Source organism: Sarcophilus harrisii, chromosome X (genome assembly GCF_902635505.1).
Source record: "Sarcophilus harrisii chromosome X, mSarHar1.11, whole genome shotgun sequence".
Taxonomy (NCBI): Eukaryota; Metazoa; Chordata; class Mammalia; order Dasyuromorphia; family Dasyuridae; genus Sarcophilus; species Sarcophilus harrisii.
In genome coordinates, this window is record NC_045432.1 from 25,951,171 (window position 1) to 26,005,370 (window position 54,200).

Here is a 54,200-nt window from a genome sequence, read left to right on the forward strand (position 1 = left end):
GGCCTGTTGGAAGCTACAGAGGAAATGACAAGGATGCTTTTAGAATGGAAAATGATGTCATTCCCTGGCCCCCTTCCTTTAGAGGGGGCACCCAAAAGACTGTTTGGATGGGCACAGAGATGTCAAGGTGGGATGGGGGTGGTAAGGGCTTCGAAGCCAACAGAGCTATAGTTAGGCTGTACCAGCCTGGTGATTGTCTGCCTGAGAGAGTTCTGCCCTGGGCCCATTCACTATGGCAACCTTGCTTCTGGGGAGGAGCGTGGGGGCTCAGTCTTCCTGAGGCACAGTCCCTTTCTGAAATCCAGCTCTGCTGGCCACACACAGGGAGGCCACACACAGAGGCTCTGGGAACAACTTTAGCCGATGTCTTTGAGATTTGAGGGTTTTTTGTTTTCGGGGGGTGGGGTTGGTCAGGTAGTCCAAGAGAGAAAGGAAAAATGCCGCTTGAAAGACAGGCAAGCTTGTCAATCAATCTATCGATCAATCAGCATTTATTACTATGTTAGGTGCTTGAAATACAAATAAAGTGAAATATCAGAAACAAAACATGCAGACCATTCTGCTCTATCTCATAATCATTTGGGGCTAAGACTAGGCTTATTAATCAGGCTCTAGGTCTCTGTCTTTTTTTGCCACTCCTCCCCCAGTCAATCCTCAAAAACCAATTTTTAAAAATTATTATTATTATTATTTGCTGAGGCAATTGGAGTTAAGTGACTTGCCCGGGGCCATACAGCTGGAAGTGTTAAGTGTCTGAGGTCAGATTTGAACTCAGGTCTTCCTGACTTCAGGGCTGGTGCTTTATCCACTGCACAACCTAGCTGCCCACCAATGATCTCTTAATTGCCAACTCGGATGGTCTTTTCTCAGTCTTTATGCCCACTCTCTTCTCCTATATACTCATTCCTCTCTCAGGGTTCTTTGGTGCTCTATCTACTGCGCCATCTAGCTGCCCCCCAAAATCTATTTTTGTCATGACACTCACCCTTGTCCAGGGACCTGTAATGGCTCCCTACCAAATAAAAAATTCTCAGCCTAGCATTCTAAGACCTATTATCAAGTACCCCCCTCCCCCAATCCCCTTCTCTCCCCACCTCCACCATCCCCCACCCCCACCCCGGGGAGCTTTTTCAAGTCCAGCTCTCATTTCTCTGCAGGAAAGTTCTGCTGCTCCAGTCAGACTAATCTGCCTTCCCATTCCCTACATATGGTTCAGCTCCATCCCCCTGTATGAGCTGTGTTCCTTAGTACATAGTAAATGCTTGTTATTTATTTAATTAGGGCAATGAGGTATAGTGGGGGAAAGGTAGGATTTGGAGTCCAAAAGTTTCCATTGGAATTGTGGTTCTGCCACTTAACTGACTTCCCCTCCCTGGGTCTCAGTTTCTTCCTCTGCAAAATGAGGGGATTGGACAACATCAGGGCTTCTTCAACTTTTTCTACTCACAATCCCTTTTTGTCCAAGAATTTTTTTTTCCCAACCTCCTGAAATCTGGCTTCTATCTGGCCCTATCCAAACCCTCTCTACTGAAAGTACTCTTTCTTTCAAATGTGAGAAGACTTGTACGAATGAATACAAATGAAAAGAAGGGACACTGATAGAATATAAGTAGAGAGAAAATAGTTAAAATTAGAAATAATTAAAATGAAAAAACAACACTGAAGACTTTGTGACTGAGATGACTAGTCTTGGCCCTGGAAATGTGGTGAAGAGACACCTTTCTCCACTGACTAGAGGGGGAGGCTGGGCAGTGGGGACCATTTTGTGGGATGTTGTTCTATGCTGTCAAACACAGCCCCCACGTTAGTTGGTTTTCCTTAAGCGTTTTAATATTTTTCTTAGCTATAATCACTAATTCGATGCTGGACTGAATGGGTATATGCCGAAATATCTATAATTTAAAAAGAAAAAAGCGTGAATAAAATGAATTTTTAAAAATCAAAGTAATTGAGTTTCCAAGTTCACTGACGTGTTGCCAAAACCAATAGTTTTTACTCAGTTTTCGTTGTCTTAATCCTTCTGCAGCATTCGATACCATTCACCACCTCTCTTTTCACCATAGGCCCTAGATCTAGAACCGGAAAGGTGTTCAAAGATCATCTAGTCATCAGCTTTTTAAACTCTGGGTTGAGTCTGGTAACTGACTGTGGGGGTCTCAAAATTACGATTTATTACCAGTAAATATTTGATTTGTATACCTATTTTATATATCTGTATACCCAGGATCACGTAAAAATTTCTTGGACAAAAAGGGATTGTAAGTAGAAAAAGTATAAGTAGCCCTGATGTTGTCCAATCCCCTCATTTTGCAGAGGAAGAAAGTGAGAATCAGGGAGGGGAAGTCAGTTAAGTGGCAGAACCACAATTCCAATGGAAACTTTTGGACTCCGAATCCTACCTTTCTCCCACTATACCTCACTGCCCTAATTACCTAAGGCTGAAGAAATAATGAGTGAAGAGGACTTTTTCTTTTTAGTATTTGCTGATGGCTTTTGTTCTTATATCACCTTCATTTTCAAATATACCCATTTCCCCTCCCAGCCCCAAGAGCTGGCCATCCTTAGTTACAAAGAATACAAAAAGAAAAAAAAAAGTGCCTTGTCAGAACTGAGGCTAATAGTATATGAAATGCCCCACATCTACAACAAAGGGAGGCAAGTACCTTTTATCCTTACCTCCGTCAAATAGTCATCTCTTAGTCAGTGTAAGTTAGTTTTGCTGAAGTGTTTTTCTTAACCTTCTTTCTTTAAGTTCTTTGTAAGAAGAAATGACTCTCTGGGGAGCTGTGTGAGCCTGAATAAATCATTTAAAGCCCTTTCTTAGTCCTCCAAATTTTTTTCCATTTGTAAAATGGCCATAATAATAGTACTAACTTCATCAAGTCTTTGAGGATGATTAGAAAGTAAGCCCCTTGAGGGCAGAGATGGCTTCTTTTTTTTTTTTTTTTTTTTGTCCTTGAATCACCTAAGCCTAATTAGCATCTAATAAATGTTTATGGATTGCTTGAAGCTTGATCAAAAGGATTATGTGTGTAAAACCCTTTGCAAACCAGAAAGTTTCTTAGAAATGTTAATTACTCGGTGTAATTGACAGTTACTACTCTGCTTTTTCTTTCTTTCTTTTTTTAAAGGACAACTCATCTCTAATTTTACTTTCACTTAAAATCTCCCTTGGGTTGTTGATTCAAATTTCTAAGATAAAGAGCCATTCTTCAATAGATAAAAATGGTCAAAGTATTTGAAGTGACAATTTTCAGAGGAAGAAATCTAAAGCTATCAAAAGCCACATGAAAAAATGCTCCAAATCAGTAATAATTAGAGATATACCAATTAGGGTAACTTTGAGGCTGCAAGGTGCAAAGATGACCAAAGAGGAAAATGACAAATGCTAGAGGCCAGAGGAAAAACCAGGTTACACTAATAGACAGTTGGTCAAACTGTAAATCGGTATAGCCATTCTGGAAAACAGTTTGGAAGGATGCCCAGAGAATTACCAAATTGTGCACGCCCTTTGACCCATAGATGCTGCTATTAGGCCTAGATCCCCAAGAAATTCAAGAATGCAAGATGTTTATATGTACAAAAGTATTTTTAGTAGCTCTTCAAGCGGTAGCCCCAAAGTGGAAACTTGCAGAATGTCTAAACAAATCGTGTCGTATGTATGTAATGGAATATTATTGTGTCAGGAGAAATTAAGAAATGGTCGGTTTGAGAAAAGACCTAGAACAGTTTCATTTATACGAGAACAGCATTAAAGACAGAAACAACTTTGAAAGACATTAGAACTCTGATCAATGTCATGATAAATCATGACTCCAAAAATAGAAAGCTGAAATGAGGCACTCGTTTCCTAAGAGGTGCTGAACTTGAAATGCAGAGATTTTTTTTTTGGGGGGGGGAGGGGAAACACACATGGCCGATGTAGGAATTTGGTTTTGCTAGATTATGTAGATATCTATGGAGAAATTTGGTTTTCGAGCTTTTTATGTCCTGATGGGGTAAAAAAAAACCCAAAAAAACAAACTTGTTATTTGAAAATTATTTTGATCATTTAATGTTTAATAATAATTTTGAAAGGGGAGGGGGTGGAAGAAGCTCCTTTGGGATGTTTTGTAAACAATTTTCCCCCAGAACTGCTATTCTCTCTCCCCGCCTGCTGCTCTCCAGGCACCCCTCTGGTTCCTAGACAAGACAGTGTCTCCTCGCGGCCCCAGGATGGTTCTCCTGGTTACCGGTGTTTGTAAACGTGGCTGCAGGGTCCCAGGGCTGGGACAGAGTGGACGCCGGCTCCGTTTCCGTCCCCTCTCCCGCTCCATCTCAGGGGGTCGCCCACCTAGACTCCCGCTACTTAGGGCTGCAGGGTATATTTCACTCCCCCGGGGCTCCCCCACGAGGTCAGTAGACTGACAACTCTCTCGCAGAGTTCGCTCCTTTTCCTCGGTCCCCTTTGATGTCAATGGTACAACCCTCCTCCAGGATATCTCTGCCTGGTCTCGTGGGTGTAAGTAGAGTTGGAGCTCGGCTCTTCCCTAGCCCCGCTCCAGGCTCGGCTGGCCGGGTGGCTTGTTCCCCCCGAGAACACTTTCCCTGAATGGTACAGCCCCAGTGTTTCTGTGGGAGCGCCCTAGAGCAGGAGGTTGGCGGCAGCGGGGAGGGGGGGAAGAGATGGTGGGTGGGTGGGTGGAAATGGTATAGGACTAAAAACATCCTCCCATAAAAGCAACTCAGTATTGCCCCTCCTTCCCTTTCTCTAGAGTTACACGGTTAATTATTGCTTTTGTGAGCTTGCTCATCCCCCCCCCCTTCTGGTGACTTCGCGCAGCTCTTGTCACCGCCTTCCACCCGTCCTCCCCCGCGCCCCAGCAGTGGTGCAGCCTCTTCCTCCTCTGTCTCCCCTCTGGGGCCACTCAAGTTGGTAGCGGCCCTCTCTTCTCCGGGCAAGGGGTTCCAGCATTCTAGTCGGAGTCCGACTCTGCGCCGGCTGCGTCTTTAGTTGATCCTCCCTCTCTTCCTCCTCCACCACTACCACCTCCACCTATTCCTCCTCCTCCTCCTCCTCTTCTTCTGCCTCCTCCCCCTCGTCCTTCTGCTTCTCTTTTTTCCTCCTGCTCTTTCTCCCCCTGCCCCTCCTCCTCTACAGCCGCCGCCTCAACCTCCTCCTCCCGGGCCGCTGGTCTATGCCCCACCCCTGATCCCGCAGTACTCGGCGACATGTCCACTCCGGCTCGGCGGCGCCTCATGCGGGACTTCAAGAGGTAAGATAGGGCAGCTGGGGCTGGCCGGGGGACGAGGGACTCGGGGCGGGGTCCCAGTGGGGGGGGGGGGCGGTATGAGCCAGGCTGGGCCGGGGTGGACCAGCAGGACTGGGCAGGGCTGAGCTCTCCTTGGGTCGCCTCCGCAGGCTGCAAGAGGACCCCCCTGCCGGGGTCAGCGGAGCCCCGTCGGAGAACAACATTATGGTGTGGAACGCGGTCATTTTCGGGTGAGTCCGCCGGGGGAGCCGTGGGGCAGGAGGGCGGGCGCGCGCGCACAGGCGAGCGGGAGGCGGGGGAGGAGGAGGGGGCCCGGGAAATTGACTGGAGCGGGACGGGACGGGATGGGACGGAACGGGACTACCTGCCTGCTCCGGGTGCCCGGGACCGGCCTGAGGGCCGTCCCGATCCGGGGCCTGGAGTAGCTGCCACCTGGAGTGCCGCTGCCTGTGGGGCTGGGAAGCAGGCGGGACGGCTCGCTTGGGGCGGAGGGCCCTCGCCCAGCGATGCCCACGGGGGCCTTCCCGACCAAGGGGCAGGCGGGCGGGGGCCCAAGGTGAGGGCAGCCAAGCTCCCTCCCGGGAGGCAGCCGGCACTGACTTTGCTTCGCTCTCTCCTCTTTTACAGGCCCGAGGGGACCCCGTTTGAAGATGGTAAGAAGCGCTATCCTTCCTCCCTTTCAGAGCCGGCTGTTGAGCTGGGGAAGGAGTGGGTCCCCATTCAGCCAGCCCCGTCCCCCTCTTTCTTCTCTACCTCCTGCAGGCGAGAGTAAGCTGCCCTTGTATGGCAGGTTGTTCAGGCTGCTGACCACCTGACTCAGTTTGGTACCTTTTCTCGGGGCTTGTGAAGGGGGCACTAGAGCACTGATCACAACTGTTTATTTTTGTAGTTTGGGTGTCGCATGGCTGGCTCTGAGGAAACCGGCCCCTGTCCTTGGCTTTCAAATTCATTTCCACACCCGACCTGTTGTTAATGAAGTCATAGAATCTTAAAAGATATTGGGGATCAAAAGGTTATCGACCTCTCAACCAATGGGGAAAAAAAAAACAAAAACAAAACTTCTTAACCTCTCTTTAACCCTTTACTTGAATAACTAACATTTCTCATACGTTGCAATTCTGGGGGATGATACCTTTTCTCAAGTATTTGAAGAATTGTCCAGAACAAACAGGACTAGACTAGTTCAGTTTGAACTCAGAAGACAAGAGCTGGGATCGGTGGGAAAGGTTGCAAGGTGGGAAAGGTTGCAATGTGGAAAAGGTTGCAAACTTCTTAACAATTACAGGGTCATGGGTTGGCTCAGGAGTTAGTGCTAGCAGGCTTCCTCCCTGGCAGGGGATTCTTGTTAGGGTATAGGTTGGATTAGATAAGTCTGAAGAGCCTTCCAACTCTGAAATTCTGGGAGTTTTTTTTGTTTTTTTTTTTTTCATTTTTTGCCAGACTAAACTAAACATAGTTTAACTGGCCAATTAAGGTAAAATACAAGGTGACCCTAAAAGTCTTAGGGCAGTTTTAAACCATTAAAGATTTAATCATGAAAACTTTTGTTTCTTAAACCTTAAAATATTTTCCAATTGGTGGAATCCACCATCTTGGGGCTTCTTCAGATCTTAAATAAGTTTTCATTCATCCCTGCATTTTGGTGATGAAGGTGTCTAGAGCCAATATCAATGGCTGCCTGAATATCTTGAGATTCTCCTTTCTTTCCCCCTTACCTCTTCAGGTGCTGGTTGTTAAATGAAATAAAAATACTAAAATAAAAATAACTGATAGAACATAAGGAGGCAGTTTGCAGAGGCAAGGATAAGTGAATAGAGAGATGGCTTCAGAGGCAGGATGACCTGGGTACAACTCTGGCCTCTGACTGGCCAGGCTGTGTGAGCCTGGGCAAGTCATTTAACCCCAGGCTATTGCAAATCAGTATTGGTAGTAGTAGTTTCTTCATCTAAAGTCCCTTATATCCATAAAGTTACAGGTCTGAAAAAGCAGTTGAATGATTTCTTGTATAATAACAACAGTTGTTACCCATACCTAGATTTAATTTTTCACCAATAGATCTGTATCTAGTTTTTAAACTTAAGCTCTATGTGCACATGAACAGTGTGTATTTGTTTTAGTAGCTGAGCTCTCACAGCATTTGTTTTGGTTGGCTTCCCATCTCATTTTCCTCAGAAAGCTTTCTGCTGGGCACAGCTTTATTGTACAGCAGGCACCAGGGTGGTTGTTGGCGATTTAGCTATTTCACAACCAAGTCTGATTTTGGGGGGGGGAGCATAAAGGGGGGAAAGAATTTCTGAGTTACCTGGACCTTCCCTTAATAATGGCAGTGTTTGTGATTAGGTGATAGATGCATACTGACCTCATTATTAAGTCTGAAGGGCACTGCTCATGTTGAATCCATCTCTAATTTCTTTCTACTTAGCAATCAGTATCCTTATGCAGATATCTTAGTCCTCAGGTATTTAGGATACTAACCACCTGTGGCTATCTATCTCGCCTGTGTAACCCTTTTTTTTTTAAAACCAGTCTATGAATAGTCATTTATCCAACAAAAGACTTAAGTAGAAAAGACTGATCTGCCTACTGCATTATTGCCTTTGGCCATTTCAAATGTGTTATGGAAAGAAGAAGCAGTAGAAAAGCTCGGGAACAGTTCTTAATGGACAAACCCTGACAAATCTTAAAGCTTATGGGTCTTACTGATCAGTCTTTGGAAGTTCTGGGGTGACCAGTTCCGAACGGAGAAATGCATTTTGAGCAAAAGAGAGAGGTTGTTGAAGTTATTTTAATGTGGGAATTGTGGGGAAGATGATGTCTCATTGAAATGAATACAGAGTTTAGACAGTACCTTAGCTCTCACGCACAACACACACACACACACACACACACACACACACACACACACAAATTGGTTTATACAAGAGGCTTCTGAGGTCTCTCCAATCTCACTTGCATCAATTCATTAACCTGCTGAAAACTGGTACATTCAAAAGCAAACAGTGTTAAGAGCTGGAGTCTCTTGCATTTCTAAATTATTGTATAGGAGTATCATCTAAAGAAACTCTCAATAAGCACAGTTCACATTTGTATAGTGCATTAAGGTTACAGAGTGCTTTCCTCGCAATAATCCTGTGAGAAGAGATAGTACAAGTGATAATATCTCCATTTTACATATGGGGCAACAGAGGCTCTGCTGAAAGGTAAAGTTACTTGCCCAGGGTCACACAGCTAAGCATCTTAAAGCATAATTCAAACCCAGGGCTCCTGGCTCTAAGTTCCTCAGGATTCTAATAGACCATTCTACCTCTTAACCCATTAGCTCTTCCATTACACTTTTAAGGGATTAGCTTTAGTACACCAAGGACCTCTTATTATACCATGTCTTTGAGCTCCCTCCACTTGTGCAGATTATAACTGAGCCCTGATTTAGGAGATTGGCTGAGAGTTGTAGTGTTTTAAGAAATCATTTTTCCATCAAAACTGGTGGTGAGCCTCTCAGAATCTGAGCTGCATTTCAGCATGCAGACCGGCTGCCATCCTGTATTCATTCTATCTTTCCAGCTCGGGGAGGACCTTGGCAGAGCTCACAGCCATGATGGACACTGCAGAAAAACTTTCCTAGGGAAGGGAAAATAACTTCTTATTTTAGAGATGTGTTCCTAAGAAGCTATGTAGAAACCTTTTTTCCTCCCAAACTTAACCATTTTGTACTGAGGGAGTTCTTAAGTTAATAGAACTTTCAGTCTTTCTCTATGAAGTGAATTCCTCTTAGTATTGATCTTTTTCTAAGTGAATTTTTAGTCACCAGGTTTCTCTACAACAAGTTGCAGAGCCTTTCTGCTAATGGCTCATTTGGGACTTTTCTAACATTTTGGCCTTCTTGGAAAGTGTAATTCAGATTAGATAAAACTAACACTTCATTCTTAAAGAGTTACTTGACGTTTAAAAAACTCAATTTTTGAGGTATTAGAAAAAGAGTTAACAAATACTTTCCACTTGCAAAGTGCTTTCCATATATTACTTGAATTGGGTGTTGCAATAATTCTGGCTGTTAGGTACTAAAGATGTTCTGGTTTTACAGGAAACTGAGCCTCAGAGAGGTTACAATGACCGCCCAAGGTTCCACAGCTAGCAAGTATTAAGAGATGAGAGTTGAACCCAGGTCTCTCCTGACTCCTAAGTTGAGTGTGCTTTCCGCCACACGCCCTTGCCCCATGTCTTTGAAGACGTTATGAAATCTCTTGGCTTCAGTGACAAGATGTTTGTCACACTGGTGTTCATTGCTCAGCTGGCTGAATTAGTGGTACTGAGTTTGGGGAAGGAAGCTCAGTTCAAGATGATTTTGTGAGTACCTAGTCATCACCTTGCAAAGAAGTTTGTATTTTTAGTGTCACCAGAGAAGGAGCCTCTTAAATGAGAACATTACAGAAGTTGGTGTTAAGAGCCTTTTCTAATCAGTAGATCTGGAAAAGACAAAATTTAATCCATAAAGTCCTTTGGAATTGTGACTCATGTGTAGTTTAATACATATGTGAGATAGATTCCGGCTTTAGGATCTTAGAAAATTGAAATCTAATTAGATTCTGAAATTGGAACTCTGAACTTTCTGAAGCTCCAAGCACTCATGCTGTTCTATGTACTTAAGACACCCCTGCTACTAAAGAATTTAGCTTAAACTTTTTTTCTACATCCTTTAGATGTAGAAAGATCTAAAAGATGATTTGTGAACAGGTGGTAATGAAGAGTGTATTAGTTTATTCCATGACATGTGATTTCTTTTTTCTCAAAAAATACTTCAAATATCTGTAATTAGTTGGAGTATTCCACTTCTTTCTTGCACTTGACAGTTTATAACTCTTCTGTAATTGAAATGGCTATCAAGAGATTGCAGCAGAAAAATTCATCTATTCCTGGCTATCATATAATCCTCAAAGCTCATCCACTTTGGTGCAGGGCTTGAACTTACGCTCCATTGCCTAAGATCATGTTGAGGATCTGGATGAATATTATTAAAATAGTAATGAAGGAATAATATAAAATGAGTCTGGAAGGTAGATTAGAGCCAGGCTATAAAGCTTTAAATGCCAGCACAATTTTTATTTTATTCAAGGCATGTGGGAGCCACTGAAAGAGCCAAGGATTGGTTTTGGTTGGTGGCAGAGATACTTAAAAATCTCTAACTTTGGAAAAAGGAGGCATTTCAGTCCAGGATAAGCTTCATGAATTTATTTTTTTTGATGGTTATTAGAACTACTTTTAGAAATCCCAAACTTTTTGAGTGAGATCTGGTTTATCCTTGCCTGATAAATAGATCCCAGTCATGCTATTACTGATGCCCAATTTTTTCAAAGGCAGGTAAACTTCTCTCGATTTAAGACTTGCCTCCCCTACCGTGGTGCATAGATGGCCACCAAATGCCAGTTCGTATAAACAAAATGTAATTAGGAAGACCTATCTGTCTGAGTAGTCCCAGACATTCCAAAACCAGCTAGGAATGTTTTCTGGATGACCTCTGTCACTTAGCCCTTTACTGGTGTGAAAATGAAGATAATTGTTGAGTAGTGATTTGAATGCTGAGGATTTTATATCCCAAAGTACTACGTGACACAAACTTTCAGGGAACTTACAAGGACTAGGTAGTTTTCAGATCTGTTCAATTAAGATCTTCTATTAATGGTATTTATAATGGTTTTATTTACAGAAATGATTAGTGTGTGAGACTACCACTTAAATCATTGATGTTGACTGCTTGGGTAGTCAACCCAATTTTTTCTCTAAAATTTTAGGACATAATGCTGACATTCCCTTTTACATGTTTTGAACAGAGAATTGCAAAAAGTACTTGTGTTGTAATTAGTGCTATGTTAAAATTCTCTGATTAGTTGGGATTTTTTAAAATGTAATTTAGAACATAACTACTAGGAGTAGTCTGTGTCTTTTGTTAGTTCTTTGTTCCAGCCTGACTGTTAATTTTTGTGTGTGTGATTTAGACCTCCTGTGTTTATGCATGGACATGTACCATCCCCCAGACTGGAAATGGGATGTTGTTTTCTGGAATCTTAAGTGTTTCAGGAATTGTACTTCGAGTAGTCACTATTTAACTAATGTTCCATATTGGAGAACTAAAATTTGAAACTAAGAGCCTTCTTATTATTTGAAATGAATCTTAAGTCTGGCTGTGTCTCCTTTAAAGCAAAGGGATCAAAGCATGTTGACCATGACACTCCCAAGTGTAACTTGCACCAGATCATAATGTAATTGGGAAATTTTTTTAACACAGTAAAACCCTAGATAACATCAATATGGGATTTTCTAAATCAGCCTGCAGGGATTCTTAAGTAGTTTAGTCCCCTGCTCTCCCCCCCCCCATTTTCTATTTGATTTTGACACACTGCTTTAAAGGACTTCACAACTGTTTTTGTTCCCTATTTTTGGTTTAAAAAAGAGAAACAGTACTTAATGAGCCCAGTATGCTATTCTAGGGATTGGAGAGAGAAGCAAATATAAATACCATCCTGGCCCTGAAGATGATAATATTGAAGATATGTATGTGCATTATTAGTGTATTATAGTTTAGGTACATGTACACACACAATATCCGTGAGAATTATAAAATGCTATAGAATCAGATTGCTTCGATTCTTCGATTCAAAGGACATTTGAGCTCCGCCTAGGAGGGCGGCTGGATCAGCAAATTGAGACGGGAGGGGAGGCATGACAGGAATAGGGAATAAGAACTGGGGAACTAAAGTATGGGCAATGTGAGGGAGAAGGAACAGGAATGGAAAACCTGGTATGGCTGGAGCCTGGTACTCCTCTGGGTTGAAGGAGGAGGAAGTAGGAAGGGTAGAGTCATTTTGTGGTGGGCCTTGAATGCCAGCCTGAAATGAAAATGGTCTTTATATAGTAAATAGTCTTTCAGAGAATTGTTTTGTCTTATTTTAGGTTAGCTCTTATTAGTTATATCAAAGTTAACAATTCTGTGCCCAGGATAAACCCTTCTTAAGTTTGCATAAACCAGTTTAAGCATTTAGAGGAGTAGAACAAAAACTGGCTTGAGGGGACTGTCACACAAAGTAGCAAAATTAGACATTTGGGAATGACTAAATGGGTGGTTTCTTGAGGTCTCATCTTGCCTGGTCTTTTCCTTCTCCACGTGGGTATATACATACACAGCCACACAAATATACAATCGACATTTATGTATCTGTTTTGTTTAATACAAATTGTGTTAGCTGTGATCACGGGCAAATCTCTTCACCTCTCTGACTCTGATTTTCTCATCTGTAAAATGGGAATGGCTTTTTTTACTCCCTACCTGCACTCGGCTGTGAGAAAAGAGCTTTGCAACCCCTAAAGCCGAATATAAATGTAAGTTATTATTAAGCGAATCAATATTAAGTTGAAATGCTTGTAAATATGGTGGTTTAAACTTTTCTATCTACAGGCACTTTTAAACTTACAATAGAATTCACAGAAGAATATCCAAACAAACCACCAACAGTAAGATTTGTCTCTAAAATGTTTCACCCAAATGGTAAGTATGCTGATTGTTTTTTACCTGTCTGTCTTGTGGGAGGGCACTTATCCGTACAACACATCCCAGTTTGATTTGCTTCCATCTCGGTAAAAGCTGAATATCTTGTGGATGGGGGGGAGAATGAAATCACTTCCTGAACCAGCAGTCTCAGACCCTAAGTTCTCTCTTAAAGGCCTTGAGGTTTGCAAGCCAAAAAATCTTTAAGGGCATATTTGAGTCACCTCTTGGTGTGGCCCACAAAGAGCAGTTAAATGGCTCTTGGATGAGGCTTTCCTAGTAGTTGGGCACGCTCCCTCTGAGGCACAGTGGGATCGATATTTATTTTCCATAAGCTGAGTCACGTTCCCTGCAGTTAGACCGTAGCTATGGCAACAGCAGAGGGATTATGTTATGGGGAGGGGGGAGTTAAACTGGGGAGAGGCCTGAAATGGCTTAAGAGCAGCCTTTCTTTTTCAGAGCACCTCTGAAGCCCATAGCCAGCTTGACCCGTAGCCATTTCTTTTTGGTTTTAAGAGATGGTTTTTATATTTTGGTCATCTTTTAAGGACATCTTGAAAGATCTTAGTTCTGACCATTTTAAAAAAAAAAATCATAATTATGGGTTGGCAGATTTTAGCACCATTTGTCCTTCTGGCCTTTTCCTTTTTTGAATAAGGTAGATAGTAAGTGTCTGCTTTTCAGCTAGAGAAAAGTGAAATGTTTTATCTGACCAGTGTCACACAACTTAGTCCAATAGCCCGCATGAAGGAGGCCGCCTAGAATCATAGCATAGCTGAGCTCTGATAAAATATTGCACTTGTTGACCACAGTCACACCATCATTATCTGTTAACATGGTCTACCCCCCCCCAAAAAAAAAAAACCTACCCTCCACTTTGTATACACTATCAGTCATAATAGCAGCAGGTACAGTATGTATAATACAGTTATGCTTTTAGTCTATGCAGATGGTAGTATATGCCTGGATATACTTCAGAATCGTTGGAGCCCAACCTATGATGTTTCCTCCATTTTGACATCCATACAGGTGAAGTTTCCTAGTTTCACTAAAGTCTATTTGTAGAAATCATGTAATGTTAGAAGGGAAATTATATTTGAGTTTTCCTTGCTAAATTGTTGATGTTTGTAAATTATATTAAAAGAGCAGGCTACTAGAATTGTTAAAAGAGACTAGACACATTTCCTGTCTAGTTACTAAAGAAATTGTTCCGGTTCATAATTAGCTTTATTTTGAAAAAAATTTTTAATGTTGGCAAGTTGACCCTTTATTTTTTATTTATTATTTTTTTTTTAGTCTTTATTGGATGAGCCTAATCCCAACAGTCCAGCAAACAGCCAGGCTGCTCAGCTATATCAGGAGAACAAGCGAGAATATGAAAAACGAGTTTCTGCAATAGTAGAACAGAGCTGGCGTGATTGTTGACCCAGGACGATACAAACGAACAGTCTGGTCACATGGAAAAAAAAATTCTGTCTGTCCCCTGCTTTCTTTTCCCATTAGCATCTTTACATATATTTTGTTGAAAACAAAACAGCTATTGCGCTGTTGCCACCTTTCCTTGCTGAAGCTTTCTTTCCTCCCTCCCCTTCTGACATTTGAGAACACCTACTACAAAGTCAAATGTATTGTACTCCGGTTACTTGTAAAAGAATTACTAATACCGAATTCTTTTTCTGTGGTACTTCATCTCCAATTTTAGGATGCTATCGTACATTAAATGTACTTTCCACTAAGCTTTTAAAATGATGATGTTTATTATACACAAGGGTACATACTTGTATAGCTTGATGACATATTTCTATGCACACATGCACATTTAAAACAAAACTAAACCGATTAAACTGATTGAAAATGAGTCCAGGTTTTAGAAGCTTATGAATTTGGAGCACTTACTTTACCTACATAATTTTCCCACTTTAGAATGGAAAAAACTTGATTCCATGTGAAATAATCCATTTATAAAGTTAGTCTGGGCTATTCCTGGGAAGTGGTAGGCTAATGATAGGAAGTAAAATGTTATTAAGTAGGAACACTGCTTAAAAAAAGAAAAACACAAACTACACCCACTCACACTTGGAGGGGTATTAAGGAGAGCTATCACTGGTCTAGTAACTAAGTATGATTCTGAAGGGAAAATCCACCAGTTTTAAGGTAGGAAGGTCAAGAACTTGCGCACTAGTTTTTATTTACGTTGGTGGAAACGAGAGACCCATTGGTGATTTTTGAGGAATGAATTTGTCCCTAGTTTTCTTTCTTCTGAGTTTAAATTTCCCAGAGAAGGAAGTGCCTCGACCAAAAGCATCTTGCTTCTTCACACTTTGCCAACCCAGAGCTACATAGCAAGCAGTCTATGTGCTTTAGTCCCTTCAGATTCATGAGAACCTCCCTCTTTTTGGTCCAAAGTCCAGATACTCTCCAGGTTAAGGCTCTATGGACTTTTTGATAAATGATAATCTTTTTTATGACAGTATGGGACATGGCTTATAAATGTTCTGTTTATGTCCTTTGTTATCTTATGTCATGCAGCTCAGTCTGTTCAAGTAATGTTGCATAGGTAGCCCATATAAAAAGTGTCCATTTTTCCAGAAATTGTAAATATAAAGGAACCTTAAATTTACAGGCAAGCTCTCCCACTATTTTAGCTTCATATGATTTAGCAGTGGACTCTTGGTCAGAAAGTTAGCAAAATCTTGGTACTTCCCAAGAGCCAGGTTACTGCTTAAAATCAATACCAACATCAATCTGTGACAAATTTCTTTTAGAAAAGAGAAATAACATCAGCGTAAGTTAATAGCAATTAAAAAAAAACCTGTCAGCATGAAAATATATTGGGTGAGGAGAGGGTGCATAAAATTCATCTACTTGGCTAAAAATATGGGCAAACTAATTCTTACATAAAACTAAGATAATAGGAATGCTATTGCAGGAAAGGAAGACCTTTTTCTCCATGTTTCTGTGGCTGCTGCCACTAAAGAATATTTGGAGCGTCTCAAAAGGTTTTAAGCCTTAATAGATTTTATTTTCACAATCAGAGGTGTAAATGCCATCACTTCAATGAAATTGAAGGCCTGGAGAGTTCTCTGGAAACCATGAAATAAGGCAGCAGCACCTCCAAGTGGGTAGTGGCCAGAGCACCAGTCTTGGAAGATTTATCTTCCTAAATTCAAATTCAGCTTCAGAGGGCTTATTTGTATGAGCCCGGGCAAGAGGATTTGGATGGCAAACCACTCTAGTTATCTTTCTTTGCCAAGAAAACCCTAAATGGGGTCACAGTGAGACAACTGAAAAGGAGCTGAATAAGGGTTATCGAGGGCCTCAGTTATATACCCTTCAATAGCATGTCAGCTGGTGGATTTCTACACGACAGGACTTACTTTTCACTTTTAAGTTTTCGTTCATAATGAAGTTAAGAATTAATAAAAAAAATTAAATGAAAAAAGATTGTTAGGAAGATTGAGATATCTATATATGGCAGGAAGCAGTTTATGTTTTGCTGCCTTTTTTTTTTAATACACCAAAAAGCCAGGATCAGTAGGTCACCAGCTTCAGGGCCATTAACTATTACAAATATTCTCTTCATTTTTCTCCATATGAAAACTTGGGGATGGGAAAGAACATCAGTAATAAACCTGGTGACAAGCATGGACAAAAATGACTGAGGGACTGAGCTCTGAAATGGCAAAGTTAGTAGCAATACTTTTGAAATGTGAACACTTCAGGATTTTGGTAGCTGATGATACTAGGCTTTGGTGCAAAATTAGGACCTTTCTCTCATTGCAAACTATTTCCACTATTATACTATTAAAAATAATTTCTCATTTAGATAGTGCTTTCCTCACAATCCCTCTGAGTGATGTAGGGAAAGTGTAATCTGATTTTCATCTCCATTTTGAAAGGAGGCAAACAAGTTCAGAAATCAAGAGGCTTTTCCATCATCACCAGCAGTACCTCCTAATTCCTTACACTCTGAGCTCCTCCAGGGCAGAAACTGCCTTTAGCTTTTTTTGTAGTCCCATCGATTTAGCACAGTGCCTGATACATAGGGGCTTAATATTTATCGACTGGTTCCTATTATACCGGAGAAGAGGGAAAAGAGATAACTAACTAAAATTTTCATTTAGCTTAAAAGTAGAATGGGAATAACTGCTGGTGCTTTTCCCATTCCTAACACCTTAAAACTCAAAAAACAACAAATCAGGACCACATTTCTATCCTAGAACACTGAGGAGGCAAGAAAAAATTCAAAAGCTGTTTCTTCTAAATTCCCATTTTGATTCAGAAACCCAACATTTCAGCAAAAAAGTAAAAACAGAAGCTTGTTCTACTTACCGAACATAAGATACCTTTAAGATTCTTAACCATGGCATTAAAGACTAATGTTCACTAACTTTACACCAAAAACATGGAAGCCAAACCTGCTCTTAGTGACTAGTGAAACTCACTTTGGGAAGAGGCCAGATCTTCCCAAGGAGTTAGTAGGAGACAAGAACCACACAGGACATGATAGGTAGGAAGGGCAATTGAATAGATTCCTCCGCAAAAAAAAAAAAAAAAAGTAAAAAATACAACAAGCCTACTAGCAACTTCTGATTTAGCATGAAAAGTTAGATGGGTACCCCAAAATCTTACACCAAAGACCACTGGTGCTATTTCAGATTGACACGTCATTGTCCTTAAATGATTTTACCTTTTGAATGATTCCAAAAGAAAAAAAAAGCAAGTTTCAACCACAGCCCGGATACACCGCCTCTATCCAAAGAAAGTTCTGTGATGGGATACTTCCATCAGTGGCCATTCTAGTCCCAACTTGATCAAGCATTAAAATACCTTAATGCTTCAAAAACAAACCGTCTGCCATTTGCCAGGTGAGCTCCTGCTGTTTTTTTTAAAAAATAGTTTTTACCATTCAGAAAACATTCAGGAGTATGTGCAAATAAAGGCTGGAGATATGATACAAATTGATCTTTTTAAGGAAGGAGTGTCCATCTGCTTCATGGCTATTGTGGATCTGTAATAAGTACAGATAATCTAATTTATTTTCTTGAACTTTAATTTTTAGGAAATTTAAACAAATCTTTTCTGTGGTTCTCTTAAGTGCTGTTTTCCCCTAAAATGTCAATTCTCAAAAGACTCACTTATTTGTACACTTAAGAGGATCCAGCAACTGTTTGGTTTTAGATGACATAGTGGCTAGGGTCAAATTATATGGATTATTATAGGCTGACGCTTTTTAAATACAAATGTATTTTAAAAATTCCTTAAAAAGAAATTAAAAAAAATTTAAAGTACCTTAGCACAAAGTATAGGCTAAAATGCAAAATGTTGACAGTTGTAGTTTTATTATAGTCTGATATGAACACATTTACTCCAAATCACTTTGCTCTTCAAACAAATTAAAAATTCTTTAAAGGGGAAAATACAAGTTTTTAATTTTAAAGGGAAAAGGTACATTTGGATGTATTTTTGTTATCATATGATCACATCACAATATAAAATAACTAGTAACATCAATGACATCAAGGACAATTTTGTCTTCTGGACTACATACTAGTACAACTTGAATAAGAGTCTTCCTACAAAAGCATAAGTAAAAAAGAGCAAAGTTAACACCACTTTAGAATGAATATCTTCTACAACCAGAAAATGCAACATTTCTAATTCGTGTCACAAAATGTTAGGAAGCGTTTACATGATAATTTTGGTCTCAATTTGCTTGAGGCATAACCAGTTCGTAATGTCCAACATGGCCTTCCTGTTTGAGCTGATCTAGTAAATCTTCCTTACGCCTTTTTCTACCTACCACCAAATATCTTTCCCGGCCTATTCCGTGAGATTTACTCCTAAGACCATACTTCTGGGCAATCTGATGTATCTGTTTCCGTTCATCATTGGTAAGCTCTGTAGAAAAAGTTAAATCGGTGTGGCTCTCTGACCGTGCATAATTTCGGATGATCTGTTCGATATCTTTCTTGGCAATTTTATTTCCCCTCTCTACATCAAGCCCAAGCCCTTCCCGTTTATGCTGCTCTTTAACCGAGATGGGTTCCCGGATACCTTCCCCACACTTCCCTAAACCACCCCCCGTCCAACCCATTTTTCTTAAGAGCCGATTCCCAATGTTATCCTCTTTGATTTCTTGTTTATAAGCTTCTTCTGCTGAGCGACCTCTAATCTCATTTCTTGATATTACATCCTCAATGGTACCTTTCTTGAGGTTGTTAATGACGGTCGGCTGTGTCTTTTTGAGGATTTTCACAGCTTCTTCTGCAGCCGCATGCTTGACAAACTTTTTCACCCCAACTGCTTCGGTAATGAATTCGTCCTCCAGAATCACCTTGCATTTCCACCTTGAGTCTGTCAGCCTTTCGAAAACATATTTGACAGTCATTTTGTTGAACTGAGCTGTGTCATTTAGTGTGCATACAGGGTTTGAAGAGTTCTCATAAATTACAAGATCCTTTAAATCTTTGTTTCCAGATCCCTTAGGTGAATAGCCTACTGTTTGAACCTGTGTAGCTTGGACAACTGGGGTATCAGATTGTGTTTTTTGAAGAATTTTCAATGCTTTAGAAGCAGCTGCATGTTTACTTACTTTTTTGCTTCCAAAACCTTCAGCTAAGCAGTGCCCTTGCAAAAACACCTGACAGCGCCATGTGCGATTTGGCATGATCTCATGCTTGTATTCAATTGTCATTTTGTTGAACGAGGCAGAATTGTTTAGGATTCCGATAGCATCATTTGCATTTTCTATAAGAACAAAATTGGTCCAGTGTTTGGAACCGGAAGCAGAGTCGGACTGTTCGGCCCCGTTCTTGACAGAGAGATCTTCTGGGGCTTTTAGGGCTGGAGGAAAATCGTACGAGGACACACCAATCTGACACACCACAAGGTCATCTTGATAAATGTGTTTAAACTTCCTTTTAATTACTCTAACCTCAACGGATTTTTGCAAGAGCTTTATGGCCTGCTCAGTAGCTCGATCCCTAGAACCATTTTTGCTGCCAGCATAACCTGTAGTCAGATAGATGCTCTGGCATCTAACTTCACAAGCAAAGCCATCGATTAAAAGTTTTTTATTTCTGGGGATGTCAACAGGGGGGATTTCTTTTAAAGAAGCATATATATATTCAGGATTCGTCTTACATGCCTGAATGCAACGAGTTAGCATATACGTGTAGTTAATTTTGTCAGCTCCGAGAGATATCCCTGAAAAGCTCTTGCAAATAACTGCAGAAAGTCTTTCAATAAACTGTTGCTTCCCAGCTACCTCTGATTCTGAAAATTTGACTGATGGGGAAGGCGCAGCAGCTGTTTGAGAGGATGGAGGAAGATGGGATGTCCCACTCTGGGTAGGGTTTGCGCTATCTGATAACATGCTAGTTGTTGCAGTCTGGTTATTAGTGAGAGCACAACTTGTTTCGGAATACTGAGACTTTTGATCTTGGGAACTGTTGTTATCATCTTGGTAGGTGGCTAACGGCGTGACGGTAGAGTTTGCTTGCTGTGTTTGAGTGTCTGAAGGATCTTCCATTCTTTCATCTTTATTACTACTAGCTACAAAGTGTACAGGTTCAAAACGAGGTTTCACCTGGAGTCTGGAAGCAGCTTGCTTTTTGGGAGGGATTTGACCTACAGAGTGATTGAGATTTACAGTTAAAGAAAAGCATTTCAAATTATCATTCCCCAAACCATACTAGTTAGATGGCTGCTTCATTGATAGACTATTCAAAAAAGGTCTTCAGTTTCACAACTGACAATACTTGGCTTACCTTCAGGGAAATGGTAATATAGTGCTACACGGGTCAATTTATTTTTCCTGTGAAGGGGGAATGCAACAAGATAGAAAAGGGGAAAAAAACCACTGATCTAAAAAGGCATTTATCAGTATTAAAATAGAATAAAAATGTCTACCCAAGTTAAAGAAAACCTCACTATACCAGTGGCTAAATAAATCACTCTCATCATCTCAGCCCAGGCAGAAGCTTAGCTAGGAACCCTGTACCTGTTGAGCATCCCCAACTATAGGGCATCTAGTTTCTACTTTGCATTTTATGACAGCAGTGGCAAAATACAAAAGATCCAGTTTCCAAACCCTGCTTGAACTTTAAAAAAATCACTATGGCCTATCTTCCAATCCAGAATCTAGATCACCAAACATGACAGTTCATAGTGCCAATCAAGAATCCTGTGTGTGGAAGGTAATGAAAATAATACCAGATTGGATGTTAAGAGACCTGGATTCTGGTTGAGGGCTCTGTCATTAGCTTAACTTTATAATCCTAATTGGGCAAACGAGAGAACTGGTTGAGGTCATTTCTAAGAGCCCTTCCAGTTTATGACATTCTATGACTACTATAATTTAGATATAAGTAGAATTTAGGGGTGAGGCTTGGAGGGGGTAAACATAATATAGCTGAGATAACAAACGGTCGGGGCAGCTAGATGGTACAGTGCATAGAGCGCCGGTCCTGGAATCAGGAGAACCCGATTTCAAATCTGGCCTCGGACCCTTAACACTTTCTAGCTGTGTGATCCTGGGCAGGTCACTTAACCCTGATTGCCTCACGAAAGGAAAAAAAAAAGATAACAGATAGTTGTGAAATGGTAATAAAAGATGCACTATTAATAACGGACTAAAAAATATATCACAGGTCATAATTTATCATGGGACCATCAGAAGCTATTGAAATAATAAATGTACCATGTATCCAATCACAACTTGACACAAAAGGAATGAAAGCATAAAGGAGACACCTAGTGGTTATCCACATGTAAAAAGAATTATAATTTAAATATCTGAGTGCTGTATCTCTGGACTTTGAAGGTAATGGCACAGAGGGAAACATTATTTGGATTATAAAAAGGAAGCACCTGTGAGACTCTTTCCTCTGCCTGGGCTGAGGTGAATGAGGTAACCCCTCCCCGCAAGAACTAGCCTTCTTTAAATCCAAGTGGGAGTACACAGTTAAGATCTGTGATATTGACTAAGGAAGGACTAATAACGATATAAAATCAAAATACAATAAGTGATCTATGTGCCTCCAAATTAATTAAATCCATTTCATTTATTTGGCGGGGGGGGGGGGAAGATTTTGAAGGCTTTGATCCAAGTCCTTCTACCACCAATTTAGATCATAACCCCTTTTTGCCTTGTCACTGTCGTTTTCTCCCAAATCCTTCCAGAGAACATTTAAGATTTAGAACTCCCCCACTTAATGCTTTACTTTAATCACTCTCATGAATTTCTATTACCAAATTTTACCTGGATATTCTGTACTCATTTGGAACTTGTATTGACTAACTTTTCCAAAGATCTTATTTTGAACAACTTAACTGTCCCAAGATTGAATCAGATTAGTGAACCATCGAAGAGGTCCAAAAAGGAATACTTATCTCTGTGTGTATCTTACGTCTGACTAACCCTTGGGCAAAAATGTGGCTCCAGTATCTTTCCTCATCCCAACCCTTCGCAGCAGCTTTGCCCTCTTTTTCTTTCCCAACACATCCCCTAAAATCACTCCAACAGATCAGCCCCAATTAAGTAGCACTTAATTCTTTCAGGGTGCATACACTGTCACCCCATGGCAGGGGCAGGGGAGAAGACTGGAACGCTAGTTACTGGAAGCCTATTCCGTGGAGCTGTTGGAAGCAAAATAGCATATGTTCCATCACGTTCAGCTTCTTCCAGCCTATGGCTCGCCCAACCTGAGCACAATTCCACCAGGCTGGCCCCCTCGTCTCCCCAACTTGAACCAATCCCCCCTTTGCCTCTGATGAAGACTCCAAGATGCTGGTAATTCACAGAGTCCAGTAGAGAGGCAGCTTGGTGGAGTGGAAAGAACGTTATTAGCCTTAGGAGTCAGAAGAGAACTGGGTTTGAATCCTGCCTCTGACATTTACTAGCTGTGTGACCTTGGGAAAGTCACTTAACCTCTCTAGGCCTCAGTTTCCTCACCTGTAAAATGGGAACAGGCTCACCCAAATGTCGAAGTCAATATTAAAAAGCAAAACAAAACCACCATTTCATCCAAGTTACAGGCGATAACTATCCTTCCTATCAACAGCTACAAAAGTGCCGAAATAATATGGATATACTTCGTAGGGGAATTTGGGTACTGATGGTATATTAAAATGTGTGAAAAATATCTGCTGTACCTACCTCACAAGATGGTTATATTGCTCAAAGCAGTAATGTATGGGAAGGGCTTTACACATCTTAGAGTAATCTAGGAATGTCGGCTCTTAGAATAGCCATCTTTTTGAACATCCTCTTTCACCATCCTTGGTCTGGGCTTCATTCATAACATTCACCCATCTTGGTAGTTGTGCCTTGGCATCCCCCCGCCCCCCACCCTCCCCACCCCACCCCCAATCTTATGGTCTATGTTCTCCAGGCCCACAAATCTTTCAGCAACTAGAAAATCAAGAATACGGAAGGCCTTGAGCTGGCACAGCAGGACTGCCAGTAGTCTCACTGTTTGATGGCAGTTTAACTTTACAAAGGTACTGTGAACACAGTACTGTGCCAGGTGCTAATGGAGACACAAGAAATCAAACATAGTCACTTGGCTGTGACAGAAATACAAATATTATATATACCCTATGCAGGTCACTGCAAAATTCTCCCTATTCTTCATTCTTGCTGGGTGCTCGATGGCAGTGAGATCCTCAGTTCTTTGTCCTTCTTGCTAGTAGCACGTCCTGGAGAAGTGCTGGGGCAAGCTGATTGGGGGGGGGAGGGGAGGGAAGGAGGGAAGGAGCAAGGTGGGGAGGGAAGGAGGGAAAGGGAATCTTCAACTCTTGAGTTGTCATTCCCCTTCTCACTTCATTAGCACACACCCAACTTCCCCTGAATTAGATTGCCTTCCACTTCTATCTGCTTATTTGGCCACCACCCTAGTTCAGGCCCCAGTATTCCCTCTGCATGCATTACTGTAATCACCTCTAGTCTTTCCCCATTCCAATCAGTTCTCCATATAGCTGCCCAACTGATATTCCTAAGTCACAGTTCTGACTGTGGGAATTTCTCAGGGGCTTAAATGGCTCCTTCTTCCTCAAATCAGTATTCCAAGCCCCTCACAATCTGGCTCCAACCTATCTTTCTAGAAAGATTCCAGATTCCTCCCCACCCAACATTCTGGCCATCCCGGCCTACTTACTGTTTCATTCATGTACATGACACTCTGTTGCATGCCCCTACACCTGGAATGCTCTCCTCCTTCCTCATCTCCATCTTTGGGCAACTTCAAGGCTCACCTCCAAGAGGACTTATTTTTGATTCCCTTCATTGTTCTCGTCTCGTTCCCCCAATTATTTTGTTATTTAATCTGTATATTTTACACATTCACTTATCTGTGTCTGTAGAATGGTAATTATTGAGGGCAAGGACGATTTCATTTCTGTATTCCTAGTGACTCATAAAGAGCTTAATAAATACCTGTTGAATCCTGCCCTCAAGGAGCTTGCCAGAGGAGAGATGATATACATAAATACCTACAGTGTGAACTAAAATTATACCATCAGAGCCACACAAATAAAATGTCATGGCCCTTAAGGTGACAGAGACTGTTTCTGGCTGGAGACATCTCTAATAGGCAACCAGAAATTTGGATATAGCCACATGCATTGCACACACACAAACCAAGGGGCCATTGTCCTTAACCCTAAAATACCTTAAAAGGGACAGGTTTGCCCACTGATATCCAAACAGTTTTTTCATTTAGGTACAGACAACCATTTGAGTAGAATCCAGGAATTCGTCATCTGACAGAATGGGATTAAATGGTTATTAAGGTGATCGATCGTAGTACAGTAAATTTATTAGGCTTGGGCAAAGAGATCCAGATCTCCATTCAAAATTTCATTTGCATTTTTCCAAAGCAGAGCCATTTTAATATTTGAGACCTCATGACACTATTCTCTCCTTTAACACTTGCTATATTATTAAACCCAAGGGTCTGGGTAGGATGGTGGTAATAATAGGATGGTAGGCAAACCCTACATTTTACAATTTTTTAAAGAAAAAACAAGTAGTCTTAAGTCAAATATGAATGGGAAAAATTTGACTGATTTTTTTCCAGTTATTAACAAACCGACCTTCATAGATAACTTTTGTCAACTTCCTATAGTGTCTAGTGGGTCCAATATCCACATTCAAAGCCTTCTAGCTCTGTTCTTTCTGACCATGAATAATTCATCAACACGTGAAAGGTAAAGAATCAATTTGTGGTATAGTTTAAAGAGCTGGAAAAGAGATCCCTTCATTTTGGCAGATGAAGAAATTTTTGGCCTAGAAAGGTTGCAGAGCTTCCCCAAGGCCACACAGCTAGTCTCGGCTCTGGTTCTTTCCATTCAAGCATCTGTTAAAACTCCTACTGCAGGCAAGACACCGGAAGAGGTCAAAGTCCCAGTTCTCAAGGAGCCCAGAATCTACCGGGATGATAAAATTGATCTGTACAACATAAAGCAGGGAGCCAAGAAGATCAAAATGTTCTTTTCTTCAAATTATTCAAGAACTAGAATTTTCAGTTAATACATTTACCCCAATTCTTCTATTCCAGGGCTATATAGGTAATAAGGGTTTGTAAGTTAGGGTCAAATCTTCCATCCAGAGTAGGATCCTACCCCCTGTGTAGGATCTGTATTTTCATAGCAACCTGCAAGCTAAAGAAGTAGGTTCATTTTTAGGAGCTTTAGGTTGTTCTCTTTTAAAAACCAGCAGGATCAGTTATTGGGAGATGCTAAATTTGTCCAAAAATGACTTTTTAGAAATGAGGATGAAAACTTTCCATCTCTTGGTTTGGCCAGTCTTACTGTCTAAGTAGGACTTCATACTAGATCCGCACACTCAAAAGTGCTTTTTTCTAGGAAAGAAAGCTACAAAACTAAAAATTTTAAGTATTTTAATAGTACAGATTGTAATTTCACTGAACTGCTGATTTTTAAATAAGATAGGTTGAAAACAAGCTGCACCAATGATTTATATAAGTGGTATAAAAACAGCATCTAGGGTGTGTGTGTGCATGTGTGTGTGTGTGCGTGTGCGTGTGTGTGTGTGTGTGTAAGATGGGCCAGTCTAAGGAAAAGGAGACACAATAAATGGAGAGAATCCCATTCTGGTTTAAAAGAACCACAAGATGGCTTCCAGTGAGTGCATCAGATAAAATAAATCCTCCAGGGAGAACTAATAGGAGGACACAGACAAGAATTGCACAGAAGAGGCTACAATCTGTTTACTGTTTGTTAAGGGCAGCACCAAATCAATGAGATCAAAGATCCACCCAAAAGGAAAAAGTGAGGAATATCAGACTTCTTAATCACTTACTTTTAATCATAATGAAGAAAAATGTTTTCCGGATAGACTTCTCAAGAGAAAATTGCCAGTTTCTAATCCCTGCCTCAAAGTCTGTTTTCAGGAATGACCCTGGCCCTGACCCATCATACAGAAACAGAATCCATTTTATTTTTAAGTGAAAAAAAGATTAATATAGCTGGATTAGGAAAATGAGGGTACCAAAATTAAAACTACAGAAGAAGTTGCTGCCAAGATCTATATCGAGAGATAGAGGTATCAAGGATATTACACTTTACGTTTGTGCAAGACACTGTGCTGGGTCAGGGGCCGAGTGGTATAAAGATACAAAAATGCCAAGTCAGACCTACCTTCAAGGAAATGAACACTGAGTAAGGGAGACAGCTCACATAGAGAGAGATCATTTTAAGAAATTAAGTGCACGAAGGAGGTAGAAAGCAAATGTTCTTCAAGTCCAGAAGCAGGAGCTGTGACATATCATAGGAGAGCAAGCAGCAAGTGGGCACCCGAGAGGGTCAGAGGTGGGCCTGCCTGGAAGAAGGAGCAGCATAGGACATGCCTGTTTGAGGAACGGGCAGTAGTAGTTCAGCTTGAATAGAACCAAAGATGTAAAAAGCAATCTGAGCAAAAGTGGAGTAGAAAAAGATAAGGCTAGAAAACGAGCCTGAGGTCAGATCCGGCCAGAGGATCATGAATGCCAGGCTAAAAAGTTTGGATTCAATTGGAAAGGTAGAAGGTCTTTAAGCAGTTAAGTGATTACAGCGATCCATTAGGAAGATGAATCTGGCAGTGACGGACAGGCTGAACTGGAGGGAGTCAGACACACAAAGAAATTAGGGAAAAGCTCCTGCAATTATCTAGGCATTATCTAAGGGTCTTGACTTAAGGTGGCAGCAGTGGGGAAGCCCCCTGAAGCCAGAAATCCTGTCATACCTCAATTTGGTATTCCCCAGCCCTGCCCAGCACAGTGCTCTGCCCATACTAGGGCCCGAATGAAGGGCCGCAGTCACACGCTACAATGCAAGAGCATCAACAGTGTGTGTGTGTGTGTGTGTGTGTGTGTGTGTGTGTGTGTGCGCCATCATGAGCAAACTCCATCTTGGGAAATCTGGTTAAGTATGGCATTATTATTTTTATTTTAAAAAGTGGGATCCCATTCCATGGGTCTCGATGATATTTAAGATACTTATTTTAGTGTTCTAGTAAGTGCCTGTTCTCCATAAAACTTCATTTCTGTTTAACAGAAAGTATAACAGAATAGAACTCTCAGATCCTAAGTTTGAAAGTAACCATTTTTAACACTTACAAGAATTAAGTATCACCCTCATTTTACCAAATGAAGTAGAGACCTCAGGTTTCTTCAGTTCACACATCGAGGAAAAGGAAAAATACTCACCAGCACAAGGCGAGGGGGGACGCTTTTGAGCTTTGGGAGCATTAGGCAATACCAGTTCATGTGAAGGCATCTCCCCAATATCAATACCTTCAGCCATCTTGAAAATTTTTTCCATCAATTGTGGGCTATACCTATGTTTGAAGTAATAAAAAATGATGTTAAAACATATAAGAATTAAACTAGTTCCAAAACTTCTAAATGGGCTATTCCTGTTATAAACTATTGTACCCCATGTGTGGAAAACTGAAAAGGGTCTCAGAAATGACCAAGCCTACACTGGCTTCCAAGGACAAGTGATACAAGTTTTTGTTTTAACTCGTAACTACTTTCCATTCTTACCTTGGGGTCCCGGGATTGATCACGGGACCAATGATGCCATTTGGGGAGAATTTTTTTAATGGATGTAAAGTACATGTGCTGAATTTGAATGAGGGTGAGAACTTTTCATTTCTGGTACCGTTCGCTCCTCAGACCCAACAGTGCCTTTTCCAAGCAAAGCAGAGAAGTCAGTACACAGATAAGCCTACTTACTACTGTCCCTTAGAGCTTATTGAGAATTTTGTTCAGGTCTATCTGAATAGTTCTTCCCATAGTTAAAAGGAATATGACTCTTTTCTACTTAAGTCTTTTCCCTGATACCTCCAAATATCACTGTCTACCCCAGAGCTCACTATCTGGCAAAGTCCATCCTCTTATACTAGGCTCTAGTATAGAGCTAAATATATACAGTCTACAACTCTACTGGTTCCCTGTGCAAGCCTTTTTTTCAGGCAGGTTCTGGGTAATGTCTCTTCCCCCCCCCCCCCATTAATGCTTCTGAGTTTTCCAGAAAAAAAAAGTTTTTATACAAGCCCACCAGCACTGCCTACTGGCAGCCACTGGGGTAGCATGATTCCATAAGTACAGTTAGTTCACTATCCACTCTAAATAGATACTTTAACTCTGACATTTACTGAACTTGGGAAATCACGACAAGTTATATATAATAGGATCAATTACAAATCAGACATTTTAGGGTCAAATTTTCAAGGTGTGAGGAAAGCAAGGAGAATATGAAAGGTCTAGAGTGACCCAGAGGTCCTCAAACTTTTTAAATAGGGGGTCAGTTCACTGTCCCTCAGACTGTTGGAGGGCCTGACTACAGTAAAAACAAAAACTTTGTTTTGTGGGCCTTTAAATAAAGAAACTTCATAGCCCTGGGGGGAGGGAGATAATTGACCTCAGCTGCCGCATCTGGCCCGAGGGCTATAGTTTGAGGACCCCTGATCTAGACAAACCTCAAGTGGAGAGAGCTAAAGGAAGTGCCTTTGTTATGCTTACATTCACTCAGAACTTGGGGCCTTAAAACAGTCACAAGCTCAAAAGTGGTCTTTAGGTCCATCCAATTCCAAACACAGAATGCAATGATCAATTCCATGTGCGATATCCATAAACAATGCACACATGCTCACTACAGGAATAGCCAATGTTTGCCCGTTGATTTTTTTCTTTTCCAACAATGCTATTCGTTTTAACCACTTCATTCACTCTATGAAACCCAACTAATAGGATAAAAATAAACCTTGGTATAGAATGGAAAAGTTTCTTCAACTTTAATAAAAAGTTACTATATACTTTAACGTATGTAACATGTATGGGACTACCTGCCATCTAGGGGAGGGGGTGGGGGGAAGGAGGGGAAAAGTTGGAACAGAAGGTTTTGCAAGGGTCAAAGTTGAAAAATTACCCATACATATGTTTTGTAAATAAAAAACTTTAATAAAAAAGTTACTTAGAGTTTAACACTTGCTAATTCTAAAGATTAAGTTTGATCAGAAAACTGGAGAAAATGGACTTCTCTCCTTTTTCTGCAGGACAGGGTGGATACCTCTGAATATGAAATGCTGCATACAATGGATAATTTGAAGGAACTGCTCTTCCTCCTCTTCCCCCTCCCTTGCTTTCATAAATTTTGTAAGGAACCGGAGAGGAGAAAGATTTAGAAATGAAGGTGGTGTAAAAACAAAAGACATCAGTAAATTTGTTTTAAAGCTTACCTAGCACCCAGTTTGCAAGAATAGTTACCTAGTGATTAGAGGAGGTATATGAATTATTTCTCTCTAGGAGCTCAAAAGAACGCCTCAGACTTTTTGCATTATTTTCACTTCTTCATTTGCAGAGCTGATACAGTTAATGTTGACTTACGAGGTGGCCAGGAGTGGGGATAAGGGGAAGAGAGGGAGGACTCAAAGTTTTCGTCCAAGTTAGAAGGCGCCTTTCCCAGTTGCAGCTCCCTCAGAAACTACTCGCCCATGAAATCCAGCCCTGACCCCCCCCCCCCGCCCCCAGTGCCAGAAATCTTTGGGCATAGTATTTAAAACTTTACCATTCAAAGAAGACTGCATACATTATCTTGGATGACAATGTTCCAGAACTCGTTCCTATTTAGTTTTAATTTCGCAGGAAAGCAAACCAGCCCGCCCACAAATCTGAAACTGGTGCAAGTGATAAAACTTTCGGTCCCCTCCATGGTTTATTCCGCCTTTCCCACTCACAGAAAGATTTGGTGATGCAACAAGAGGAGCATCTCTACCAAGTAAAGTAAGGGTTTAGGACAGAGCACTTTAAAACCTGTATAATTTTGTCTAGAAACTCTTTTCCTTCAAAAAACAAATAAAAAGCCCCTGAAAAGTCCTCAGTCCAGTCTTAAAACGGGGATTTGCCATGTACTGTTAAGTCAAACAAGAAACACACATCTAAGGAACACAAGCTGTGACATTTGCCCTAGAGCAGCTCCATTCTGGGACCTGGAAAAAACAAACACATACACACAAAAGCGCGCACTCATCCACCCACCCACACTCTCGGTCTCTCTCACAGTAGTAGTTGCAAACCAGCAATGTACAAGGAAAAAAGCGATAGATATTCTAGGAGAAAACCGCAATCTACTGTGATTGTTAAAATTCATGGTTTTAAGCTGTTCAAAATTCAAAACCCTAGCATTTGCCAGTGTGCCAGGAATTTAGCAGTTTCAATATACTAAGAGAGTCAATGCATAAGTGCATAATAAAGATCCGACAAGATGCATAGAGAGGATTTAATAGTTTGACTAGTAATGGCTTACCAAAGAAATGCAGAAAGGATTAAATTGCTCCATAAGGTCCAACCAAGTAAATGAGTAAAAGCACTTGAAAATTAAGCAGAGGTTAGGATTTGCAGTTACAAAATTACTATTTACAGACTCCTGTGAAAGGTCTTTCACAAACTACTGCTACAATGTACAGCTGACAGAGGGCAGGCACAATTTCAAATAACTTTTAAATAAGTCTTTGGAATTATTCAGAAATAGCCTTTTAAGTTATAAACCTACCTCTTTTCCTGCAATGATCAAGAAATCCCAGATTTGAAAATTCATTTCAAAAGCTCCCCCTTACTTTATTAGCAAAGGGACTCATCCACTTGACCCACTAGCCAACTGTTAATTTCACATCCTATCCCCAGCCAGCATCTATCATCCTAGGACCGATTTTAGACTAGTACAGAAGGGATATTCATAATAAAATCACGAAGGCAGAAAAGCCTACTTTTAAGATACCTTTTTACAACATCAAGAAATTTCTCACAAACAACATAATGGCCAAAAAGGACTCTTGCTTGATCCACACAGCATTCAACAATAATGCTTGGGGAAACAAACTTTTGGGTAACGGAATATTCTGGATAACAGAGTTCCCATACATAAATATAACGGCATTTGTCAAAGAACCAGAATATAGCAAAGATAAAATTGACACTAAAACTATACTCTACATAGCTGTTGTTCTCATGATTCTAGAGGTACCTCCAAGAGCATTATATAAACACCAAGGATCATCTCATAGGATCTTAAATTCAGAACTAGATGGGACCTGAAAAGCCACGTAGTCCAATTCTCTCATTTTACAGAGGAAGAAAGTGAGCCTCAGGAAAGTAAAGGAACTTGTGTCTAGATCACACACATGCTCCTAGATCTAGAATTGGAAGGGACCTCAAAGGTGGGCTAGTCCAATTTCCATATTTTACATAAGGGGGAAACTGAGGTCAGAAAAGGGAAGGGACTAGTCCAAAATCAGAAAGAAGTTTAAATTTGAACCCTGGCCTTTGGACTCCAGCCTGGAGTCAGTGTTCTAAACAGTACCTAAAACGCACCCAAGAAAGATCTTTCCAGGGTAAATCCCCCAGTATCACTTTATCACTTTGTTTTTCTTTCATAAAGAGGAAAATACAGAGAAAAACTCCAATTATCCGAATTTTCATTCAGTTCAGATTTTGCATAAAAAGGAGTTTGGGGGCTAATCCTTTAAAACCATAGTTGCACTGAATAATCCTAGGAAATCTGAGGCATATGAACCAGACAGGTTTGAGGATTATGAAGATTACGGGTCAAAAATCAGACTACTAAACTTTATGCTTCTTTAATAGGATAAATTCACAGGAAGATCGATCTGTAAACCACAAAGGGCTTAAAATACACACCTCCCCACCTCTTTGAATCTTGGGGGTGGGGGCTTTTCCAGCTGTTTTAACTCAAACTCGAAAGGTGTATCAGTAGAGTGCATAAGGACTAGACTCTTACAAATAAGCTAAGTATAAAAGATGTCTTGCTTAAAGAAAGGAAAGGAAAATAATTCCCTCTTCATCGCTGTTATCAGGCTACTTAAGAGCTATTTATATGAAACAGTGAAGCGCCAAAGCACCAGGGATCTGGGTTCGAGCCCTTTGCCTCTTCCTCCCTGTGTGACCTTAGCTATTTTGGCTTCAGTTTCCTCATTTTTTAAATGAAGGAGTTGGATTAGATGGTCTTTCCGGTTCCACTCATTTGTGATGCTCTGAACCTCTGATGCCAGCTAATTCATTTCTCTCTTGAAATAGCAAACAAAGGAAAGAAAAATTCAGTCGAGTTTTCCCCGTGGAATACATCTGGTCGATGTATTTACATCAATCTGGTTTGTGTTTCTGATCTCTTAGAGGAAGAAATGCTACTGAGCAAGAAGAATAGAAGAAATGGTTCGTGAAGTATAACAAACTGAAGTTTCATTAATGACAAGGGAGAATGGTAAAGTTACAGTAGCATCAACCCAACATACTTTAAACTTTATTAGACCGATACTTTGTTAACTCCATTTTTCATTAGGAAAAAAAAGTCCCACTGAGTTAACTTGAGGGCCAAATTTCAGTCAGAAAAATGATCAGTCTGGCACAGACTGGATTTTAGTATTTTGATGGGTGGAGCTGCCTATGGCTAGTTTAAAGAAAAATCAACCTATGAAATGCCACATGGCAGTTTCCGTTGGATTGGACAGAATGGTCCAAATTCCTCTATCCGGGAGGCCCCAAAAGGAAGGGGGTGGGGAAAAAAAAAAAAAGACCTGAAGCCCAATCCCCAAGCAGAATGCTACTGATACCTAATCCCACTTGGGGCAAAAAGTGAAAGAAATCCTTTTTCTACAGTAGATTTTCCAGTTCCTCAGCCAGCTTCATTGGCAAAAGCAGGAGGCTATGTATGTGTTGTGGCCCAGGATGCTGAAGGAGCCTTCCTACCTATTGAGAACCAAGAGCAGCAAAGGGATGTGGGCCAAATAGCGCAGAGAGAGACCCATTTGCCCTCCCAATGGGAAGAGAGAGCCCCAGAGGACCAGGAGGGTGATTGGAGACCAAAGTCTCTAAAAGGGGGGGAGGGGTGGAGAAGAAGTTGATGTAAAGTCAGAACTAGCTCTAGGCCCACCACAGGAGGGCAAGGGAAAGAACAACATCAAACTCAATGAGAAAAGGATGGGAATTGAGAAGGAAGAGGGAAATGGGAGAGGAAACTGAAAGGAAAAAAAGGAGAGGAGGATAGAAGTGGAAGGAAAAGGGGAGGTGTGAAAATGGGAAAGGTGAGGATGGAAGAGAAAGATGGAAGGAAAAAAGGGAGAGAAGGATGGGAGGGGAAGGAAAAGGAGTGGGATGAGAGAAAGAATGGGAAGGGAAATTTATGAGAAAAGAGGTTAGAAGGGGAAGGAAACGAGAGGAGTGAAGAAAGGAAAGGGAAGGAAAAGAGAGGTTAAAAAAAGGAGGGAAGGAAAATTGAAGGAGTAAAAATGGATGAGGATGATAGATGGAAGGAAAAAAAGCAGAGGAAGAAGGGAGGGGAAGAAAAATGAGGGAGAAAGTAGGAAAAAAAGGAGAGGAGAGGAAGGAAAACGGGAGGGGTGAAGGAAGGGGGGAGGGAGAGGGAGCAGAGGGAGAGACGGAGGAGGGGTCGAGCCGGACAGGGAGCTGGGGAAAAGGGAGGGGGAGAAAAGAGGGGAGGGGGGCGGGGACAGGGGAGGCGGTCGATGGAGGAAAGAAGGAGGGGGGCGAACAGGGGGGAGAGACGAAGGGGCGCGAGTAGGGGAAAAACGGAGAGGGAGAGAAGGGGGGGAGAGAAGGGGCCAGAGAGACTGAAGGGGGCGAGCGGGGGAAGGGAAGGAGGCGGGGTGAGCGGGGGAGAGATGTAAGAGGCGAGCCGGGGAAGGGGAGAGCGGGGGAAGGGGGGTGCCAGGGAGAGTGAGGGGGAAAGAGGACTCCCCGGACCTCGGCTCTGGTCCCCCCAAACACACCCCGCCCTCCGGTCCTCGTCCCTGCTCACCTGCAGCCCAAGAAGATGTGGTTGGTCCACGCGGACGAGAGAGCCAGCAGCTGGTCGAGCGCGGCTCCGGGGTACTTGTGCAGGTGGCGGCAGATAAAGGTGCGCCGCAGCCCCCACTGCCAGTCGCTTTCGTGGCTGTAGCGCCACTGGCTCACCACAGCCTCAGGCGGCATCACCGAAGAGGAGGGCGGCGGCAACAAGTCGCCTTCCCGCAGCAGCCCATCGCCACCCTGCGCCATCTCCAACTAGGGTCTCCGCGGCGGCCACCCGCGCGACTGCCAGCGACCGAAGCGGGGGTGGGTGGCTGGATAGAAGGCGAGGTTCGAGGGCTGCGACACCGGAGCGGTCCCTAGAGACCACTCTCAGGGCGGGGAGCCGAGGCTGGCGAGCCGAGGTCGCAGGGCGAGACCACGGCTGTGGCACATGGGGAGAGGAGCAGAGATGTGGGGAGACTGCGAGCAGGGGAGCTTGGGAGCAGTGGGCGGGGGAAGAGAGGGGCAGGGCGCTGGGGAGGCAGGGACGCGTGCGCCGGAAGAGAGGACTGGGCTCCAGTGCCTCCCCCTTCCTCGCCTCACGCAAACTCACACGCTACGCGAGACCATCCGCTTTCCTGCACTCCTCAGCATGCGGCCCGAAAGTCTCAGTGCGCACGCGCATCTCCCTACCCAGCTCTCTAAACTCTCATCCAAGCATCTCGCGAGACTACTTGGCAGGGGGGCGGGGGGGGGGAAATCAAATGCTGCCCCCAAATGGTCGGCCACGCCCCGCCGTGATGTCACTATATTGCAAACCGCGGGACTCGAGGAACCTGGGAGAATGTTCCAGAGAGGAGCCCCCACCTCCACCCCACCCTCCCGCCCTCGCTGGAGAGGATTCAATTGGTGTCCCTCCGCGGCCGGTGGTGGTGGTCGCGGACGACCATGGGTGTGGGATCCCTAGATCTCTGCAGTCACGTGAACGACTCGGTCCTCCCGCGGGGCGGGGCTCAAAGCCCTCCGGCTTCATTTTGACACTTGCCGCAGTGTGTCCTGTGAAATGCGACAGAAAGAGAGACCTTTACCTCCTTGATCTCCTCCCCGCCCCCAACCACCCCAGGAAAAAAGGTGCTGCGGGAATTATGAGCCCCATTCTACAGTTGAAGCAGGCTTAGAGTGCAGGAAGACCCAGGACAGCTCATGAACCAAGAGCTACCTGACTCCCAGGCGCTGCTCCCCATCCATACCACACCCTTCCCTTCCTAGAAATCAGGCAAACATTTATGAAACACCCACTATGTGCCAGGCCCTGGAGATACAAAGGCCAGAGGAAAACGGCCTCAGCGCTCCAGGAGAGACAACATGAACACCTATACACAGAATATACAGAACCCGACCCAGCGATCTCATTAATAGAGGGAATACCTTCCACTAATTCAATTCAGTCAGTCGGTAAACATTTATTAAGTGTCTACTGTGTACCAGGCACTGTGCTAAGCTCTGGGTATACAAAAAGGGGAAAGAGACCCTGTTCTCAAAGAGGTCAATTTAATGGGGGAGACGATACAAACACACACACAAGGAAAGGATAGATGGGCAATAATTGAGAGCTGGCTCTAGGATTAAGAAAAGCCGGGAAGGACTTTATGTAGAAAACAGAGTTTTAGTTGGGACTTACATTGCACAGAAATAGGTGCCAGAAAGATAGATGCAGAGTAGATGGAAGCTAACCTTAAAGGAGAAGGCTTTAGGAACTGGGTGGGCTAAGAATAAATAGCCTCCTGAAGAAGGTAGCATTTGAACTGAATTCTTGATGGAAGTCAGAGATCCTAAGAGGTGACGATGAAGAAGGAAAGCCTTCCAGCCGCCGAGGAAAGTCACTGCAAAGGCACAGCCCCGGGAGATGGAGTGTGTACAAAGAAACAGTAGACAGGCCAATAGTGTTATCCAGTATTGACATGTCCTTTTTCAAAGGAGCAATGGATTTGATGACTGTGTCCAGAACAGAGTTGGGACAGGGAGAGATGGCAGAAAAATGGAAGTAAAGTATGGTTAGGTGCATGGGACAAAATATGTGGGAAGCTCTCCCTAATCTGTCCAACAGGACTGGAAGGCAGGAACTGGGGATCTGGTTGGATCTGGGATCTGAGCAAGCCAATACCAACTTCATGGTGGCCAACCAGAGCCAGAACCACTTCACCAATCACCAGGCAGCTAAGGAGCATTTGTTAACTGCCTACTACTAGTCAGGCACTCTGTGAAGGACTGGAAATACAAACAAAGTAAAAAAAAAAAAAAAAAAAAAGCAGTCCCTATTCTTATTTAACTTGGGGGAGCCAACATGAAAACCAACATGTACAACCAAGAGATATACAGGGTAAACTGGTGATAACCAGGGAGATCAGGAAAGACCTTTCTTGGAAGATGGGATTTTAGCAGGGACTTGAAGAAAGCCTAGGAAGCCAGGAGATGAAGATAAGGAAGCAGAGAATTTCAAGAATGGGAAACAGTCAATAAAAATGCTTGAAGTAGGGAGAGGAAGCCAGTATCACTGAATCCCAAAGTATACAGGGATGAGTCAGGTTTAAGAAAACTGGAAGGGGTGAGGGGTTGTAAAAGACAAAAAAAGGAGAATTTTATATATAATCCTACAGATGATAGGAAATCATTGGAGTTTATTTTATTGAGTTCAGGAAGATATGGTCAAAGCAGTTCTTTTAGAAAATCATTTTGGGGTAGGATTCTGGGAAGATGGTGGACTAAGTGGGTAAATTTCAATCTTCCAGATTTCCTCCACAAACAGAACACATTTTTACCTTAAGGTAAGCACAGACTGGTGAAACCCAAAGAAGACTTGGGTTGTCTAAGGACAACCTGACATTTGAAGAAAGACTTCAGGCTGAGGATTAAAGACAGAAACTTTCACCTTCCGGACTGTTTGTGGAGTCAGGGTCTGAGTCTGGGAAGACTGAGTAATCCGGGGCTGGTTAAGAAAGCCAAGCCCAACTGTGCTGTAGAGACTCAGCCCTGGATGACAAAGAACCAGCACACCAGGAGTGCAGAAGCAGGGGGACAGGGATGCAGTTGATTGCCTGTACTTGCTGGAGGGTGGAGCTCTTGAGTTGGGGTTCCAGGTCAGAGGGGAGAACTAAGGAAAAGCTTGAGGCACCATCCCCCCATCCCATGATTATAGGTAATCATATTAATACCTCTGATTTTAAAAATAATGAGCCAGCAAAGAATCTCATCATATAAACTTACTACGGAACAGGAAAGACCAGGATTCATCTTCAGAGGAGGACACTAAAGTTAAAAAAAAAAAAGCTTCTACCCCAAAGAGTAACTTGAAATAGTTCCCTACCCATAAAGAATTTATAGAATAACTCAAAAAAGAATTTAAAAATCAAATGAGTGGCATTGAGGAAAAACTAAAAAACAATTTTTTTTAAGTATCCAAGTAAAGCAAGCAGATTATGAAAAACAGTTAACCAACTAGAAAAGAAGATAGAATCTCAAAGATGAAAATAACTTTGAAAATTAGAATTGGCCAAGGAGAAGCCAGTGAAGCTATGAGAAACCAAGAAATAACAAAACATTATAAAGAATGAAAAAATAGAACAGAATGTGAAACATCTTAATAAGAAAAACAACAGATCTGGAGAATAGATCAAGAAGAGAAAATATAAGAATAATTGGACTGCCTGAAAGTTGTGACCAAAAAAAAAAAGAACTTTGACACAATACTACCAAAAATAATCTGAAAATATTGTCCTGGAATTTCTTTTTTTTCCATTTTTCCTCATGAAGGGAAGGTAGAAATAGAAAAAAACCCACTGATCACCACTTAAGAGATCCTTTATGGAAGACACATAGGAATTTTACTGCCAAATTTCGAAACCCCCAGATCAAAGAGAAAATTTTGCAAGGAATAAGGAAAAAACCCAAGTCAAGTATGATGGCACTATAATTAGAATCGTACAGGACTTAGCAGCAGCTACAATAAAAAAACCACAGGTCCTGGAATCATATCTACTGACAATCAAAAGAACTAGGACTGCTGCCAAAAATATCATATCTAGCAAAATTATCTACACCACTGAATGAGGAAGAAATGGACATTCCACCAACTTAGAGATTTTCAGGACTTTCTATCAACCAAACCTCAGCTTAATAGAAAATTTAACATATAAGAAAGAGCCAGTAACAAAGCTCAATTTCAAGGAATTCAGCATGAACAAAGGTTTGGGTTTTTTGACATGGGAAATGTATGTATATGTTTAAGGTTGACATTAACAATAGGGTAGCACAAAAGAAAGATTGAGGTTAAGGTTAAAATAGTAATCATGTGATACAAATGGGGTGCAAAGGAAGAATGGACACAAAGACTAATGCCTCCCCCACTGAGGGGGAAGGAGGGCTCATAGTTTTGGAAAGCTACTCACATCAGGAATAGGTTAAATAGCTATATACCATAAAGGATATAGCACCCTCCAAAATCGATAAAGAAATGAGGGTGGACAGGGAAGCAAAGGGTGAGGGATGAAGACAAGGGAGGTGTCCATGAGTGGAGGGAGATTAAGTAATAGGAAGGCAAGTTTAGGAGCAGAATCAAAGAAAAGAGTCAGCAGGAATAAGAAAGATATATGTATGTGTATCAATAGTGGTTCAGTGTGTATATATGTATCTGTATATATATCTATATCTATAAATATATCCTTTCTTAACTATAGCCTCCTTGGGAGTAGGGGGGGGAATGAAAGGGGGAAAAGAAGAATAAAGTAAAAAAGGTTTGTAGCAGAGAACATAAGAACAATTTATAAGACAGTAAGGAAACGATGGACACTCAAGAATATAACTTCTGCTTTTATACATACACATATGTACTTTCTTGATCTGGTAATTTGTTGTTATATACTTTGAATTTTCCCTGATGTTCTGCTGAGCACATGACTATGTTCTCTTCTGTTTTGTTTTCTATTCCTTTTCTGTTTTTCTTTTTTTTCTTATTCTGATTTTTTAATAAAATAAATTTAAAATAGAAAATAGAAAACCACGTTGACAACTAAATGGGGAAGTAGAATGGAGAGAAACTAACCATCAGGCTATTGCTGTAGACCAGGCCTAAAGTGATGAGAGCTTGTCCCAGGGTGGTGGCAGTGTCAGAAGAGAGAAAGATATTGTACAGAAAGATAAAATGATCAAGTCTTGGCAACATATTGATAAGGGTGGAAGGTAAGACGGGAGGAGGAATTGAGGATGACACCTAGGTTGGGAACCTGGATGACTGGGAGGTTGATAATGCCATCAACAGTGATGAAGAAAGTGAGTGCAAGAGATAATGTTATAAAAAATTACCCTGGCATGGGTTCTGTCAATAAAAAGTTATTAAATAAAAAAAACAGTGATGGAGAAATTAGGATGAGAGAAGGGTTTGGGGAGAAAAAAAGATGATGAGTTCAGTTTGGGACAAATTGAGTTTAAGATATCTACAATACTGTTTGCTAGAAATGTATCAAGGGAAACTTGCAATTCCTTACTAATTTCAAGGATAGTCTCAAGAACTAGGACAAAAAGAAACTTCTTTAAGCTTTATTTTCCAGCTCATCTAAGTAATAAGTTACAGTTTCACTATTTTATCTAATCTCTTGGGAAGATTCCTCCATCTCTCCCCAAATGCGGTCATGCTGTTTTCTGTCCAAGGTTTTTTGTTTGTTTGTTTTGTTAGCAATTTATCCTAAACATATTTTCCTTTTAAAAAATTTAAACCTTTTTATTTTCAAAGCATATGCAAGGATAATTTTTCAATATTCACCCTTACAAAACTTTGTGTTCCAAATTTTCCCCTCCTTCCCCCAACCTCCTCCCTTAGATGGCAAGTAATCCAATATATAAACATATTTTTCTACCTAAACTGAAATAAGAAAATGAGCCTTTAGGTCCCAAGCTGGCTATCCCATCCAGCTAACCACTACCTTAGAATCTCTGGAACCTAGAAAATTGAAAGATTGCAAACATGTGGCAGAGCTGGGACCTTTTCTTTGTACAAAGGGGGGAGCATGCGTGACATTTGGTTCCAGCATCTGAAGCTAAAGCTAGGCATTAGTTATCCCTTTTGTTTTTCCCTCCCTCACAGATCTGAGGCCTTAGCTCTGACTGAAAGGTGGTGGAAAGCACCACCACCTTTTCAATTTTTGGTACCCCAAACTCTGGACCCTCCTTCCCCAACCCAGTTTGTACTGAATCCTCCGGTAGCCATTTGGAGAACTGTCGCCCTTTCCCACATCTCTGCGACCCCACATCTCTGCTCAGATAATTGGTGGAGCTAACTGCAGGCCCAGAGGCAGAGGACCCAGTCCTCTTTCTAGCTCCTATACTGGCTTCAAATTATATTCTTCAGCAAACTGACCCGAGGCATGTTTCCCTGTCAATGATAGTTGATCACAAAAATCATTTAATGGCAAAGTCATTTAGTGGCAACTGTCCGTGAAAGTAAGAAAGAATTTCGGTCAAGGTACACTATTGCCTAGATCAAAGCAAAACACCGCGCCTGCATCACCCAAGTCATAGAAAAGCACAGAGGAATCTGAGGGAGGGAAGCTTCAGTCAGACAGGAAATACAGAGCCTGGGTAATGTTCCTTAACAAAAAACCTTGATTGGAACTCACTGGGTACATTTACAAGTCTAGGTACAAGTTCTAAATATTTGCCCCGAGGCTTGTTAGAAACTTGAAAGCCAAGTGCTGAGAAGTCATTTCCCAGAGAAAGAAGTAGTAATCTGAAAGGTCTGGCTGGCAGTTTTAGGAAAATCCGGGGTGACCAGAGCTGGGAAAGGCCTCAGAGTCCTGTAGTTCCATCTCCTCATTTTGAACAGGAAGAAAAAGTCTTGAAAAGTTAAGTGCCCTGCCCTAAGTTACATGAGTAGAGAGTAGCAGAGTTGGAATTTGAACCCAAGACTTGGGAAAATAAGACCCCACTCTATGTTCTGCTATACCATCCTGGCATCAAGCTAGATAAAGCATTTATGAAGTGCTTACTGTGTGCCAGGTACTATGCCAAATACTGGCAATATAGTAGAGGCGAATAAGAAATCCTTATCCTTTTACATTCTAATGGGAGAAATCGTTGGTAGCTGTTATATCTTTTTTACTTTATTTTTATTATATTTTATACTTTATTATACTGGAGTTTAGGGCCCATTTTCCCGAGGGGACTAAGAAAATAAAGAATGCTCAGTTAGAAGCCCTTCCCCAGCCACTCCTCAGTTTTCTGCTAACTTCACTCCTCCCACTGGTTTGGGGAACATCTGGCCCCCATTAGCCCTCCCACTATTTCGAGAGCTTAAGTGATTGATATACCCTAGTCACTAGAGGCAGAAGAGGCTACATTTGATTGGTTTCCTAGAAAGGCTAATTACCTCTCTCCAGCTGTGTCTCCTGATAGTTTCCAGAGCCTTGTTAAGGAGGAGGAAAAGAGGGAGGGTTATGGGAAGATGAGGGAAAAGACAGAAGAGGAATGGGATTTTTCCCCCTACTTCATGCTCCGATTCTTTCCACTTTTATAGAGCTTGATTATATTGCACTTATTATTCTTTTTCCTTTCCCTTGATGAGATCCAGTGAGGGTGAGAATGTTGGGGGGGGGGGTGGAGTATGGAGAAAATGGTTTGTTCTTTTTTCCTACCCAGGCCTCCCCATCTCATATTTCATTGAGCTCAGGGTCACTCCAGATGGAATCCAGTGGGTTTAATAGCCCAGCCTGTGATCCGTCAGGTAGAGTGCCCCCCTCCTTGAGGGAGAAAATCATTGAAATCTCAGAATAATACTGCCTTGTGTTTGGTCAGTTAAAAAAAAAGATGGCATTGAGCATTTTGCTCTCTATCAGTCACATGCTGAAAAGCAGAGATAAAAAGAAATAATCCAACTCTCCAGAAGTCTATGTTCTAATGGGAGAAACAATGTGTCAACAGCAAGTTACATATAAGATACACATAGTGTTGATGGAAGATGAGGGATTAGCTTCTGGGAGAATCCCAAAAAGCCTCCTACAGAAGGGGGGTTTTGAGCTGAGTCTTGAAGAAAGTTGCCAAAAACAAGAGGTCGAGGTAAGGGTGGAGGGGCAGAGCATTCCCAGCATGGGAGACGGGGAGATGGAGTGTCCCATATAAGGAACTGCCAGTATGGATGGGTTGTGGAATGAATGGAGAGGCAAAAGGTGTTAGAAGACTAGAAAGCTACACAGACACTGGGTTGCGAAGAGCTCTGAATGCCAATCAAGGACTTTTATATTTGGATTAGGGTGGGAGGAGCCAAGGCAGAAAGTTTAATTTAGAAATCTACTTCAGTAGACCAGGCTAGAGGTCACACAAGAGATATTGTGGGAAGGGAAAGGGAAAAGGGGAGACTGATGGGGAGAGAGGAAGAATGAGGAGGAGAGGAGAGAATCAAATCTCTAAGTTGTCAACTTGGGTGGCTGGGAGGATGCGGAGATATTTTCAACAGTAATTGGCAACTTGGGGAAAGGGGAGGCTATGAGAAGGATGAATTCTGTTTTGGACATGTTGAAATCGAGACCCCTACAGGATAACATATTTTAAAATATCCAAAAGGCCGTTGGCGAGTTGGGAGTAGAGCTTGGGAAAGAGATTAGTCTTGGATACATAGAGGTGAAAATCATTTCTACGGGGGATGATAATTGAATTCACGAGAGCTCATGAGATCACTCAGGGAGAGAATATATATAATGAAAAGAGATGAGAGTTCAGGACAGAGCCTTGAGTTATTCTAAAATTAGTGGGTACAATGTAGATGGAGAACCAGCCAAGGAGATTGAGAAGGAATGGTCAGGCAGCTAGGAGGAAAATGAGGAAAGGGTAGTGTCACTAAAACCTTGAAGTTGTTCTCCCCTAGATGAGAGAATCTATAGGAGAGGAAGTTGATCGATAGTGTCAAAGATTGGAGAGAGATTATGAAGATTAAGGGTTCAGAAAAAGCCATTGGATTTGACGAGCTCCACTTCGATTCCCCCGAATTCCTATCTAGGACTTTGTTCTGTTTCCCTTTAATGAAAGTCCTTAGGACTTTAGCTTGTTTTCCACGTGGGCCTCCCAGTGAGTGGGTGATATATAAGAAATCATTAACTAGTTCTCCATGTGGTCAAGGAAACACCAAAGGGGAGCTGGGGTGGGAGTCAAACTTCTATCTTTGACTAGCTGTGGGATATGAAACAAATCACTTTAGTTCTGCCTCAATGTCCCCATTAGCAAAAGGAAGGGTTTTGAATTTGATGGTCTCTTAGATCTCATCTAGATCCAGGAGCCTATGATCCTTTGAAAATAATATAATCACAGCTGATCTTGCCAACTTTCTTAATGCCCGGGGCCATTGGTAAATGATGATCGTAGCTCTGCTTATAACAGTAGCTACATTTGAACATTTGCAAAGCAAATCTCCTGCCAACGACTCTGGGAGACAGGTGCTATTCATTTTACAAATGAGGAAACTGAGGCTCAGAGAGGTCAATTGATTTGCCCAGGGTTAAACAGCTAGTAGATGACTGACCTAGGATTCAAACTCGGATCTTTCAGATTTGAGGTCCAGAACTCTTAGCACCCTGCCAAAATGCCTCTCAGTACTGGATGAAGGATGGTTTGTGCTTCCCAGGAGTGTTCTCCTCTAGGCTCAAAGATAGAGATCATGCAAATGAGAGGCCTTTGGATCCAACCCCTTGGACCTCCCTTCATCTTCTGGGGGAGGAAACTGAGACCCAAGAGGGAGAGAAGGTTACTTACCCAAGGTTTACATAGGATCCAGACTGGAAGAAACTGTGGAGGCCACCCTCCCCCGCAATCCTACCATCCCATGTCACAGGGGGATGAAGTAGCTTGCTGGGTCATAGTGATAATAAATCTCAAGGTAGGATTGGAACCTCAGCCCTTTAACTCAGGAGTCAGTGCTGTCTCCATTCTATCACACTATCTCCCTCATCTCATTATGTCTGTGATGTTTCTTTACTCTTGCTATTTTTCTAAGTTTTACCTCTGTTTTGAATCCCTCAGGGGCTGATGGGACTGTGGTAGAATCTGTTGCTGGAACTTCAAGAGGTGACCCCGAAGAATTAGCCCCTGAAAGTAACAGTCCCTTTTATTTGGTTTAAGGGGAGGGTGCTTAGCTGGAGCTCTCCAGAATAAGAAGTAGGGATTAGGGAAGGGGCAGGGGTAACAAGAGAAGGTTCCTAGGGCACTAACCTCCCACAGCAAAGAATGGTGGGCCAACACCTCCAAAATGGGGCAGGGAAGGGCTACAACCAGGGATCTCGCCAGGCTGATTTGGTTCCATGGTTTTCAGGCCTTAGCCTGAGGAGAAGGGGAACCATGATGTTGGGAGCATACAGCTCCCAGGTCCCTAAGTAGGATTTCTGGCTCTGACATCTCTTCATTCTGCAGAGGTACTCAAGGGAGCTAAACAGAGCCAGGTGTGGAGAAGGGAGGGGGAAGGGCTTCTCTTAGGGTTTATCTGATTGGTTTCCCATCTTGGACGTCACAGGCAAGGAGCCTGCCAATTAGCTAAGAAGCTGGAATGTTTGTAGCTTGGAAGGTTCCAGACATAGGGGATTTCAGAAAATGAGCAGAGAAGGGAGGGGGGACATGTTTATGGCAGAGTTAGACTGTATTACTCTGGTGGTTGTTTTTTTTTTCCATTTTTTTTTAACTACAAGGATTTTGTACATAACAGATACTGACATGTTCTACCCTATAATGAACCGTGATTGATCCCTCTAGACTCGACTAACACACACACACCCCTTGAGTAAAATATGCAAAGTTATAAATCTCAGTGCTAAGGATATGGCTTCCCTCTGCCTTGTAGCCTCTTGCTGTTCTATAGTTTTGTTTCATTAAAAAAAAAAAAAAGACACGAGGTAGTGTGAACTGTATTTTTAAAAAGTTTTATTGAGGCCTTTTAAAAAATATCACAGTTATTTCTAGATACCTGCCTTCCCACTCCCACCCCGTGAGCCCTCCTTTGTGACAAAGAAAACCAGTTAAGAAAAACCAACTGATAACAGTGCCGATTCCTGACAACATAGTCAACATTTTGCACCTTGAGTTCCCACATCTCGGCCAAAAGGAGGGAAATTTCAACATCTGTTCATCTGTTGTCAACAGCCAAGAACGTTCATTACCATTTCAATTGAGCATTGCTATTATTCAGTTTCCCCAGGTTTATTGCTCTCTCCATAGCCTCCCTTTCCCTAAACCGAAACTTATCTTATTCTCTCCAGCTGAAGCTCTCTTGACTTTTAGCTAAATTCAGCCACACTGCCATGAGAAGAGCCCAGGAAGCACTTCTCCATTCCCAAACAGCTGCGCCCTTGGCTACAAGTTGGATATGCGGCAACAACGTGACGTCTCCGTCAGTTCTGAAAGCTAATGCAATCTTGGGTGCCTTCCAAGAAGCGCAGTGCAGGAGCTAGCATCCCATCTTACCCTTCCTTGGGGACCTGGCATCTACAGTAATGCCTCTTTTTCTGGGTGCTCCATTTTAGAAGGAACACTGGCATTCTAGAAAGTAGCCAGGTTGCCAAGTGGTCTGAAACCCAGGTCATTCAAGAAGCAGTGGTAGGGTGGGGTGTTTAGCCTAAGGAAGGGGAGACTTGGAGAGAGAAAATGGCATTCTTTGTGTATATGAAGAACTAGATGTATAGAACAGGTATTAGAGTTGCTTTAGGCAAATCAGCCTAGACAGCATCAAGGTATCTGGAGGAAGAAACAGGAGGTAGCATGGCAGTCGGGTAAGTAGTAAGTCCTTCCTATGTGTCAGGCACTGTGCTAAGTGCTGGAGATACAAAGAAAGGCAAAAGAAATCCCTGTTCTAAAGGAGTTCCCAGCAGAATGGAAGAGATAACATGCAAATAACTAACCATATATAACCTATAATACAGCAGAGATTGGAGATAAGAAAGGGAAGACACTAGTACTAAGGTGGATTGGAAATGCTTCTCGGAGAAGGTGGGATTTTAGTTGGAAGGAACCAGTTTGGCCAGCTCTTAAAGCAAGCTGGGTGGCAGGGATGAGGAGGGAGCAAATTCCAGGAGCGGTGGAAACGGTGAGAGGAAAACACCCAGAATCAGCGGGATGAAAATGTCTTATTTGAAGAAAAACAAGGAGGCTGGGGTTTCTGGGTAACTGGGAAGAAGGAAGGTGTATGAAGACTGGGAAGGTAGGAGGGGGACAGGACATGAAAATCTATTCAGGGCAAACAGAAGATTCGATATTTGATTGTGGAGATGAGCCATTGAAGTTTGTTGAGTAGAGGGAAGTTGTATGATATGGTTATATCTGAACTATAGGTAGATTAATTTGATAGTTGAGTGAATGATAGACTGAAGTGAGGAGAGACTTGGGGCAGAGAAAATAAGCTGAAAACTAATTGAAATAGTGTAGTAGAGTTGAGTAGTGATAAGGGCCTTCACCAGGGTGGTGGTTGGGTGAGTGGAGAGTAGGGGGTCACACAGGAGAAATGTTGTGACTGTAGCGATGGCAAATTATGGCAACAGACTGGATATGTACAATAAATGAGAGTGAAGAGCTAAGGATGACATTGAGATTTTGAGAAGTTAACAACCACCAGCTCTTCTCCACAGCCCAGGACCCTGAAACCAAAGTCCCCTTCCAGCATGGCCTCCCAAAACCATCACTGAGGAAGCAATCCTCATGGTACAGGGGCCCGCCTTTCTTGATGCTACCAACGCCAACCATTGATTAACTACGACCAGTAGGCTGGTAAGCCCAAGAGCCCCGGGAATGGCAGTGTGCCCCACACCTGGAGACTTAAACGACTGCCACTACCTTAAGCACCAGTCCCTCTTCCAGCTTTGGCCCCTGAGCCATCATCCCAGAAACTGGTACCTAAGGTGATGTGATCTGGGGACTGCTTATGGAGTTGCAGGATCCTTCCCCTCCCCTCTCATCACAGCCACAGATGCTAAAATCCTGCAAAAGAAAATTCTCACCACAAGAGTCTTTGGTGTTGTCAAACAGTTGATATCGGGAACAGAACATCAATGGAATCAGCGTCATGGAGGAGACATTACCATCTGTTTTGCTGCTATACCTTCAGGACCATGGGACCATTCCATCTGATTTGCCCCTGAAATCTTCCTTTTCCCTAGTCTCACCCATTAGAATTAGAGCTGCTTGGGAACAGGGACTGTCTTACTTTCCTGTTTGTATTTCAATCAGCCCAGTGCTTTGCCCCAAAGGACAAAACAGAAGTAGTGACTCAAAGTTAGCTTTAGGTATAAGAAAAATAAATAACGATATAGCTAGCATTTCTATAGTACTTTTACGATTTGCAAAGCGTTTTATATGTTATCATATCTGATCCTCCCCACAAACCCGTATGAGGTAGGTGTGATGATTACCTCCATAACAATTAGAAATATGCCGAAATTCTTAAGCTGGTGCTGATATTCCCCTCACTAGAAGTCTTCAGAAAATGGCTAAAACACCACATATGGAGGGCTAGTGAAGAGTCAGAATTCTTGTCAAGGATGGGTTGGTTGGAAGACTGAAGATAGTGGAATGGGTAGGGATACCAGGGCAGTTCATCTTTCAAAACTCCCAGAATACCCTATTCTGCCACTTGAAATCTGGCCTTGATATAGATCCTTCCTCAGGATTCTGGGGTAGTCGCTCATTCTTACCCCACGTCCCTTGAATTTCCATTTTTTTTCTTTTTGTCTGTCCCCCTCAGCGTGGCATTTATGGTTACAGCAACTTGGATTTTGATAAATCGACTGTACTCAGCTCATCTTGGAGTAGGTAGAATGGTTTCTATTTCCCCTGCAGTATGACCAAGTGAACCCAGGCTGATAAACTTGCTTCTGTGCCTATTGGGCCACCCATCCTTTTCCCCCAGCAGATGCTATTTATGGGTGATAGTGAATGCAACATACAGGTAACCTTTTATTGTGGTGGCCGTAGGGCAGATTAGTTTCCCAATACACTAGACCTTTCCAACCAGCTAGAAGGAGAAGGTGAGGCCATGGAAGAGCACTGAGGGAGATGTTAGAGGAATTACGGGTAACATAGCAATGCCCTTCAAATCACGCATGCTGTTTGTGGTCTCTCAATCTGCTTAACCACTTCACTTGAAGGCCAGTCTTGAGCCCTGGAACATTGGCTTACTCTGTGCCTCCCCTGACCAGAATCTCTTCCTTAAACAGAAACTGGGAAGAGCTCAGAAGGCCGTAACTCAGGTGTTCTGTGCAAGTTAGAATTGATACCATAACTAATCTCATTTCCCAGGCAAGAATCTAAGTTGCCTCTCCCCCAGGCCTAAGGACATGGGGTTATTGGGATAGCATTTCCTGTATTTTTCTGAGCTTTTCAACCTCAAGTGTCTCACTCATCTTGTTCTTGTTATTGCTCTGCTTTCCATCAGTGCTTCTCACTTCCTGGTGGGAAGGGATTCTCAAAACATGTTACCATCCCATCTCCCTGTCTTTCTCACCCCGGGGTCCCAGTGCACAATTAGGGCTCCCAAGTTCTGCCCTTAACCTGGGCAATGCTTTCTCACTGAAATCACGCTGCCAAACATACTCCCCTCTCCCTCTCACTGCACCCCACAACCAGAAAGCACCTCAAAATAATCCATAGCTCTTTGGATATACCCCTTGAAGCACGGCTCTCAAAACAGCCTTCTGATCTCCAAATTGCCTAGTACCGGCTCTGAAGTCACCACTCACCAGCCTACATTCTTAAATTATACCGCCGAATTGTCTTTTAACCCATAGGGGTGATGTTTGTCCCTTTATCTCCCTCTAACCCCCAGAAAGACAAACTCTTGAGAGATGAGATGGATCAGATCACAGCACTATTTTGCACATTTTATTTTTATTGAAAACTGACATGGATCATAGAAAGGCTTTGAGCTAAACAGTGCTGGTTCGGAGGTGTTTCTTTTGGCCATCGAGGGCCCCTTGAGCAGTGACACCTTTGAGCAAAAAGGGCAAAGGAGAAGAGGAGGATAAGGAAGAGCCTGGAAAACATGCAGAGGGGGTCCCTCAAGAGACAGCAGAACAGTGGCAAAGGATGGGGGTGGGGGTAACATGAGAGAAACTAAGAGCACGTGTCATCTAGGTGTAAGTGAATCCAGTAATTCAGGACAGATTGACCACATATGGCTAGCTCTTCCTCCTGGCTCCTGGTCTGAGCAGAAACCCTCTCTTAGGATCCCAAAGGGTCCAGAAGCTTGTATTAAGGTGGTATCATTACTCCTATTTGATTGAACACCCTCCTGTCTCTCCCGCCACCTGGGTTTAGCTGGTAGATCCATTTTTCCTCACTCGTTGAAGAATAGATGATGCCTCTTGAATTTCTCTTCCATGTTTAAGAGCATAGGATATCGGCTGAAGACAGAAACCTTTGAACTGGCTTTAAAAACCCCAACCCAAACCAACCCACTTCTACCACACCCACTCGTGGTCTCAGATGGGCCACGAGCTCCGTTGGCTCGTGTGGTCTCCGAGACCATGACCCAGTCTCAGATCGACCCTTCGTTGCCTCTGGGCATTGACCAGGTGGGCAAGGCTGGCGTTGGGCTGAGGCTGGGTGAGTGCCGCAGCTGTCTCTGCATGACTGATGTTTGGTCCCCATCAAAGCTGGTTCTCTCCGTGCCTTGTTAGGTAACGACAAGGCACTTGCATATCAGAAGATGGCCTCTTGCCCGGATTAGGGACACATGACCATTGGTAATACTTGTGGGAGGGGGGACACTGGGGCTGTGTTGTGAGACAATATAGGACCCTAACTCTTCTACAGTGGCAGTCTTCTCCTTTACACTTAGTGCAGCTGCCGAAGACAAGATTAAAAAAAGCTAGAGAGGTAGAGAAAGAGAGAGAGAGAGAGAAAACATGAAATTAGCCAAAGAAGTGCATTCAAAGCAAGAAAGTGGGGGAGGGCCAGAGAAGATCCCAGCACACCATAAGTGTTGGACTCTGGAAATCAGGGCTCTCCAGAGAGCCCCAGGAAATCTGTGAAAGGGGCTTGTAAGAAAATCACACTCAAGTTAAAAGTCATTTTGTTTTAATCAGCACATGCAAGCACGTTTTCAAATTGGCATTTGATATCAAAACGATCTCGATCAATGGTTGGCAACACAAGAGCCAACTTCTTGGCTCCATTGGGGGAGGGGGTGTAGGAGAGGAGCTGTCCAAGGTACACGTAGAAAAGCACTGGCCATTATGAGGTCTGCCTAAAGGCGAATTTTTAAGGCTGCCTTTGCTTTATATCATAGTAACGATCAAAATTTAGAAAGCTTTCTAAAGGAAAAAAGACATTCCTTTTGTCTTTACAGTAACATGGGTTACCTGAGAAAGTAAATATGTTCATCATTAGTTTAATAGTTTGCATCAGAATTTACTTTCACACGTGGGTTATAAGGAGAAAGGGAAGAGCCTCTTCTATCCTTCCCGGTGTTCACTGGAGACATCAAGGGCCCCCTGACACCGGGTAGCCATTTCCATCTGTCAGATGAGAGGGGGTTGGTCTCCATAACCATCTAAGGCCCCCTTTCAGCTCTTACAATCTTTGGTTCCATGATTCCTAGCGAATGTATTAAAAGCTCTACAGAGAGGTTGAGTATTGACGCTAAAACAAGAGTTCTGGATAAGGTTGTCCGTTTTGAGAATTATGACGAAGGCAAAGGACCTTGTTTTATAGAGAAGCAAACTAAGGTCCTGGGAGGGAAAAGGACTTCACAGTATCAAAGAATGTCTGAGCTAGAAGAGACTCTGATAGTCACCTAGTCCAATGATCTCATCTGACACATGGGGAAACTGAGGCTCACAAAAGGAAAGGGATTTAACCAGGATCACACATATACTTAAATGAAAGAGACAGGACTGGAAAACAAGTCAATTCAATTCCACTGCTGCTGTGTAAATCATATATCCAGAGGAAATGCAGTTCGATATGATGGGGAAAATGCTGGCTTTGGAGTCAAAGACCCTGGCTTCAAATACCAGCTCTAATAGTTTCTATCTGAGAAACCGAGGACAAATCTGTGAATCTCAGCTAGCCCTGCAGTTAAACAGGGATTTTTACCCTCTAAGGCTCAAATAAAGATCAAATGAGGGTGATTCTCTACAGCTCATTACTCTATAGGGGCATTTTCTTTTTTAATGCAGATAGTCAGCCATCAATGGAGTCATTATTGCAGACTACACTCCCTAGGTTTCTTTGAAGATATTAGGAAACGTCAAATGGGGAACAATGCAGCTTTCCAGAGACCAGAAGCCACAAAGACATCCAAGTATTTGTTTGGGAGGGGAACGCCGATGGGTATTTACTGGAACCATTTGAAGTATCTTTACCCACAGAGCACTGGCCCATTGGCCAATCCAGGTGAAGATACTTCAACTCCTGGGTGAATACACAGTGCCCAAAGAATATTGGCATTTGGTCGACAAAAAAGGGAAATGTCTAATGGTGTCTGATTTTCACTTTTCCCTAGCTTAGGGGGAAAAAATCTTCTCAAGGCTAAGGGGGACTCCCCTACCTCCCCTCTAAAAACTCAAAGCAAAATCCATAAACCTGTGTATGAAATCAATAAATGAGCAGTGGAAGTTGCTGGCTGCGCTGGGGGGGGGGGGTGACTCAGGCTATGGGATGGGGCGGGGGGGGGGCAAAGGCAGACAGTGGTAAAGGAAGGGGCTGATTATTGCATGGGGGCCATAGCTGACATGCTAGAAGAAGCTCTCAAAGAGGGAACCTCAGCTTAAAAGGCCAAGTGTGGTCCATTCCAGCTGTAGCAGGGAAAACTATTCCGTACACAGCCACGGGTTACTGCAAAGGAAGGTCAAAAAGACGGCATGTTAGCTACATCATTGCCACAGAACTCCTTTTCTTCCAATCCCCAAAGATTCTTCCAAATTCAGACATTGCCTGGCACATCTAAAAACTGCCCATACCCTTCTTATATGGAAATAGTCCACTCGTTTAAAAAAATACTTCGAAAAGCCCCTGTTATGTGGAAGCCATTTGAAAATAAATCTCTGGTTGTTAACATTTTTTAAAAATCCAAACTTTTGGCCACAAGTCGAGTTCAGGACCTTCCTTTGTATCTCCATTACTTTTTCATATGACATTTGTCAATTTGGAAATGACTTTGGTTGCATTGATTTTGTTTGTGCAAAACCTTTTCAACTTAATGTAATCAAATTAACCCATTTTTCATTTTATAATGTTTTCCATCTCTTGTTTGCTTATAAATTCTTCCCTTCTCCATAGATCTGACAAACTATTCCTCATTCTCCTAATTTGCTTATGGTATCATCTTTTATGTTTAAATCAAACTCTGTATCTCTAGTAGATCCTCCCATTTGCACCGAGCACTTTGTGTTTTATGTGCTTGACATTTTAAAACTGGCAATGATTTGTCCAGAAAATAAATAAAGAGGTGATAAGAGTCACCAGGGCAGACCTGAATACCCAACTATTTTGTGAGATCGGTTTTGAAGTCTGCTGGAGGGAATTGCCACACGTGGCCCTGGCCGGGCCTCGTGGGCCACCATAAGCAAAGTGTTCCAATATCTCCAAAGAGAGAAGTCTTGTCACTTTACTTGTCGCTGTTGATAACATAGAGCCCCGTTCTCGCTCTGGGTTCCATAGGAGTGTAACGACACCCCCTTTGGAGCTCATAGAAGAGAAACGCGTCGTTCTATTCCTCTACCTGCTAAGGAGGAAGTGCCCTGGTATCCATAAATTCATCATGTTCCCGGGATAAACTGGAAGAGAGATTTATACCACCCCAACTTTCAATGGGGAACTCAAAGAAATGGGGTGACTGCATACACTGCAGGCCTTTCTTTCACACGGCTTGCCTAAGTCTGGAATTTGGCCTTTCAGACAAGGAGGTTATTATTGGAAATATCCAAGAGACCTTACTTGGTATCATGCCCGGTCTCACAAGGCCACGGGGACACATGTGACAGTAAATGGTCACGCTGATAGATATTTCCTAAGAGTAGTTATGTGACATTCACATAGAGGGACTCGGGACTGAAAAAGGGTAAAGGAGTTGGGTTAATGGGGAGATCAATGAATTTACCAAAAGTCCTCAAAGCAGCAGGTAAGAAATGTAAAAGTCACGGTCCCTAGTGAATAAGCGAGTTAGAAAATTATTATATTAGGCAGAAGAGGCTGGAGCCAAGTCAGAACTAAGGGGAGGTAAGGGAGGCAGCCTTCTAGAGGAGGACATGTGGTGGGAGAAGACATCAGAGAACAGTTTTTATGCATGTGTTGTTGAGGCCAGAAAACAACCGAAGCACAGAAAACAACTTCTGGGGCTGTTAGAAGAGGGGTAGCTCCAGTGAGCAGCAAGGGCTGGAGGTACTGCTCTCAACCCTAGTCTGGGGCATAAACGGAGAGTCCCAGCTTAAGCCCAGAGGTCCAAGGAGGGACTGTAACGTCACCAGCTTAGAGGGCAGAGGTCATAGCCAGGGAAGTCAAACCTCTGGGAGTAGCCAGGTGGAAAATGATAGGAGTCGGCTTTCTGGGAGGGACATCCTGCTGGCTGAGAGAGCAACCCAGAGGTTTGCTGTCTTTCTGGGGCAGGTAGCCACGATGGGACACAGAACTTCCCAAGACTTGGCAAAGCGGATGCCCACGACCCACTTCTGGTGACTCCCACAGACACAAATGACACGGTCAGAAGGAACCTAGAAAGCATGGTTAAAGAAAGAAAACAAAGATCTAAAAGATCCCTGTGGTGGACTTAGATTTTTTTGAATTAAATTCATTTTTAAAAATTAAATCATGGCTGTCCAATGAAAGCAAGGAAAAATGGATTTGGGAAGTGAATTGCTGTTTAAGAATAGGTTGTTTGAGATGGGGGATCTGCATCTGTGGCCCGTGGCTTAAATATAGGAATGACAGGGTCAAGGATAGAGTGCACAGGACAAGACTTGCTAAGTCTTGCGAGATGAACGAGAGGTCCTATTGCAGGGAGACAGATTGGACCTCACAAGTGTCCTGGAGATTGGTAGAATGCGAACCATATCAGGAAAAAGGCTCTGAAAGGGTTAGATATACTTT

General features: G+C 42.5%; 3 protein-coding genes across 5 annotated transcripts in view; 1 reads left to right on the forward strand and 2 right to left on the reverse strand.

Annotated features, from left to right (window-relative positions):
• The first annotated feature begins 4,891 nt into the window (after window positions 1-4,891).
• Window positions 4,892-14,647, forward strand: UBE2A (ubiquitin conjugating enzyme E2 A). Its single transcript, XM_031944925.1, has 6 exons — window positions 4,892-5,255; window positions 5,402-5,482; window positions 5,880-5,905; window positions 12,700-12,789; window positions 13,730-13,818; window positions 14,086-14,647. The coding sequence occupies exons 1-6, from the start codon at window positions 5,212-5,214 to the stop codon at window positions 14,212-14,214; spliced, it is 459 nt and encodes a 152-aa protein (XP_031800785.1). The 5' UTR covers window positions 4,892-5,211; the 3' UTR covers window positions 14,215-14,647.
• A 3,465-nt stretch (window positions 14,648-18,112) lies between these two features.
• Window positions 18,113-34,770, reverse strand: NKRF (NFKB repressing factor). The gene is made up of 3 exons (XM_031944924.1): window positions 34,129-34,770; window positions 27,501-27,631; window positions 18,113-20,421 (listed from the first exon to the last, which is right to left on the reverse strand). Exons 1-3 carry the CDS (start codon window positions 34,365-34,367, stop codon window positions 18,497-18,499), a joined length of 2,295 nt encoding a protein of 764 aa, XP_031800784.1. The 5' UTR covers window positions 34,368-34,770; the 3' UTR covers window positions 18,113-18,496.
• Window positions 34,771-48,954: 14,184 nt separating this feature from the next.
• The window catches only part of SEPTIN6 (septin 6), a 59,338-nt gene continuing 54,092 nt past the window's right edge, over window positions 48,955-54,200 (reverse strand). For 2 of the 3 annotated variants that reach the window (XM_031945026.1, XM_031945028.1), the window contains one exon: window positions 50,173-51,950. In XM_031945026.1, coding sequence (XP_031800886.1) covers window positions 51,926-51,950 — 25 coding nt within the window. In that variant the 3' untranslated portion in view covers window positions 50,173-51,925. Of the gene's footprint in view, window positions 49,981-50,172; window positions 51,951-54,200 lie in introns of those variants that run through there. The other variant, XM_031945027.1, reaches the window with a different exon arrangement.

Bases quoted from the DNA above. Each gene is read 5' to 3' on its own strand.
- UBE2A (XM_031944925.1), top strand. From the start codon at position 5,212: ATGTCCACTCCGGCTCGGCGGCGCCTCATGCGGGACTTCAAGAG. The intron at 5,483-5,879 runs GTGAGTCCGCCG...CCTCTTTTACAG, and splicing joins TGGAACGCGGTCATTTTCGG to GCCCGAGGGGACCCCGTTTG. The intron at 12,790-13,729 runs GTAAGTATGCTG...TTATGCTTTTAG, and splicing joins TAAAATGTTTCACCCAAATG to TCTATGCAGATGGTAGTATA.
- NKRF (XM_031944924.1), bottom strand. From the start codon at position 34,367: ATGGCGCAGGGTGGCGATGGGCTGCTGCGGGAAGGCGACTTGTTGCCG. The intron at 27,632-34,128 runs GTGAGCAGGGAC...CTTCAAACATAG, and splicing joins CACATCTTCTTGGGCTGCAG to GTATAGCCCACAATTGATGG. The intron at 20,422-27,500 runs GTGAGTATTTTT...ATCACTCTGTAG, and splicing joins TCCCCCCTCGCCTTGTGCTG to GTCAAATCCCTCCCAAAAAG.